General features: G+C 34.6%; 6 protein-coding genes and 1 pseudogene across 7 annotated transcripts; 4 read left to right on the top strand and 3 right to left on the bottom strand.

Moving 5' to 3' along the window:
• Nucleotides 1-4,525: 4,525 nt before the first annotated feature.
• Nucleotides 4,526-4,957, top strand: LOC111025083 (E3 ubiquitin-protein ligase RING1-like). Its single transcript, XM_022302942.1, has one exon. The coding sequence runs from the start codon at nt 4,526-4,528 to the stop codon at nt 4,955-4,957; it is 432 nt and encodes a 143-aa protein (XP_022158634.1).
• Nucleotides 4,958-23,527: 18,570 nt separating this feature from the next.
• On the top strand, nt 23,528-27,429 carry LOC111022462 (NAD(P)-linked oxidoreductase superfamily protein). Its single transcript, XM_022299636.2, has 5 exons — nt 23,528-24,060; nt 24,343-24,571; nt 24,725-25,024; nt 25,421-25,549; nt 27,034-27,429. The coding sequence occupies exons 1-5, from the start codon at nt 23,879-23,881 to the stop codon at nt 27,163-27,165; spliced, it is 972 nt and encodes a 323-aa protein (XP_022155328.1). The 5' UTR covers nt 23,528-23,878; the 3' UTR covers nt 27,166-27,429.
• Nucleotides 27,430-29,066: 1,637 nt separating this feature from the next.
• Nucleotides 29,067-31,875, bottom strand: LOC111022463 (S-adenosyl-L-methionine-dependent methyltransferases superfamily protein). 2 transcript variants are annotated; one of them, XM_022299638.2, is made up of 3 exons: nt 31,701-31,875; nt 29,892-30,687; nt 29,067-29,526 (listed from the first exon to the last, which is right to left on the bottom strand). In XM_022299638.2, the coding sequence occupies exon 2, from the start codon at nt 30,676-30,678 to the stop codon at nt 29,905-29,907; it is 774 nt and encodes a 257-aa protein (XP_022155330.1). In that variant the 5' UTR covers nt 30,679-30,687; nt 31,701-31,875; the 3' UTR covers nt 29,067-29,526; nt 29,892-29,904. The 2 variants fall into 2 exon arrangements, with proteins under 2 accessions (XP_022155330.1, XP_022155329.1); XM_022299637.2 differs by having other exon boundaries at nt 29,879-30,687; nt 31,701-31,873.
• A 3,036-nt stretch (nt 31,876-34,911) lies between these two features.
• LOC111022435 (Ankyrin repeat family protein with DHHC zinc finger domain-containing protein) lies at nt 34,912-43,235 on the bottom strand. The gene is made up of 13 exons (XM_022299611.2): nt 42,859-43,235; nt 42,358-42,498; nt 41,609-41,721; nt 40,476-40,555; nt 39,648-39,811; nt 39,399-39,537; nt 39,225-39,324; nt 37,970-38,027; nt 37,514-37,591; nt 37,299-37,397; nt 36,916-36,994; nt 36,669-36,817; nt 34,912-35,527 (listed from the first exon to the last, which is right to left on the bottom strand). The coding sequence occupies exons 1-13, from the start codon at nt 43,090-43,092 to the stop codon at nt 35,342-35,344; spliced, it is 1,620 nt and encodes a 539-aa protein (XP_022155303.1). The 5' UTR covers nt 43,093-43,235; the 3' UTR covers nt 34,912-35,341.
• Nucleotides 43,236-47,488: 4,253 nt separating this feature from the next.
• Nucleotides 47,489-50,881, top strand: PPA6 (pyrophosphorylase 6). Its single transcript, XM_022299633.2, has 6 exons — nt 47,489-47,881; nt 48,903-49,063; nt 49,629-49,729; nt 49,869-50,050; nt 50,124-50,222; nt 50,503-50,881. Exons 1-6 carry the CDS (start codon nt 47,624-47,626, stop codon nt 50,593-50,595), a joined length of 894 nt encoding a protein of 297 aa, XP_022155325.1. The 5' UTR covers nt 47,489-47,623; the 3' UTR covers nt 50,596-50,881.
• A 1,237-nt stretch (nt 50,882-52,118) lies between these two features.
• Nucleotides 52,119-55,243, bottom strand: LOC111022441 (glutamate-1-semialdehyde 2,1-aminomutase, chloroplastic). Its single transcript, XM_022299616.2, has 3 exons — nt 55,031-55,243; nt 54,539-54,712; nt 52,119-53,355 (listed from the first exon to the last, which is right to left on the bottom strand). Exons 1-3 carry the CDS (start codon nt 55,202-55,204, stop codon nt 52,288-52,290), a joined length of 1,416 nt encoding a protein of 471 aa, XP_022155308.1. The 5' UTR covers nt 55,205-55,243; the 3' UTR covers nt 52,119-52,287.
• Nucleotides 55,244-67,489: 12,246 nt separating this feature from the next.
• Nucleotides 67,490-71,799, top strand: part of LOC111022231 (uncharacterized) — a 7,821-nt pseudogene continuing 3,511 nt past the window's right edge.

Raw genomic sequence — 71,799 nt, forward strand, 5'->3', positions numbered from 1 at the left:
CCCCCTCTTATTATTGTATAAAAAAAAACTTTCAACTCTCTTGAAAACATGTTTAAATTAATAGCCAAATTTCAAAAAAAAAAACAAATTTTTTAAACCACTTTTTTTTCTTCAAAATTTGGTCTAGATTTTGAAAATGTTTATAAAAATTATATAACAAAAGAAAGCTAACACATAAGTGAAAATAATTTTTCTAAGTTTAATTAAAAAAAAACCAAAAACTAATTTCTTTATATTATATACATATAATATATAGCTTTTAGTGGTATATACTCAAATATTTAGGTTACATAAGATACAACTTTTGGTGGTATATACTCAAATATTACGTTATTTTATAATATATACCGTGAAGTATTGTGCCATATATCCAAATTCTAATAAACTACCTAACATGATTTGAGGTTTTCAAATTAGGGATTTCAAAACAAAAAATTACGATGTCACCAAACATGGCTGCACTATTTCAAACAAAAATTAAGAAACCGGCCAAATTCTATATTTATTCCATATTTGATTTTTTTTTTGTCCTTATTTAAAATTTATTAGAAATCATGTAAAGTAACTTTTCTAATGTATCATCTATAATGCGTCAATCAATTGTTAAAAAGTTAAACTCATGTAATTTGAATCCTAAAACAGGGATTCGGGGATTTTAAAATAAAAATAGGGATTTCACGAAACATGGCGATAGGATTTTAGATATTTCAAAATAAAAATTAAGAACGGACCAAATTCTAAATTTATTCCATATTTGATTTTTTTTATCCTTAACATATATTAGAAAGGATCTATTAAGTAATTCTTTCTAATAGAAACGAAAGTTTTAATTTTCTACTTTTATATATTATTTTAATTAACCTTCCATCGAAGATATGTCAATTAACGCTAAGTTAAATTTGTTTTGGTATGCCCAAATATTTAAAAGTTAAAAAAGAAAACCACCTTTACTAAATATATGATTTGTATATTGTTTTAATTAACCTTCCACCATATCCCAAATTACTCGTATCCCTCGTCAAATAATACCATAAACTTCAATCAACCACCTTCTCATGGATGATCTATTTCCTCAACATTCCTCCACCTACATGGTTATTGAATTTGATACTCAATCACTCCAACTCCAACAATATGATGATTCTCTAACCCCGTCATTAGGTGTGGAAGGAATCAGCCTCAACTTAACCTTTCAAATCAAACAAAGTTGCTTCTTACAACAAGACGGCTTCACAATACAACTACACCAACAACAAAGCGGCAAAATACCGTTGTCGAGTCATCGACTCGATGCTAATATCTTCAACCATGACGACGAGACATTGAGCCAACAGCTCTCAAGTAATTAGGCGAGATTATACGGAGGGTCCATTGAGATCAACTCAAAAGATGTGGGTGATGAGATAATAAGGCAATGGGTGCAAATAAGGGAAAATAATGAGAATCGTTGCTTGTCTGCAAAGGTTTTTTGTATGAGGGTTAACTTGTTGTATTGGGAAATCAATACGTGTCGCAACGTCATCGCGACGCGGAGTGTTCCTTGAAGGGTCTCTTTCGAGATAAGGGTTTGGGGTCGCCACCAATCATCTACGAGGTGTGATTGGTCACCTAAAAATAAAAACAAGCTCTGCAAAAACAGATCATTGGTTCGGGAGTCGACTGAGACACCCGTTTGAAAACGGTACCACATTTTGTCAAAAATTATCCCATACCAAGGAGGATGGTGCATCACCTATCACACCATATGGATGTGCTCAAGAATGCCTAGAGAAGGCATATGCAGAATGCAAAGCGAAGGCGACGTCAGTGGTGTCGGTGACAAGCTCAACGGGGGCCAGTTGGGGCCCCGGGCCACGACCCTAGAAGTTGGGGTTCTGTCAAGAGTTTGGACGAGCGGCTTTAAAGTTAGATGCATATTAGTGAGATATGTAAGCACGCCAAGTTTCGTGTCAATCGGAGTTCAAACGTGCACTCTACGTTGGCGAGTGACTCCTCGCCACTTTCGACGTTCATGCCTGCCAAGTCAAGTTTGCCTTAGAATATGTTATTTGGTCCAAAAAAAATACTTTTTTTATTTTAAATGTCTTAGTAATTCACATTTTATTATAAGATATGAATTAATAGATATGAGTGGCACGAAAGCCATTAGAAAAATTTTGACACCTCGAGAATATCAAGGCACACATAAAGACTTGAACTTTTAATATGGTTGTTAATACCCAAAGCTCTTGCCAGTGTGCAAAGACATCAAAGACTTGAACTTGTGTCATGTATGTCAATACCCTAGTGCATTGACAATGTGATATTGACACATTATGCTCTTTTTTAAAATACAAACCTATGTATTTTTTAATTTTATTTTAAAAAAAAGAAAACAAAAGTATAAACGAAAATTTAAATAAAAAGAAAACTTTTTATTTTGTATTCCTATAAAACTGTTTTATACAAAAAAAAAATAAAAATAAAAATAAAAAATCTTATTTAAACAAACTTATTTAAAATATCTTATTCAAAATTTTCAAATCTTAAATAACAAATCTTCCAAAAACAAACTTTACATACGTATGATTTTAGATTTATTAACTTTAAAACAAAATTTATTTTAAAAAAAAAGAATCAATATTTTTTTATTTAAAAATAAAGGGAGAAACCGATTAAAAAAAATGCAAGAGGAAATGGAAAGAGACAGAGAGGACGTGAATTGAGACTGTCATTAGACCATCATGGAGAATCTCTATTTCTCTGTTAAACGGGGTGAAAACTCAATAATTCGTCCCACTATAAAACTTTTCTAGCCAAAATCAGGGATTCATGCTTTCCCCCATCCCCGTTTATCATCCACTTGGGACAAGAGAAAAGAAAGGAAAAAAAAAACTTTCATAGTTGACTGATGTAATCGAAATAGGGTGAGATGATTGAACTTACCATGTATGAACTGGAATTTGAGGAGATTTCGACAATGAGAGTGAAGTAAAGTCAGATTTGACGCTCAAATTCTCAAACTTGTGTGATGCGCAAGGAAATTTGAATTTTTAAAGCCAATTTCTATGAGATTTGTGCTGCCCTGCTCTCACGTTGTGTTCTGTCAGTTCCCTTTCCCCTCCTTAAATAAGCAAAAATGTAACGGTAACAATGGGGAGGGTCAAAATTGAAGAGAGAAAAAAAAGGAGGAAGATAACGGAGAAAAGGCCACGTTATAGAGAGTAGTTTTGACGAGTAAAACAGAATCAGTTTTATTAAAAAAACTTTTTTAAAAAAAAATTTAAACAAACCTTTTTATTTACTTAAAATCAAATCTTATTTATTTATTTATTTTAATAATAAATCAAATTCTTTTAAAACAAAATCTATTTTTAAATTTAATTAAAACCTTACCTTAAAAATAATAAGGTAAAATATGTTATTTTTAATGAAAACAAATAAAATTTTATAATATAAAATATTAATATTAATGTTAATAATATAAATAAATAAAATAATAAAATTTGAGCCGGACCACGATGTCAACGATAGGTTGTATGAGAGCACATCCATGGTTGCTGCGAGTGATAAAAGCTATGGAGGAGATGTTGAAGAGAGTGGAATTTGGTGATGGAAGCTGTGTGATTTGGTTGGAGGTGTTATTGGAGATGCCTTGTTTGCATGCTAGAATGCATATAAAAGTGGTTGAAGATGAGCCATTATTGCCCTACTTGTACATTTCAAATGCCCACAAACTGAATTCTCTATTGTTTTTTTTTAGAGTTTGTTTTTATTTTTCAATCGATATATTGTAGGGATGAGATCTACATTTAAACACTTTCTTTGTTTAGTAAAACAAAAAATCTCTTTTTTTTTTCCGAAACTTTACTAGGTTTTTAGAATGGTGTTCTTTGCTAAAATAATTTTAGTGTATCGTAGTTTTGAAAATTTCCACTCTCTTCAACGTCTCCTCGATAGCTTTATCACTCGCAGCCACCATGGATGTGCTGATTTTCCAATACATCAAATTAACTCTCGTACAAAAAACCTTCCCAAAAAGGCAACGATTCTCATTCTTTTTCCCTTATTGCACCCATTGCCTTATTATCTCGTCACCAGCATCTTTTGAGTTGATCTCAATGGACCCTCCATATAATCTCGCCCAATCCCTAGAGAGCTGCTGGCTCAACGTCTCGTCCCCGTGGTTGAAGATATTAGCATCGAGTCGGTGACTCGACAGCGGTATTTTGCCGCTTTGTTGTTGCTGTAGAAGCATTGTGAAGTCATCTTGTTGTATGAAGCAACTTTGTTTGATTTGAAAGGTTAAGTTGAGGCTGATTTCTTCCACACCTTCGTCAGGTCGTTGGAGTTTGATAATCTTATACAGAACCAAAAGATACAAAATTTTTACATATCTATGGTAAATCGGCTAATACAAAATTCAACTCTCAAGGCTTTCTTAACACCGATGCACATCTTCAACCGTGGTATTTGCGACAACACTCTGCAGCGTTTCCTATCATGACAGTTCAAAGAATATGAAGATTGCATTAACATATCAGCCATGACACACCAAATAATAAACCACTGGCTCCATGTCAAACGAGAAGCAGCTGCAGCATCTGCAACTCGCGATCATAACAACAATTCCAATTCCATTGCGTTTGGGAGAGTTTTTTCTCTTGAAGTTACCTTTCATTTGTGGAATTCGGTCATTGAAGATGATGATGATGATTATGCTATGGTTCCAGCAAGTGAAGTTGCTATTGAGAAGATGTTAAAGACCGTAAAGTTTGAGGAGATTGTACTGGAATCAGCAACTACTTGTGTGATTTGCTTGGAGGAGATCACCACGATGCCCAACCAAGATATCGACAATGGAATGTTATTGGTGCATATCCCTTGTTTGCATGTGTTTCATCATATATGCATCCTCAAATGGCTTAACAACAGTCACTATTGTCCCACTTGTAGATGTGAAATGCCTACAAATTGAACAAATGCTCAACATTCTACACAGTTACATACATGTATATGAGCTACAGAGAATTTTAAATTGTATTTAGGACTTGAACCGTTAATTCTCTCTCCCTGTGTGGTTCTTTTGTGTAGTTGCTTTTCCATGCTTTTGTTCAAGAAACCATATAAATTAGATTCTTATTATTTTCTTCTTTGTTAATTTTTTTACCCATCCAAATTTTTAAGTTGTTAGTCTCCGTCGCAATTCAACGATTTAATAAACAAGTCCGAACTAGTTACATGTTTGTGCCAAAAATTCCTAGAAACTTAAAAGAGGTAGATGAAAATTTGAAATGGGTCTACTAGGTTTAGATTAAAACAAAAAGTTCAATTCGAAGTTAGCTGAAATCTTCTTTTTTTTTTCCAAAAGTCGATGAAAAAGTGGACGGGTATTGTGTTTTGTTCTTAGCTTGGCGTGCTTGCTTCCCTTTAAAGAAGCACAACCGTAACACTTTGAAGTGTTAGGTGAATCACTAAATTCTTTCGGTATCGCCCTCTCTCGAAGCAGTATAACACAAATTCATATGGTTGGATCGAACTCACAATCTCTTAGTTGGTGATATATGTCAATTATCGCTGAGCTATACTTACTTTGGCTTGTCCAAATATCTAAAAGTTAAAATAAAATCACCTTTACAAAATATATGATTCGAATTTCCGAAGCAATAAATAAAGAAAGTATTTAATTTTCTCCATTTATATATTGTTTTAATTAACCTTCCATCGAAAATATATGTCAATTAGTGTTAAGTTATGCTAGTTTTGGTATGCATAAATATTTAAAAGTAAAAAAAAAAAAAAAAGATCACCCTTACTAAATACATGATTCCAATTCCCATGGCAATAAATAAGGAAAGTTTAAAATTTTATAGTTTGAAGACCAATTTAATACAAATTTGAAAGTACAGAGACTAAATGGTTAATTACAAACTAAAGATCATGACTAAATCGTTACTTCACTGAAAGTACAACGCCAAAAGTGTTTTTTGACATAATAAATAATTAATATTTTAGAAATATATATTAGAAACTATAAACAGTAGTCATTCTGAGTCTTTACTGAGTCTTAGAATAAAATTATATTTAAATAGATTTTGAAAATTTATTTTAAAGAATATAATGATTTGTAATAGATATGGATAATTTGAATTAATTATTAGTTCAATCAAACATTCTCTTTATACATTGCCAATCGATCATTTTATCTATACTAGTATGTAACCACGTGCAATTGCACGAAATATTTTTAATTTAATAGTAACATAAAAAAATAAAAGGACGAAAAAGGAATATCGCTAATTGAAAAAAAATCAATAATGAACACATAAGAAAATTAAGATGTATCTATACAAACTTTCTCAGAATATATTTATTTATTTTAAAGCAAACACTTAACTCCGAATCCAATTCTAAGATCTCAAACATATAATATAAAATATAGATGGACTAATCTATCTCATGCCCCTCAATATCACATCTTGAGTTGTATTTTAGATTACAAATACTTAAAAAGTAAATTCCATGCGAGAGAATTAAATGTGAAGAAAATAAATTAGAGTTCAAATCGTTGGTGGAACAGGGGTGAATACTCGCTCTTTCTATAACAGTGGAGAATGAAAGAGTTAATTGAACTTTTAAAATTCAAGTTCATTTATAATTCTATAATTGATTATGATAAAAAATAAAATCTTAAGTTTTTTTAAAAAGCTCAACTTTTCCTATCCATACTTTTTTATACGTTTATGAATTTAGGATCATATATTTTATAAATAAATTTTGTGAAATAGATTTTGAAATTACTAAAATTGATGCTTGTAATTTATATTTATGTGATCTTTTTCTAGTTTGGATTCAATTATATATAGGTTTGATGGTAAAATAGACATTCACATTTAATAGCATTTTTTTTAATTTATCAACAAATAAAAATCATTTTTATTAAATAAATAAAATTTAATGATAATTTTGTAATCAAAAGCAATGTTTACATAATCATAATGAGCCATAGTTTTCGTTCATATTTCACTTCACCTTTCATTTCTCTGTGTGGAATATCTATTGTCTCCCCTCAATCTGTAGTCTTCTTCCATCGCTGTCATTCACCATCCCATTGCTCGTCGCCGCCATACCGATAATTGCCACAACTACCAATTGATGCTCATTACAACCCACTGGTGCTCGCTATTACCGTCTACTAATGTTCATCGTAGTTGCCACCGCACTCATATTTATCGTCATCTTTTGTATCAATCCTACGTCATTCTTGTTTTTTCAATAGAAAAAGAATTTAAAACAAATTTGGTAAAAAGCATAGAATCAATGAAATGAAGAGAATTTGTTACAAGGGGAGGGTACGTAATTTCTAGTAGATAAAGATGCGTAAAGTCGAACAAATTGATAAAGAGAGAGACTCACCTTAACCGCACTTCGAACTATGTTATCCATTTTTTCCTTATTATTCATCAATTGCATTATTCTTTTTCGGGATCGGCCTCTCTGTTGTCGGCAATTTTGTTTGCAACTTCTCTCACCTTCTACGACAAAATTATATTTGGAGAGTTTGATGATATGTTTTGTATTTATATATTTTATGTGGAATTTTAATAGTTAGCGGTTTTAGTATAATAATAAAGATAATAATAAATAAATTGGTAAGGGTTTATGTGTTTAATTGTAAAGATAATTAAGTGGTTGGTTAAAAAACACAAAAAGAAAAGAGACATTTTTATGTATTTAATTGTAAATATAATTAATTGGTATCAGTTACAAAAAATTAAAATTATATTTTCGTATTAAAACAAAGCAATCATTGCACGAGTATAACCCAAATTGCATATATGTGTGCAATTAAAAAACTAATTTTATATTTTTTTCAAACTTAATTTGAGTTTATTTATTTGTAATTATCAAATGGACATTATAGTCCAAAAATATTTTTTAAACATCCTAGCATTTTAATATAGTATAGATATAGATATTTATAAACAATAATTTGAATTAATTTATTAGTTCAAATTTAATCAATCGTTTCCTTATTTTTCAATTTTTGTTTTTTTAAAGAAATTAAGTTAAAATAATACATTTCGTCCCTGCACTTTTACTAAAGTAACAATTTAGTTCCAATTCCAAAAAATTTGACTTAAGATAATAATAATAATAATAATAATAATAATTTTTAAAATAGTATTTTAATTATCAACTAATTAAAAAAAGATTAATATAATTTTTTATTAGAGGAAGCATTATTATTTATACAAAAAATATTACTAAATTTTACACTTAAATATTTAATAATAATAATTGTATAATATAAATTTCAAAAATTGCCGTAGATGACCCATGGTCCTGGAGAGAAGATAAATTAGATATTAGAAATTTAAAGCTTTTGAAATTTGAAAATATTAAGTATTCAATCAATAATTTTACGGGTCTTTTATCTCCTGGATGACCGAATTAAAAATTAAAAAAAAAAGTTTTCAAAATTTGAAAAGATTAAGAAATTAAAAATGAATAGAGATTAGAGATAAAGGATAAAGGAATTTGAAAATGAAGTAGGAAACCGAAACTGAAATCCAATAGAATTGAGTTTCCCACAACATTAAGGAAATGGGAATAAGCTGCTGCCTCCTATATATAAATGTCTTGATGTCTCATAATTTTCATCATTCAAAACTCTCATCTCATCTTCACTCTGAATCAAATATTTAGTTGGTTGTTGAATCTTGTGTGAACAAAATATAATTAATGGAGCATCTCCGTGATCTTCTTGGAGATTCTACAGTGGGCATGTCAATCAAAGTCAAAAATGGCATCGATCCTGATCTTGAATTAATATCAATATCAATGGTGGAAAAAATCAGGCTGAAACTCCATGTACAGGCCCAATACGATCATTTCCAAGTCTTAGGGGAACATGCTCCAACATTGGTGAGCCATCGCCAAACCCCTACGTTTTGCTTCGCTGATTACCAACTTCCAGAGTGCATCTTCAACCGTGGCATTCGCAACAAGACTCTACAACGCTTCCTATCATTGCAATTCAAAGAATATGAAGACTCCATTAACATACAAGCCATGACACACCAAATAATAAATCATTGGATCCATGTCAAACGAGAAGCAGCTGCAGCAGCAACTCATGATCATAATGATAATTCCAATTCCAGTGCATTTGGGAGAGTTTTTCCCCTTGAAGTTACCCTGCATTTGTGGAACTCAGTCATTCACTATGATGATGATGATTATTATGCTATGATTCCAGCAAGCGAAGTTGGTATTGAGAAGATGTTAAAGACCGTAACGTTTGAGGAGATTGCACCGGAATCAACAACTACTTGTGTCATTTGCTTGGAGGAGATCACCAACCAAGATATGGATAGTGGAATGTCATTACTGCAGATGCCTTGCTTGCATGTGTTTCATGGAAGATGCATTAAGAAGTGGCTTAACAACAGTCATTATTGTCCCACTTGTAGATTTCAAATGCCTACCAATTCAACAAATTCTCATCAATAGATTTATAAAAAAATATAAAACGTGTTGTTTTTTAAATAGAGCATGTATTATGTTATGGATTTGTTTCCTACTATACACATCTTGATCTCCTACTTTTCATGTCATTTAAATAAAATATCACATTTTAAAATCCACTAAAACTAGGCGAAGATAAAAGTAAATTTAAAAAATTTGGTTTTAAATTTGAAATTCACCACGAATTCAAATACCTCTTTTAAGAGGGGTGAAAACCAACCAATGAAATAGTACATAAAAAAAAAAAAAAACAAGAACAATTTTTAAAAATAGAAAACTAAAAACGAAATGTTATCAAACAATCCCTTAATTAATATCGTAATAAAACGTCATTTGATAGACATCATTTCCCGATGTTTTATGAAAGCGTTAGGATAGAGCTCCAATCTCGTCGGGAAAGGGAATTTATCTTTTGGTGTTATATTCTTACTGAGGTTAACTATTAATTACTGTAGTTAAAGTTAACCGCTTGTACAATTATTTGGTTACAGACTGTTTTAGAGCTAATTGTATTGGGTTAGCTAGGTAACCAATTTTAAGCTCTTCTTTTGTAAGAAGTCTCTAACGAAAGACTCTGATTCAAAGTGGATGTAGACAAAGCATCGTAATAATCTTTGTGCTTTCTCTTCTTCTCTTCTTGCTAATACTTAGATTTGATTATTGTTTTGTTTTGTTTTCTATGTAAAAGACTAGCGGTATTTCAGATTTGTTAACACTTGGGAGGAGAACCAAGAAATTTGTTTACGTTGTTCCAAAATTTCTAAACTATTTTGAGAATATTTCTAAAAAATAAGAAACAAAAAATATAATAGTGGTAAACTGGAATCACCTCTTTCTACCATAATAATAATAATAAATAAAAATATTTAATTTCTAAAAAGTTATAAACTAAAGAATACAGGTAGAAGAACTAAATTGTTAATAACCTCGCGATGACCCTTAGGAATTAGTAATTTCTACGTGTTTCTCGGTACCAAATGTTGTAGGATCAGGTGGTTGTCGTCTCAGATTAGTTGGGCTCGGATACTTATTGATATAAAATTTAAAAAAAAAACGAAGTTGTTAATAGGAACTATCACGGGAAATTGATCCCTATATAACCTAAAAAGTTTTAGGTTTTGCTCAAATTACCCAACATGAAGTATTTCACTTTTCTAATCTAAGAGAAGTTTTTGTGACACATCAGAGGCTATGAAAAGACAAAACTACCCCTAATTTATATGGAGAAGTTCAAATTTTTGGAGGCTGAAGTACTAAAAAAACTCGACTAGATCGTAGCCAACTCAACCGAGTTTTTTAACGCTTCTGACCAACCCCAATAAATTATCACCAACTTTGTACCAACATTAATTTCATTCCACATATTTTGTATACGATAAATAACAAAATCTTCTTAGAGCACGAAAATCTCCATATCTTCCATGTTTTTGTGACCCTTGAAAAAATTCATTTTTTAGATGTGTAGATTCTTTGAACGATAAACTCCGAAAGTCATATTTTGAAGGTTGATTCCATTTCAAAAAATTGGTGACATATCAAAAAACTAAGAAAAGGAAGAAACGAAAAAAAAAACCCTAAAATTAATTCCGATCTCTTCTCTTAGATTTGTGTGGGCATTTGAAACCTGCAAATTGGACAGTAATGGCTGTTCTTCAGCCATTCTCGTATGCACCGTCCATGAAACACATGTAAACACGGCATTTGCAAACCAAATTCCCCCTTCTTTCTCAATCCCTCCAAACAGATCACACAATTTCTCGCCTGTTCTTCGATTCCGATTCTCCTCATCTCCGTTACCGCTCTGCCGTACGCCGGCACCATTCCGCTTTCTCCCGCCGCCACGCTCATTCCATCCGGCCTAATTTCATGGCGCGCCTCGACGCTCCACAGAATCAAATCCACCATCATCGCGAATACTCTGTTCGAGCTTCTCGAATTCGCTTCGTCTCTGATCTGAATCCACCGCTCGATTAGGGCGTCGGCGACGATTTCGGCGTCGATTTCTTGCTCGAATCGGTCGAAACTCCAGGCGAGGCGGCGGAAGAGGGAGTCGCCGCCGCGATTGAAGATTCCGGCCGGGAATTGGTGGTCGCAGAGTGGAATTCGTAGGTCTTGCCATTGCCATACCAGCGTCCGTTTGCCATCCTCTGCTACGTCGAAGCAGCAGCGGTGTATAACCTACCACTAAAAGTTATATTATAACCTCTTTGAATATATAATATAAAGAAATTATTTTTGGTTTTTTTTAATTAAACTTAGAAACATTATTTTCACTTGAATCTAAACCCAAGAAAAAAAAGTGGTTTAACAAATTTGTTTTTGTTTTTTTGAAATTTGGCTACGAATTTAAACATTGTCTCGAGAGAAGTGAAAGTTTTTTTTTTTAAATGCAATAATAAAAGGGTGGAGATTTGAACTCACGACCTTTTAACTAGAGATACATGACGATTCTGAATTGTGAATAATGGTGAAAGAAATGTTCGACCTTGCATGGATAAATAGATGATCCCTAGAGTTGTTACCTTGATTGTAGAGTGTGCATCAGCTTGAATTTAAGCACATGATGGGAAGTCTAATTTGGAGCCTATGACGTATATTAATTCCCCTGTGCAGCACAACACCATAAAAAGAATTTAGGTTTTTTAAGGGCAAGGTTGGCCCAAATTTTGGTGGCTAAAACAATCAGTGTGTTTGCACTATGGTCAGAAAGCAAAACCTTCATTGATTTGACAATGAAAATACCATTTTTAGTTTTATGTTTAAAAAGTTAGAAAATTAAAAATATATATTAGGGAGAAAAAATTATAAGTACAGTAGAGATGACAGTAGTATAGGACGAGATTGAGGATGTCCTTTTCCATTCTCGTACTCGTAGAAAAATTTTAATCTTTCATCTCCACCTTGTTCTTCGAGAATCTAGATCCATGTTAAAGAATACTTATTTGGTGATAGGGAAAGTTATTTTATAATTAATTTTAATTATTTTTAGAATTTAAAAATAAAAAAGTGTAATAAATATATATTAGTTATTTTTAGAATTATTATTTACTAGTATAAATATTTAGTTTTAAAAAATATTTAATATTTTATTCATAATTGAGTAAATATGTCAATAAAATATATATTAAATATTTAAAAAATAAAATCGGAGATTGGGTCGAGACATGCATTTCTTATTTTTGGAGCACGGACCCAACTAGGAGTGTTCATGGGTTGGGTTAGGTCGGGTTAGGGGATTTTTTTGGACCAACCCGATTTTTCGGGTTGATCAGATCACAGAACCGGTGGAACCGAATATGATGGCCAACCCGACCCAAAATTTTTGGCTTGGATCGGGTTGGGTCACCGGGTTGTTATTAGTTTCAAGTTCCAGATCAAAACACATCACCTTAGTAGATCCAAACACATCACCTTAGTAGATCCAAACAAATCATCGTAGTTTCAAATTCCAGATCTAAACAAACCAAGAGAAGGAAATAATAGAGAAAATCCACTCACATTAAAAGGAACAAAAAATACCCAACTTATAACATTCATACAGTCACACAATAGATATGGAGATTGATGCAATGGGCAACAAACAGCGCGACAAGCGAAGGAAGACGGCTTGCAGCAATGGACGATGGTGATGGGCCTTCAGCAACAGACGAGGCGACGAGCTTGCGGCAACGAACGATTGCGACATGCGACGGATAGATAGCGACGATGAACAAGATAAAATCGTGATAGATGAGAGAAGTGAAATCGAGTTTGAGGGATGAGTGATAAATTGAGAGATGAAATCAGAGATTAAAGACGTGAGATGAAGAATAAATCTGAGGAGATGAAAGATATGAGATGGAAGGGAAATCTGAGGGGATGGAAGAGGGGAGATCGAAGATGGAGGCGCATAATGAGAAGAAAAACTCTAAAACTTAAATATATATATAATATAATATAATATTAAGATAATGATTTCGGTTCGGTTCGGTTCGAACCGATTTTTTCTTAGTCGAACCTGCGAACCGAACCGAACTGATCGGTTCACAGAAAATTTAACCCAACCCAACCCGAACCTTTATCTAACCCAGCCCAACCCTTACGGTTTAGGTTGGATTGGTCAGGTTCATTGGATTGTCAGTTTTCTTGAACACCCCTAGACCCAACCTTGCAAGAATTTTTGTCATCCCTAAAGCAGAGACATGAAACGACTAGAGAGATAAAAATAAACTTTTGAAAGATAAATTTTAGAGAAATAAAGAAAAAGATTTGGAAAAAAAATTAGTGAAAAAAAGTTAAAGATAAAAAAAAAAACTTTTTCTCGAGAAAAACGAGTAAAGCTTGAGAAGAAAAGATACATTAAAGACAAATAAAGAAATTAGAAAGAAAAAGAAAAATTATAATATGCAAAACTTTAGAGATAAAAGCAAGATTCGAGAGGTAAATAAATACAAAGAGAAAAAATTGAAAGAGAAGAGGAGATATCATTTTAGAGGAAAAATAGATTAGAAAGAAAAATAATAATTATAAAAGACAAATCTTAAAGAGAGAAAAGTTCAGAAAAATACTAAAATTTTAAATTCAAAAAAATATTAAAATTTTTGAGAAAGAAATAAGAGTGATCCGTTAGAACAAAAAGAAAAAATACATAGAGAAAAAAATTTTGGAGAGTGAAAAATAATGATAAATATTTAAAATATTATTATTTTAGAGAGGAAAAAATAAATGTTTTAAAGAAATATTTACAAAGAAAAATATTTTAGAATGACAAAGGTATTTGTTAGAGATAAATATATGAAATAAAATAATTAAGTATTAAGAGAAAAAATAAGATTTTAAAATTTTTTTTCCTTTTTTTTTTGAAATTTACATAGAATTTTTCAATGGTTTTTGAAAAAAAAAATTGAATGGGTTTTCCCCGGTTTTCAAAAAACTAAGAACAAAAAACAAAATTAATTAATTGGTTTTCAAACGGGCCATAAATTGTTTTTATTAGAAGGAGCATTATTATTGATATAAAATATATTACTAAATTAAAATGGTATGATATTTAATAATAATAATTCAGAAATTGCCGTAGATGACCATTTACAACCAAAAAGTTTTGAAATTTAAAAAAGATTAGGATAAAGATATAAAAGAGATTCGAAAATGAAGTAATAAATGGAAAACAAAAGCCAATAGAATTCAGTTTCCCAAAACAATATGGAAATGGGAATAAGCTCTTCCCTCCTAACTCTTATATATAAATCTCTCTAATGTCTCCTAATTTTCATCGTTGAAAACTCTGAAACAAAGTTTTTTGTTGTTATTGAATTTTGTGTTAAAAATATAACTAATGGAGCATCTACGTGATCTTCTTGAGGATTCCACGATGGAAATATCAATCAAGGTTAAAGCTGGCTCCTCCTCCTCCTCTCAGTTACAATTTGAAGCTCCTTCTGATCTTGAATCGTCAATATCGGTAGTGAAAGAGATCAGGATGGAACTCCAAGTCCAAGCCGAATGTCATCACTTCCAAGTGGTCTCCACTACTCCAACTTTGGTTAGCCATCACCATTCCCCTACATTCTTCACAGCAGCTTACCAACTTCCTGTGCACATCTTCAACCGTGGCATTTGCGACAACACTCTGCAGCGTTTCCTATCATGGTAGTTCAAAGAATATGAAGATTGCATTAACATACCAGCCATGACATACCAAATAATAAACCACTGGCTCCATGTCAAACGAGAAGCAGCTGCAGCAGCTACCACTCGTGATCGTAACAACAATTCCAATTCCATTGCGTTTGGGAGAGTTTTTCCTCTTGAAGTTACCTTGCATTTGTGGAATTCGGTCATTGAAGATGATGATGATGATTATGCTATGGTTCCAGCAAGCGAAGTTGGTATTGAGAAGATGTTAAAGACCGTAAAGTTTGAGGAGATTGTACTGGAATCAGCAACTACTTGTGTGATTTGTTTGGAGGAAATCACCACGATGCCCAACCAAGATATCGACAGTGGAATGTTATTGGTGCAGATGCCTTGCTTGCATGTGTTTCATAAAAAATGCATCCTCAAGTGGCTTAACAATAGTCATTATTGTCCCACTTGTAGATTTCAAATGCCTACAAATTTAACAAATGCTCAACATTCTACATAGTTACATGCATGTATATGAGCTACACGGAATTTTAAATTGTATTTGGGACTTGAACCGTTAATTTTGTTAATTTTCTCTCCCGTGTGGTTCTTGTGTGTAGTTGCTTTTCCATGCTTTGATAAAGAAACCATATAGATTAGATTGATCTTATTCTTTTCTTCTTTGTTAATTTTTTTTTACCCATCCAAAATTTTAAGTTGTTAGTCTCTTGTCGCAATTCAACAATTTAATAAACAAGTCCGAACTAATTACATGCTTGTTCCAAAAATTCGTAGAAACTAGATGAAAATTTGAAATGGGTCTACTAGGTTTAGATTAAAACAAAAAGTTCAATTCAACACAAACTCATATGGCACGTTTTGGACATAAAAATCAAATAAATTTAGATACCTAAATCAAGAAATTGGAAATCTAAATCATATCCTAAATTATATCCAAGTCATAATTGGATAAACCAATACTAAAATAATTCAAATCATATCATATTTTCATCTGTATCATCTCCTTTTCCTTAATCAATGTGGGACTCTGTTCTGCACTCCTTACAACCTAATGCTCTATTTTCTATGAATAATAAATTTAGATATTATAAAATATGAATTCTAAAAAGACCCTCTACGAGAATGTCTATATAAAAAAAATTGTTAAAATTTGTTAGTAGAAAAATAAGATATCATTGAGTTATTATTTTATTAACATTCTTATGGAGGCTAAGAGATAAAGAGAAAAGATGTATGAGAAGATGTTGGAGCCATTTGAAGAAAGAGAAAATAATAAAGCGGGGAGTTGAATAGTAAATTGACTAAGAAGTTGTTAACGGTCCGAGATATGAAGCTTAAAATTGTTATATATATTTTAATACAACATGTGGGGTGGAGGATCGAACTCACAACCTCTTAGTGATATATGTCAGTTATCGTTGAACTATGCTTGTTTTGGCTTGTCCAAATATTTAAAAGTTAAAATAAAATCATCTTTACAAAATATATGAGTCGAATTCCCGAAGCAATAAATAAAGAAAGTTTTTAATTTTCTCCTTTTATATATTGTTTTAATTAACCTTCCATCGAAGATATATGTCCATTAACACTAAGTTATGCTTGTTTTGATATGTCCAAATATTTAAAAATTAAAAAAAAACGATCACCTTTGCTAAATATATGATTCCAATTCCCATAGCAATAAATAAGGAAAGTTTTAAATTTTATAGTTTGAAGACCAAATTGTTACAAATTTAAAAGTAGAGAGACTAAATCGTTAATTACAAGCTAAAGATCAAGACTAAATTGTTACTTCACTGAAAGTACACGACCAAAAGTGTTTTTTAATATTTTGGAAATATAAATTGGAAACTATAAACAGCAGTCATTTTCAGTCTAGAATAACATTGTATTTAAATAGATTTTGAAAAATTATTTTAAAGAATAGAAAGAGTTGTAATCGATACAGATAACTTGAATTAATTATTAGTTCAATTGAACATTTTCTTTATATATTTTCAATCCATCATTTTCTTTATATATTTATAAACACTAATTTGAATTAATTATTAGTTCAATTGTGATCAATATTTTCCTTAATTTTCGATTTTTACTCTATTTTTCTTTTATAGAAATTGGGTTAAAAAACAGATTTCGTCCTCACTTTTACTAAAGTAACAATTTAGTTCTTGAATTTTAATTTGTAACTATTTAGTAGTCTTTGGACTTTTAAATTAGTAACAATTTAGTCCAACTCCAACAAATTCAACTTAATTAGGATAATAATAATAATAATTTTTCAAATATTATTTTATCAACCAATTAAAAAAGATTAATATAATTTTTCAATAGAGGAAGCATTATTATTGATACAAAAAATATTACTAAATTTTATACTCAAGATATTCAATAATAATAAATGTATAATATAAATTTCAAAAATTGTCGTAGATGACGCATGGAGATGAGACAAATTTGAAATTTGAAGTTTTTGAAATTTGAAAATATTAAGTATAGGTCTTTATCTCCTAGATGACCGAATTTAAAAAAAAAATTTAAAATTTGAAAAGATTAAGAAGATATTAATTACAAATGAATAGAGATTAGAGATAAGATAAAGGAATTTGAAAATGAAGTAGGAAATCGAAACTGAAACCCAATAGAATTGAGTTTCCTACAACATTAAGGAAATGGGAATAAGCTCATGCCTCCTATATATAAATGTCTTAATGTCTCCTAATTTTCATCATTCAAAACTCTGATCTCATCTTCACTCTGAATCAAAGTATTTAGTTGGTTGTTGAATCTTGTGTGAACAAAATATAATTAATGGAGCATCTCCGCGATCTTCTTGGAGATTCTACAGTGGGCATGTCAATCAAAGTCAAAAGTGGCATCGATCCTGATCTTGAATTAATATCAATATCAATGGTGGAAAAAATCAGGCTGAAACTCCATGTACAGGCCCAATACGATCATTTCCAAGTCTTAGGGGAACATGCTCCAACATTGGTGAGCCATCGCCAAACCCCTACGTTTTGCTTCGCTGATTACCAACTTCCAGAGTGCATCTTCAACCGTGGCATTCACGACAAGACTTTGCAGCGCTTCCTATCATGGCAGTTCAAAGAGTATGAAGACTCCATTAACATACAAGCCATGGCACACCAAATAATAAACCACTGGCTCCATGTCAAACGAGAAGTAGCTGCAACAGCTGCAAATCGTGATCATAATGACAATTCTAATTCCAGTGCATTTGGGAGAGTTTTTTCCCTTGAAGTTACGCTGCATTTGTGGAATTCAATCATTCATTATGATTATGATTATGACGATGATTATGCTATGGTTCCAGCAAGCGAAGTTGGTATTGAGAAGATGTTAAAGACCGTAAAGTTTGATGAGATTGCACCAGAATCAACAACTACTTGTGTCATTTGCTTGGAGGAGATCACCAACCAAGATATGGATAGTGGAATGTCATTACTGCAGATGCCTTGCTTGCATGTGTTTCATGGAAGATGCATTAAGAAGTGGCTTAACAACAGTCATTATTGTCCCACTTGTAGATTTCAAATGCCTACCAATTCAACAAATTCTCATCAATAGATTTATAAAAAAATATAAAACGTGTTGTTTTTTAAATAGAGCATGTATTATGTTATGGATTTGTTTCCTACTATACACATCTTGATCTCATTCTTGTCAAATTTCAAAATTAGTTGTTATAAATATTAAATACTGTTTTTGTGACCAAATTATAACCTTCGTTTTTTAAAGAGTAACAGAGAATCAATTAGACACTTTCTACTTTTTAAAATCCACTAATAATATATATAAGCATCTTATAAAATCTTACACAGTTTTTATAAACATTTTCAAAATGTATGCCAAAATTTGAAAATCAACAAAGTAGTTTTCAAAATTTTGTTTTACAATTTCCTAAATGCCTTGATAATTTTTTTTCTTTTTTCTTTTTTTTCCTATTATTATTATTATTTTGATAGGGAATAAAATCATCAAGTATGATAAAAGAGATAAAAGAATGATAATTAAAATTTAGAATCTTAAAGCGAAGTTTTATAATTAAAAAATATCTATAATATAAAGAAATTATTCATCTGCAATAATTATTAAATCACTAACTTAGAAACAAAGTCTGCCAAAATAAGAATGTTTCTGTTTTTAGAGTTGCATAACTCCAACCTTCACGGATTTAAAAATGATAAAACAAGCCAAAGCGATTTAGTCCACACGTTGTATTAAAAAAATGATAAAACAAATATTTTTATGGTTAAAAAACACATTTAGTGCCTGAACTTTCGTTAAAGTAACCATTTAATCCTTGAACCTTCAAAAGTAACGATTTAATCCTATTTGTTTGGCTCTTCAACTTATTCGTCATATTTCTTCTCCTCATTCTCAGCTATCGGCTAATTTTTCCTGTGTTGGATTTATTGGCTTATAATTTGTTTGTGCCATGAATTTTGATTGCGAAAATCAATATGCGATGGTAAGAAGATGTGTGTAATAACTATAAATAAAAATGGTGAGAAGGAATTCTGTCGAAGAGGATTATTTAATTTAGGGTTCATAGATTGATTTTGCATTATTAATTCGTACACATTCTCTTTCGTTAAATCTAATCTTATTTTTAATGCTAAGAGTTAAATTGTTATCAATTTTAAAGTACATGACTAATGATCAAGACTAAATATGTCTTTTAACTTATTTTTATTTATATTTTGAGAATGATTTTTTTAAAGAAAGTTACATATTTCCACAAAAATAATAATAAATAATAAAAATATATATACAATTCCAACCAAAACAAGGTATATGTATCCAACATGAAGGGTTCGAGTTCCCACCCACATATTATACTATAAAAATAAAAAAAAAAATATTCATTTCATAACCATTTCATTTTTTGTTTTTGTTTTTAAAAAACATGGTTGTTTAATAACCAATTCAATTTTCTGTGTTTTATTTTTCAAAAATAATTTTTAAAAAAAAATTTCAAAAACAGCTTTTGTTTTTCAAAATCTCATCTGCTCTTCTAAATATTCAACTTTTTTTCTTTCTCATATTTATCTCTAAAAAACTTATTTCACTCTAAATTTTTTTTATTTCTAAATTTCTCTATTTTGGTGTATTTTTGTCTATTTTGGTGTATTTTTGTTTTTTTCCGACCAGTTTCATTTATCTCCCTAAAAATTTAATATTTTATAATTTTAAATTGTATTTTATTTTTTCGTTCAATTTTCTTTCACTGTAACTTTTATTTATCTTTATATTTATTTATTTTCTCTAAAAATTTTATTTTGAATCTTGTTTTTATCTATAAATTTTCCACTATAACTTTTCTCTTTCTTTATAATTTCTTTTTTTTCTTCAACATATCTTTCCCTCTCGACTTTTTTTTTCTCTACAATTTTTCTCTTTTTGTCTTTTAACTTTTCTTTCATTAATTTTTCTTAATTCTTTTTATTTATCTCTCTAAAATTTATCTTCCAATATTTACATTTCACGACAAAAATTTCCGCAGGATCGGATCCCAAAAATACAAAATGCATGTTCCGACCATATCCCCGTCCCCGATTCCATTTTTTAAATAATTAATATATATTTATTACACTTTTTTATACTTAAATTATAAAAATAATTATAAAACCGATAATTTTTCGGAGACATTTTTACGAGCACGAAGATGGGGGAGAAGATCCTCACTCATCTTCTAAAAACAAAAAACAAAAAAATTGTTATCAAACATACATCGTTTTTTTTTTTAACAGAAAACCAAAAACCAAAATACTAAAAACAACAAAAACCAAAAATTAGAATAGTTATGACTAAGTATAGAAGAAACTAAATTGTTAATAGGGACTATCACTATGTTTCAACCAAAATTTAGAACATGGATCCTGAAACTTTGTTAAAATCAGGGTTTAGGGTTTATAAACCGATCAGAAAAATTGGTGATATATCAAAAACTAATAAAAGGAAGAAACAACCAAAAAAAAAACCCTAAAATTAGTTCTGATCTCTTCTCTTAGATTTGTGTAGGCATTTGAAACCTGCAAATTGGACAGTAATGGCTGTTCTTCAGCCATTCTCGTATGCACCGTCCATGAAACACATGTAAACACGGCATTTGCAAACCAAATTCCCCCTTCTTTCTCAATCCCTCCAAACAGATCACACAATTTCTCGCCTGTTCTTCGATTTCGATTCTCCTCAACATCTCCGTCACCGCTCCGCCGCACGCCGGCACCATTCCGGTTTCTCCCGCCGCCACGCTCATTCCATCCGGTCTAATTTCATGGCGCGCCTCGACGCTCCACAGAATCAAATCCACTGTCATCGCGAATACTCTGCTCGAGCTTCTCGAATTCGCTTCGTCTCTGATCTGAATCCACCGCTCGATTAGGGCGTCGGCGACGATTTCGGCGTCGATTTCTTGCTCGAATCGATCGAAACTCCAGGCGAGGCGGCGGAAGAGGGAGTCGCCGCCGCGATTGAAGATTGCGGCCGGGAATTGGTGGTCGCAGAGTGGAATTCGTAGGTCTTGCCATTGCCATACCAGCGTCCATTCGCCGTCCTCTGCTACGTCGAAGCAGCTGCGTTTGTTCCGGAAGGTGAAGACGAGGCCGATTTGTTCGATCGGCAATGGATTTTGCGGAGGCTGTTCGGTTTCCGGTGAAGGAATCTGCAGTTCGACTATGAGATTTGAATAGCGGGAGATTTGATATTCCATTGAGCAGAGATTAGGGGTTTGAAGGAAAATTTTGTGAAGAACGGCGAAAATCAAAGATTATTATATGTAATATATATGAAGAATTCTATTTGGAAAGTGATTCTAAATTTTTCTTTTGCTTTTTACTTTTTGGTTTAGGATTTCGCGAGTCTCGTGCGATAATTCACTCAAATTTGTATGTGTATCATATATATAATATATATCATAAGTCTTGAGACCTCGTATTTGCTCATGAAAGAGTATAATGAATGAGAAACATAACCGTCTTTTTAAGATTTTAGGGATAGAGAAAGACTTGTGTTGGGTTTTGTCAATTAATATTGGAATGGAAGTTGTCCCACATTGGAAGAATATAAGGATGGTCTTCATGTACTTGAAGTTGTCAGCCTAGTATACCAACTTTAGTTAACTGAGCGAGTTTTATCTAACTAGAACAAACCACCCATGAATTAGGAAACTACCCAGGTATATTCTGAATAGTTATTAAGGATAATGTTTTTGAACGTGCATCTAATTGGAGATGGTCATGGGACAGCCATTGTCTCAATCATATCTAATAATTTGTTTTTCACTTCTCATAGGCCTAAATTGAGGTGCAAGGTTTGGTTGGTAGGTGCGAGGCTGAATTTGTCCTTTGGACGAACTCGAAAATATCTCATCACCCATGTTAGTGCTAATTGGTATACTAAAAAAGCATAATGGTACACGAACAACTTTTTAATAAATTGAGATACATGTGACAAACATTTCCAATTTTACTGTCTTTTTTCTCTTTATGAGTACAACAAAATGGTGGCCATAACTCTCAATTATTCAAGCTATCTATGGTTCAGAAAAGAAAAAAAAAATTTAGATGCCTCCTATAACATGGTGGAGTTTCTAAGATTCCCGTGTTCAGGGCATCTTCTTTTGACAATTTTGTCCATCATCGATTTTGTTCTATAATACTTTTTCATCAAATAGTATTTATTTCTCATTTATTTTATCTTATTTTAAAAATAAATGTATGCACTAATTCATTCATAAATGTCTAAATATAATTTTATTTATATGCTACATTTAGATATAAAATAAACATTAGTCAATGGTATAATATCTTAATTTGTTTTAATTCAAATATAGGGGGCAATCTTTTAGTCACCAAACATAAACTAAAATTGACATAAAAATATAATATAAAATTAATAAAAGTACAATTTTTATATGAATTCAAATAATATTAAATTTAATATATAAATTATACGACGACCGCTAAGGACATTTTTGGAACATTACATAAATTTACAATATTCCCGTAAATAAATCGTGCAAAACAAACGTTCATATCAAAATATTCTCATATATCCTTATAAATTTTCGTACAAAACAAATGCGGTTATTTGAAATTCTGGACCTCTAAAATTCCGGGCATATGAGATTTCAGACATCTGAAAGATGTCGAATATCTACATTCCCAAAAAATAAACTGCCAAACCGCCACTAAGGATATTCCTTGATGTCGTCCCAAGCCACCCAAACTATTCCAGACCTTTTTTAGTTTATTTTAAAATGGTAAAATATTAATTTACTAATTTAAATATTTATTTTCCACGACACCCCATAAAATTCAAGCCTCGGACATTTCCATCAACAACAGTTTGAAACATCGATTATCAAACATTATCATTCTAAATAGAAGTAATTTTGGGAGTGATTTTAGAAGGAAAAGAAGTGGTTTTTGAAGCATAAACTAAAGTTGTGTTGCTTCATTCTTGATTCTATACTCTTACTCGAGTTCCTCTTACTTGATTGGTGTCCTTCTGCTCTTAATTCGTGTCTCCAATGGCGAAATTCTTCGCTGTATCGGGTCCAGTGGGGCCTCGTGTAGATGATCAACCCAAAACATGGGAACGGATCTCGAATAATTGAATTCTAGAGGCCCCATCTGCGCATTTCCCTTTAACTTGGCGTTTATCTTCCGAAATTGCTTTCCTTATACCCTCAGTCCGACCTTCCTCTGAATCAATGGCGGCATCGCATCCCAAGCTCGAGCTCCGCAAGTTGGGAAACACCGGCCTCAAAATCAGCAGTGTGGGCTTCGGTGCCTCGCCTCTTGGCAGCGTCTTCGGCCCCGTTTCTGAGGACGATGCCGTCGCCTCCGTTCGCCAAGCCTTTCGCCTCGGCATTAACTTCTTTGACACCTCCCCGTACGTAATTTCTTTCCCTTTCAATTTGGGGTCCGAATTTTCGCTCTGTTTCTTAACTGGGAAAATCTTGTTGGAGGAATTGGATTCGTTGTTATTGTGTTTGGAGTGAATTTTTAGCCTTAGCTTTCAATTTCTACTTTCTGTTTGAAGAACTATTGAGATGTCTACTGCAAAATTGGTGAGTTTGGGAATTATCCAATGCTTGATCTTCTGCATTCATTTTGTTGCTAGTGTCTAGCTCTAGCACTTAATTTGGGTTTCCCACACTAAACATATGTAAAGGTACTATGGAGGGACGTTATCAGAAAAGATGCTTGGTAAGGGACTGAAGGCTCTAGGAGTTCCAAGGAGTGAGTATGTAGTGTCAACCAAGTGTGGGAGATATGCTGAGGGTTTTGATTTCAGTGCTGAGAGGGTGACTAGGAGCATTGATGAGAGTTTGGCAAGGCTACAACTCGATTACGTCGATATACTGCAATGCCATGATATCGAATTTGGATCTCTCGATCAGGTTGTGACTTATCTGATGCTTTGTTATTTATCTTTAAGGATTGATTGATTTGATTGATTTGATTGACCATTTGTTTCTGTGTTATCAACATGGTTATTTTCATTTATAGTACAAAAGCAAATGTAGATCTTCAGCTGATTAAGTTTATTGCAGGTCGTGAATGAGACGATTCCTGCACTTCAAATGCTGAAGGAATCTGGGAAGATCCATTTCATTGGTATTACAGGGCTTCCATTGGAAATTTTTACGTATGTGCTTGATCGAGTACCTCCTGGCTCCGTTGATGTGATTCTTTCATATTGTCACTACAGCATTAACGATTCAACATTGTTAGATCTGGTACCTTACTTGAAGAGTAAGGGAATTGGAGTAATCACTGCTTCTCCTCTTGCAATGGGACTTCTAACTGATAGTGGTCCTCCAGAATGGCACCCAGCTTCGCCAGAATTGAAGGTTCCATTTCTCCTGCACTTCTCTTTGATTTTGATGCAAAGCAACTACAGTTTCCATAAAAATTTGTTTCATTAGCTTCAAAGTTTAAACTTAACAAGATAGAGCATGGAAAGCTCTCATTCTCAATTGACCAATGTCATGTAAAGAAGGCATCTGTTTGGGGGAGTTCATTTCTCATTCTATCATGGAAATTTTATCTCTTGGAAGAAAATTAAGTTTCTAGGTATTGATAATAGTATGTGGTAAATACTAGGTTGTTTGACCACACAAGCAAACCCAAAACCATTTGCTCTACTTGTGTCTGTGATTTAATCTTTTATTTTTCCCACTCTGTTTTGTTTGAGCTTTAACTTTATACTGAAAGTAATATTGTTCTCTTATTTAAAATTGCTACAGTCTGCATGTCAAGCTGCAGCTGCTCATTGTAAAAAGAAAGGAAAAAATATTTCAAAGTTAGCCCTCCAATACAGCTTGTCAAACAAAGATATTTCAACAGTGCTGGTTGGCATGAACTCTGTCAGACAGGTATTTCAAGAATCTCATTGCTTTTTATTCTTTTTCCATATTACTTTAAATATCTTGAGTTCAATTTTCTTTTCTGAAATTAGTGTATTTTCTCTTTTACGTCTTATACTAATTCCGTATCCATCAGTTGGTAATTTCCTCTTCTAAGCTTATACTTTTGTGCCTATATTATTGTGGCAAAGTATTATCGGGATGCACTTATTTATTACATGTAATAAAAATAAACCAATAATAGTAGTCCATGTAAGAAAGTAAGGAGGAGCTCCTGCTTATAGTAAGGAGATATGTTTTGTTCAATTATGTGAGTTCTACTCAAACAACTACAAAAACAAAAAAAAAAACAAAACGACCTCATAGCAAATTGGAAGGCGTTTTTGTAACTTGCTTATAAGCCCTTTTGTATATTTCATATCATCAATGAAATACATGTTTCTTAATAAAAAAAAAAACAAACAAAACAAGACTTTATTTATCTATATCTTATTCAGCAAAAGACTTTGAATCCTGTCAATGGGTGAGTTTTACAAAGATACTGAATGGAAAGATTAATAAAAAAGAGAACTAGTTGTATCATGCCTACAAGTTCATGGCGCTTCAATAGACCTTGGGATTTCCAGCTTCTTTTTTTGGTAGGAAATAAAAATATTATTAGAAAGAATGACTCAAAGAAGAAAAGTTAAGGAATCGTCCCAGACCAAAGCCTCTAAGGAGATTGCATAGTGACAGTCCATTCCTATTGGCACTGATCAAGGTTGAAGCGCAATTGCAAAAATGTTTGGAATTTAGAAAGAGAGTTCCAAGGAGAGGTTAATAGAGTTTCTTGGTGTATGAGAAGCTTTTTTTTTTTTCTTTTTTTAACCTTAAAGAAGTATGAGGATATTTTCTAAAAGGGATTTTCTCATACTAACAGTGTCCAAACTGGCTCCTGATGAGCCTCCTTTGATGGATCCTGTAAACATCAATCTTTGTGAGAAGGTTGTATCTGTAGGTTTCAACAGGCAGGGATTTTCTTTGTTTTAATTACTGAATGCAAAATACTGACTGATGCCAAGGTTTTCAATATCATGTTGATTGAAATGTCAAGGTCTCAATTTCATGAAAATATCGATAAAATGTTGGTGTCAATGGATATTTCTGTAAAAGTTAACGAAATTAAAAAATCGAAAAAATATTTAAATTAACAAATAAATATTTTTCTATTTCCAATTATTCGTATTAATATTATGTATATATTAGTGACATTTTGTTGATATTTTTCATATTTTGTCGATTTTTTTGTAATATGATAGAAATGTTGATTTACCTTCGTGTCGATGTCAAACCCATGGATACATGGAAACGTCGATGGACATGTCAACGTGTCGATGGATATTTAATATCATGACTGATGCCATGAATTGATAGTAGCCGAACACAACTTTTTCTCTCATGCTCAAAATCTAAAGAGAATGCATGTTAACCAAGTTGTAGCAATTTGAAATCAGGTGGAGCAAAATGTTGCAGCTGCTGAAGAACTTGCAACATTTGGGAGGGACGAGGAAACTCTATCAGAGGTTGAAGCTATCCTTGAACCTGTCAAGAACCAGACATGGCCAAGTGGAATCCAACAGAGCTGACATTTTAGCTGCTGCTGGTATGTGTATCATGTTCTTATGGATGTAGATGTAGATCATCTGCTGTATTTAACCTGAGTCAAACTATTATGTGGGAGCTCCATTTCTGTAGACATATGGTAGATAAGGCCGTGATCGTTTCACGACTCGGATGCGTATCCGTTCTTCCTTTTGTCTGATTTCTTTCCTCTTTGCAGCTCTGTTTTCTGTTTCAACTGAATAAATGATTTTATGAAGATAATCTCCTCACTGTCGAGCTTGCTTGAATGGAAGTCTTCTGTCATTATTTGTGCTACAACTTGTTCATGGCTAATATCTATGGCTTTGATTGGTCGAAGAAAAAGCTTGATCATCAAAACATATTATTTCTTTGAGTGAACTTACCTTTTACTTGATTGAGTTCCACAATCTTATGGTTTATAAATTTTTACTCCCTTATGAAGAAAATGATCAATTTCTGCATTGAAGTTTCTAGATATATCAATTTTTATTCTAAACTTTCAATTTCATGAATTTTAAATTTGGATAAATGTTGCAATCTTACTTATATTTTTAGGTACGGTCAATTTTTACCTTCCAGTATTTTCATAACGGTCAATTTTTACCTTCCAGTATTTTCATAACGTTTCCATTAAATTGTAAAACCTATATTTGGTATGAAATTGATAAGATTAAGGCAACTAATTTAGAGCTAGATTTTGTTGAAATTTGTTGAAATTTGTAAATTTTAACTGAGTTATTTAATAGTCAATTTTTTTTTTCACCGATCAAACCTAATTTTCTGCAAAATTTGATTTTCATTGAATAATTAGTTTTTAGAATTTTTTATAATATTTTTATGCTAAAACTGATGAGTGAATTAGTAGAAATTGAATAGATAGTAAAAATTACAGCATCAATTAATTTTAGGATCCAATTTGATGAAATTGAAAGATTAGGGTGGCAATTAATACAAGTAGCCAAGTTGATGGGCAAAATTTGATAACCTTTTATAGATTCAAGTCTAACATAATCAACATAGTTGACATAGATAGGATGGGAAATTTTGCTGTAAAACATACTCTTCTCCATTCACTACTACGTCAGTATTAAATTAAAAGTGATGTGGAGTCCATCAATATTAATGATATGAATATAAAACTATAGTGTGATAAAAATAAATAATACTCCTGCAGCACTAAAAATTAAATTTTCTTAATGTAGAATAAGCCACATACACTAGTTATACCAAAGACATGAAGAAGAATATGATGTTTAAATTTTGCAAATCACATAGAAATAGAGGAGTAAGATGATAACATAATCATCTTTTCTAAACATCATGTAAAGGGAGAAAAAAAAAAAAAAACCCTTAGAAATTGATATAATTTTTTCAAATTTGGGAAAATAAAATTCTATTTTAATTGCAAATTACTAGAGGGATATGCAGATGTTTTGAGGGAAAGAGATGCATTGGTTCAAATATTCAAGAAAAAAAATGTGAAGAATTAAGTAAGTGATGGAGTACATTTGAATCTGTTATTTGTGTCAAGCATATACCATGAAAACTTGTTAGCTAATTCCAACTGTTCAGTTATAAACAGGCTTGATTCCAGCAAAACTAATTTTAATCTTATCAAATTCGACAATAAATGGTAAATTTTCTATTTAAATTTCTTTCAAGCTCTAAAACTTTCACGTTTATTATATTATAGTCCCTAAACTTTTAACATGTCCATTTTGGTCGATAAATTTTTAGGTTGTTTCATTTTGGTCTCAAGTATAATAATCTTGGTACTATTTTGTTACTTAATATCCATTTACTCGGTAAACTATCTCAACTTATGTAACTGGAATACATTCTCACATTTACATCTTAGTACATATACTCAAAGCAACCTCATTAATTCGGTAAAAGCAAAATAAACATAAGGTCGAAAATGGTTATTATTTTAAGTTTATAACTAAAATTGACATTTTTTTATTTCAAGTTCAGGGACCAAAATAGAATAATCTTCAACGTTAAACGTTCTATAAATGGGATAGAGAACTAGTTTGAGTTGAGATCAACGCAACAAAAACCTTCCAACAAATTGTTACTATGCAACTGCAACAGTCCAATTGACGATAGTTTTTCAGCAATATCTCGACAAGGAAATTTTCCTATGAACTTTGAAGTTTCAAGCATCATCAAGTGACAGTTAAGGCAATGACTACTGTGACAGATCTTTAAGCAGTTATAGGATCAAATAAAGATATTTGCATATACAAAAAGGGCGAATTATATGCACCTGGTGAATGCACAAATTTGTAAGATTGGACTCGTTGTCAACTTCTTGTTGCTCCTTAACAATGGAGGATGTGTAGATGAATGAGCCTCAAGTCCTGCAAGAGAGAAACAGTCGATATGCTACCGAAAATTAGCCGATACGCCATACAAGTTTCAATCTACCAATGAAAAACTAATAACATATACATTCAATCCGCCAATGAAAAACTAATAATATACACAAAGCATATATAGCTCTACGTGTTCCAGCTTCGAAACATTGGATGTTAATTAGCAGATCAAGCCATTGCAAGTAGGAAACACAAGGAAGTTGTGAAAGTTATTGGCTGCAAAGCTTGCAAAATTAAGAGGTTGAACTTGTTTGATTAGATATAATCATTCTTTGAAGTCTTCAAGACATAGAAAACATGTAGAGAAATTTAAGCAAGGAAGAATGGGCTATGGTACCCTAGCAACGTACGCCGATAACCCATTCATCTGTTAGTGTTGCTGTTACTGTTTCTCCAGAAAGAGAGACGAGGGAATTGTGAAATTAGAGACTCCACAACCCGACCAGGACCTGTTCTATGAGTTGATTCTTTTCCATCAACTTGAAGATCAGCATCCTTCCAAAACTTGATCACATGAAGACTCTCTTCTTCAGTCGATCTCTGGACAATAATCCTACTAGCATACCCCTTCTCTCTCATTTGAAGGCATATCTGAGAGGGATTGTTTGCTGTAAGAGTAACCATGTAGAACCAGCCTTTGTCAGACAAAAGAACATCTGCAACTGGCAATATCCTATCAATAACACTGCGGCCATTTTCCCCTCCCGCCCAAGCAGAGGCGATTCCTTCACGACCCACTTCATCCTCAGGTGTTGGAACATAGGGTGGATTCACAACCAACACATCGACAATTCCAGCCAGTCGCTTCTCCATACCAGATGCAATGTCTGTGGATACCAACTCTGCGTGAACCCCATGAGCTTCTAGAGTCTCCTGGGTGACCCTCAATGCATGAGGATTGATATCTGTAGCAATATAGTGAGTTCCAGAAGCTTCCTTTCCCAGCATAAGAGCAAGAGATGTTATAACATAGCCACTACCACAGCCCACTTCCAAGCACAATGTTGGATTATGGTTTAACAAGTTAGCTCGGTCAGCTAGAAGTGCATCAACCAAAGCAAATGAATCATCACAGGGTTCATAAACCTCACGATGAGAGCTCACAAGGTGAATTTGTGCAGTTCTGAAAGAGGACATGTGCTAGACCTGTCATGAAAAAATGGAGAATAAGAGATAAGCATGTGTCTATGTGTATTACAAGAAAAAAATTGTGTCAAAAATAAAAGACTACAAAAATTGAGTGGTTAGAAGTCAAATCCAACATCCAAGCTAGGAAGGCAAAGTAGCTAAGAGTGAAAATGTGCGTTTGAAACCCAAAATGAGCAAAACAACAAAAACCCTCTCTGGAACCTTTTGGACAATCTGCATAATATCGTGATGAAGATCACACAATCTATCAGGTTTGGCAGAACATAATTTGAATGAACAGATTTCAATAGTTCTGTATGCAGATGGTTCCCAGATAATCACTCAGCAATTCCAAGAGAATTAGGTAGCGTTTGGTACAATATGTGATTAATCCTAAGGTTCCATCAGAACCTTCTCTTAAGGAGAGAGATTTAGTTAACGGAACTCTAATTTTCATCTTTAAAATGGAAGCAGATTAGTGAGAGACAGCAAGGAGTCATATCTTAAAGATAAACTTGGCATTGGATTATCTTCAGTCCATCACTGATTTAGTTGCATTTTGCCAATCATTATATGAACATAATACAACTAATCCGACAGTCCCCTTAGCTCCAATGAAGATAGATGGCCATGGGGCCGGAGGTACGGTAAACTCGGCCACGGCGCGCACAATCCTATCCTTTGTGATTCTTGGGGCAAACAAATTGAGTAGCAAATCATTATTTCTAAATTTCTAGACATTATAAAGGAAGCCAACGTTAAGTGAAGATCATTCAAATAGAGAAGACCCCTTTATGGGTTTATGGACAGAAAATGAGTTCCCCTAACCAAAAAACTCCCGGATTCGATTTTCTTCGAAGCCGTCAACCGATATGTGAAAAAGCCAATAGCCACCATGATTTTTTATGCAAATCAAAGCGGTTTTATGTTCAATTCTAGGGTTTTGAAACAAATTACTAGCATTCAGCGACTACCCCAATAAAATCAACCGTAAGACAAAGAAATTGAAATCAAAAGAAATGAAATGGTACCAGAGAAGGAGAAAACACAACTGCCGCCAGATGGGTGATGTGAAGTGACACAGAATCTACTTGTTCTCTGCTGGCTACTGATTATAGCACAGAGAGGGAACTAGAAATGGTGGGGATTTTTTTATTTTTGAAGAAAAAGTTCAAAATTTTGAGCCCAAATCGAAATTTGACTTTGACCTAATTTTCTAAAATACTACATTTTTCTAAGCGTCAGGTCAGCCAACAAGCAAAATTACGATTCTGACCAGAAAAAAGAGTTTATTTTCCTCTGGTTTCTCATCGGTTTGTTGCCCGTGAACGTAATTTTGCATGGTTGTAGTAGAAAATCTAAAAATTTTCTTTTTAAAATTTTTAGGTCAGTTCGTCAAAAGACTCGCAAATGGTGAGGGATGGTATGGGTAAGCAATGGAATTCGCGGAGTTAAAAAACCGACGTCGATTGGTCAGTTTGGTCGGCCCAACTGAAGAATCGTCACGAAAATATATTTTCAAGTTGTTCGATGAATTATAAAACATATGTACCGTACGAATGACACTCAGAAAGATAATATTAAATCTACATTTTTGTTGACATTTGTGAGTTTTGAGAGATCTATTCTTCGTTCATATACGAGTGCGATGTTTGATTTTCATCGAAATTGGTGAGTTTTAAAAGTTGTTTTATGTTGATTTTTAATTAAATTAGTGAATAAATATAGTTGAAGTTAAACCCAAGGGAAAGGTTTAATTTGACAAAATTGAAATTTTAAAAGTTAGAAATTAAAATTACAAACAATCCTCCTACTGGAACTATTATTTTTCGTGGGAGTCCTCGTAATTCACCAAATTTTAATTTTTGTAATACATATATTAAAAGAGGTATTTACATAAATACCATAAAATAGTTTTATATTTTCGAATACGTTAGAGCTTCTTTTTACCCAAACTCAATCTCAAATGTAATATAAAATATATTAAGAAAAATTACATTTATATTCTACTAAAACAGAAATTCTCTCTAAATTTTTTTTTTAAAAACATTTCATAAATTTCTCAAACTATTTATCAAATTCTTCTTTCTAAAATATTTCATAAGATTATATTTTCTCGAACTCGTTACTTAGGGCTCTCTTTTTAAATAATACTTAATGAGCTTCAAAATATTTCTCTAAAATCATAAAATATTTCTAAATCTTCAATGAATACAACTTCGTAAAAATGTTGAATCATACCTAATATATAATTTCTTAGAAAACTCTATAATAATAAAAATCTAAAAATTATTTCATAAAATAAATTACTCACAAATCCTATGAACGAGGTTGTACGCTGCTCTAAGTTTTGACTGACCTGAAATATCCCTCTCATATCATGCTCAAGTTGATGATATATATATAATATACATCGCCAACAGCATAGCTTAAATAACTATATTATACCATTCATATAGGCTTTCAAAATTACATGAATATTAGCTAAAATTCCACAAATTAGCTCAATACTATATGAATATTTCCCACGTCATATTGTTGACCTGTGAAAATTATGGTAAAAAGAAAACATCCAAGTTTAGAATTAATCATTAGAATATAGAGAGTAATCTCAAGATAATAGTAACAAGATTCATTTGTCAGGAACTATGCATTTGATAACTGTTTCAACTTCTCCATTCATTTTTTAAAAAACGTTTCAAAATTGTGTAAAAATTTTATAAACAACAAAATTAAACTTCTTATCTCTGATTCTCATTTTTCATTTAATATAAATAAAAGCATTATTGTATAATAAATATTAAAAATTTTGAATATTTAATTAAAAAAGTAATTTTTATATAAAAAGTTAAATGGTAAAACACACTTTCGGCCAAAAATAGTTCCAAAGGGTCAAAAATAGTTCCAAAAGGTCATTGGAGACGTGACATTGATGAGTTAGACAATTTTTAGATGATTAGACAATATTTATTATTTTTACTTTACATGACAATTGTTTCTCATTCTCAATCTTCTTTCTCTCCCTTTCTTCGTTTCTCATTCTCAATCTTCTTTCTCTCCCTTTCTTCTCGAGATCTCTTAATTTGTTTCCAAAAACTCAAATTTTGGACCCTGAAGACCCGCCATTTCTAAAATTGTACATTAATCTTTGTTATTTATTTATTTATTGTGGATTTGTATTAAAGATTTCTTATTCGTAGTTAAAAGGCTGTGATCCTTTTCGTTGAGTAGTTATGAGGAGAGGGAGAGAGTCTAATTTGGTCCTGGATTCGAAGTTGAATCTTTAGAAGATCTTTGAACTATGAGATTTTGAGAAGAAATGTAGCCGTTGAGAAGGGGGGAGGAGGGGGGAAGGGAGAGAAAGAAGAGAGAGAATGGGAACAATTGCGATCTAAAGTCAAAATAATAAATATTGTCTAATAATCTATTCATCAATGTCACGTCAACATTCTGTTAGTATCATTAAACTCTAGTGATCTTTTAGAACTATTTTTTAAAGGTTGGACCAAACTATCACTTTTTAAAATTTACGGACTAAATAGAAACATAACCTCAAACTCATGGACTAAAAGTGTAATTTACCCAAAATTAAATTTATTAATTTAAAATATTAGAAAACGAGATTATCAAACATGTTTCTATTTCTTTTTTCAATTAAAAAAAAAAAGAAACAAAAGACAATTGGGTTTCGTTTTTTTTTTCGATAACCAGGAGTCGAAGCTTTGCTCCCTTATATCCAAGGACACCCACATCCAACCCTAGACCTGGGAGACATCAAGAGATTTTGTAATAAGTTCACTAGAAGGCTCAAATTTGAAGCTTCTAAGCCAATATGATTGTGAGAGACCTCAAGCTTTTGCCAATTGGGTTGCCCCTTAGGGCCAAGTTTTGTTTCTATTTATTAAAAGTAGAAAACAAGAAACGAAAAGGTTAGTGGTAACACGTCTTTGAAGTTTATCATTCAAAATATTTCTTAATATATTTAGGGTACAAATATCAAAGGGGTCATAGATAGAGACTCAAATTCATGTGCCCATAGAACAATCATAACGGAAAAAATAAAAGATCATTTTCACTGAAGGCCTGAAGTATACAAAAGGCGAAAGGAAGGAAACTCTCATCAAAGCTAAGCTAAAAGAAGTTAAATAAAAATAAAAACCATCTAAAAAATAGCACATGGAACAGATAACCCAGAACTACAAAAAAAAGTTCAGAGAGCTTACAAAGATAAAGCCACAAGAGTACAGAAACAACATAAGATCTTCAATTCTCTAGTGTGAAATCAAATCAGTGCTTCCAAGTTTCATGAGATGAGAACTAATAGCAAATGAATTTTACAAGATCCTCCTAGTCTGTTCATGTTGTACATTCATATTATTTGGTAATGAAACTTCAAATATTATCTATCTGTGAGCTTTTCATTTCATTTCTATCCTATTTCCTGGCTTACATTCTTGTTTGTACATTGCAATCGGTTAGACAGTATGAACATTCTAATTCAGGGTTTCAAAATAATAAACAGACACTTATAGATGTATGTGACAACAATGAACAACAGTAGTAGGATACCGAGCAATATTGTCGACCGACAGCCAGTGGCAGGAGAGTTTGAGATGCCAAGCCCGCCCAGGCATACAACTGATTTATGTGAAACTGTGCAATGGTTATCGGTCTAACTGGCAGCATGCTGTAATGGAGGCCAAGCAATCTCGTCGTCTGCATGGCCTTGGATGAGGAAATCAGAGCAATTTTTTCGGCATCCATGATTATATGGATTACGAAACTTCCCGTCTGGGCCACGGAGATATCCGTAGCGAATGGCATTTGCCAGTTCATTAGTGGTGATATTTCGAGCTATCTGCATCAAGGAATATTAGTTTTTGAGCAACAACTATTTACAAATGAGATAGGCAGGTGCATCACTTGCAAGAATTTTGATATGGTCAAGGTAATTAGAACCCATTTGATATAGATTTTGTTTTTCAGTTTCTGTTTATTAAAGTTAAACTTATATTTATATCTTCCTTTTTCTGTAGTTTTTCACTTTTAGAACATTTTTTAATTCTTAGCCAAATATTCTAGGTGAAAAACATATTATTGAAAACTTATTTTGAAAAAATTTTCAAAATTGTGCTAAGATATCAAAAAAGCTTTTCAAGCTAAATTACAAAAGAAAGAAAAGAACAAAGAAAAATGTTGGTAAATAAGCCTGATTTTTAAAACCAGAAAATCAAAAACAAAATTGTTATCAAATGGCTCAAGTGTTTGTCAATATTTGCAAAATATGAAAGTCAATCCATATCAAGTGTTCCCTCTTTCTGCTAATATACTAATTGGTGGCATGTATGATTATTCCCAGTAGAGCTCAATTTCAAATTGAAATTCAGAGGCATATTACCTAATATTAAATATCCTTGGGACAAGGAAAATATATCTGAACCACAAAGAAAGCAATGATGATACAACTGTTGTAAGGATTAAGGAATCCTCAGCCCCTTGAGGCAATCAGCAGCAATGCTTAACAGTTGCTAATTACATGGCAAAACCATTAGGGCACAAGGCTATACCACAAGGTTCACAGAGTTTACCCAGATGAAAGGCAGTTCAATGTATGGCAGTATTAACAATTCAAATAATGTAACTAGGTTTCCAATTCATTCTTATCTCCTAAAAATACATGCAAGGTTTTTTGATGCAACCCTTATTTCAATCCTCCAGATGGTGACATATATGAAAGATAAACAGGTTAAGAAACTAGTCTATAGATCCCATCAAATTTCAATCCAGCAGGTTGAAAGCTACCAAATGCACGAGCATTAAGAGAGTAAAAAAGTCATCACCGTCCCAACAAATTAAATAAAGGGAACAAGAGGTCAATTTATATCCTTGGATATATATGCATATTGAAGTTCAAGAAGATGCTAGAAACTGATGGCACTGCTGAAGGAAAATACATTTTGTCATGGAATATTGAGCTACAGTATGGTTTTGACAATTACCTGAGATGCCTGAGCTATGGTCAAAGTTGTGGCTGCAATCAATATCACGGCATCCAGAAAAAGAAATGTAATGACGCCAGGATAATGAACTACCACATGATGAAACCAAGTTTCTCCCGTTTGCAATGCTGAAGGCATTGTCCAAATTCCTGCAATAGAAGAGAGAGCTCATACTAATTTCAAAAGAAGAAATGTGAAGTCTGAAATGAAACAAACTTGTATCATTCACTTGTCTGGAAGGACATACTTTGTACGGCAATGCAGCCAGCAAGGAATGATGTCAAAGTTCCCAAGCAGATGAAAACAAAAAAATCCCGTTTATTCCTCTGCAAGAGAGTCAGAAGAAATTAACGGAACAAAGTTATCAGATAATCAGATGGGGTAACTTATACAGACAAATGGAACTAAAATATGAACAAGAGGGAGAAAAGCTCCAAGAGTATCCTAAGGACAAGAATGGCATGGAACTAGTCAAGATGTGTTACGTAGATCATCTATTCTACAATAACTGCAACAGCTCGCATAACACCTTTCTTCCATTCATGTAGTTGTTTGTATTATTTTAAGAATAAGATCCACAAATAATTACCACATTTGAGATCAAAATTAAGAATAAGCACAACTTCTCACCTTCCCCACGCAGTTAGATATCCACGGGCAGTGATGGTCAAACTGTTCAACACATCGATTACAAGTAGGACAGTGCTTAGAACGGACAGGTCTAATTATCTGAAAGAAACGTAATAACGTAAACTTAGATCACCTGAGAAAATGTGTTCATCAATTACACCACAAACATTATGCTCTTTACACTCATTTTATATAAAATGGTTTATGAAATAAACCTTGCAAGTGGGGCATAGTTGAGACCAGTTCCCCACCCAGACGGAAGAATTGTTGAGATCAATGCTCAACAAAGGATCCTGCAAAATGAAAAATATTTATTTATGAAAAAAAAATTATAGTAAAAATATAAATTTCCTTTTTCCTTTTTTTTTTAAATATATATAAGAAATCAAGCTTTCACCAATCGGAAGAATATAAAAAGGCATACAAAAACCAGACAAACAAGAACCGCCCGCGAAGAGGAACCCCAAGCCTTACATTCCATCGATTCATTAATAAGTCATCCTTGCAATTTCTCTCTCAAACATATATTCAAGAGAAATTTAGATTACAAATTCCAGGCAACAAATATCATGATTTGGCTCTCAAACGAGCCTCTTATTTAAAACACGTTAAAACAGGATTAGAGATTGGAATTTGAAATTAAAAATCAAAACACTAAAACTCCTTAATACCTCTGTATTGGTATGATTACCCAACTCTCCGGGTCTTTTGATGTAACCAGGATCTTTGCTGCACACAACAGTGAAAATCATCATGATGTTGTTTTTAAGATGAGAGACAATTTCATTAATCAAGATTCAAGATTACAAAAAGGGAGGAAGAATAGGATATCCTATCCTCACTATGAACCAAGGAGATTACAAATTGCTATCATTGCCGATCTGACTTGAAAAATTGTTATGGTGGGGTAAACATATAAAGCAAAAAAGAAACAACCAACTCAGTTGTCTTAACTCATAAGATTTAACATAAATCCTATCCTCACTATGAACCAAGGAGATTACAAATTGCTATCATTGCCGATCTGACTCCAAAAATTGTTATGGTGGGGTAAACATATAAAGCAAAAAAGAAACAACCAACTCAGTTGTCTTAGCTCATAAGATTTAACATAAATCACTTCAGAGAGTGTTCCATTAACCTCTCGAGGGTTTAATAAAATGCAAGGAGTGAACAAAAGATTCTTAACCCCCAGGTTTATCGTACATTCTAAATAAAGCAGGTATATTAACAGGTGTGTCCTTGACTATAATATATGGAGTGGGGCGAGGAAATTTACTATTGAACAAAAACTTTCTATCAATCAAATATATTTCTTAATTTCCATCATTATAAGCCATTTCATGAAAGTAATCATGAAATATAAAATTCACAAATCGACTTAACAATTTCTTATATTTATTGAACTGTACCTAGCTCCTCAAAATATGCAAGTTTTGAATTTTTAGAATTACATCACGTACAACCCAAATTATCACATCTGATTTCTTATGAATGTTTTACTAAATAAAATCAAAATTGTATATAGAACTATCACAAAAAGAAGGGAGAAAAGAAACAAAATATTTTACATTAAAATTAAACAATAAGTTCTTTTCTTTGTTTTTAGTTTTTGGGGTGGCATCTAAGGCATGCCTATGAGTGAAACCAATTACCCTAACATGAAATCAAGCAAAAAGGGATTATTTTGCTAAAGAGAGACTGTTAAAAAATTTTGATCGATAAACCTCATGTTTTCATTATTCTGTTTATTGTCTCATAATTGCAATCAAATTTTTTTTAACCATCTGGATTTAACTTAGTTTCATAACAAGTCAAACAGGGAAAGATACTAAGAATCATTCATATAAACCCTCTAGAGAACAAATCAAACAAGAAACCACATGGATAAAGAATGAGTATGCGTGCGAGAGGTTAGAGAATTACCTACTACACCTATAAAACATTATCAGAGAAACAAATGCCAAACAGAGGGCAGCCCACGCCCAAAGTCCAACAACAGCTGTAACCTTTGCAAGATTAGAGCCTACAGTCAATAATAAGTCAGCCATGATTTCCAAGTAAAATAATCATTTTAAATGGGAAAACTTGGTGAAGCACCTGCAAGAACTGAATTGACGAAAAGGATCACGAGAATGATGATGATGCATAGTAAAATAGGAGCATAACCAAAATTTTCCATCTTCCAACAACAAAATTTTCTTCCCCAGTGGCTCTGATGTGACCGTAGTGCTTTAGACTATGAAAGATCAAAACAACCAACACCATATTAGCTTGGAAAAGATCTAAACAAGACAGTAAAAACTTTGTTATCAAAAGCAAGGGCCACATGATTGTATCGTAACATACAAGGAAATGAGCAATTTGCTGATGACCTTTATCAGATGCAAGCTGAAAAGGCGTACAGCCTGCATTATCTTTGATCAGAAGTTCTTGCTTTGATCCTGCATGCACAAGCACAGTGCATGCCTCCACGTTTCCTCTTATTGCAGCCCAATGCAATGGTGCACAACCTTATTGCAAAGCATGGAAAAAAGTTAATGAAACCTAGGGCGTTATAATCAGATGAAACCAAGATATAGGCAATTACACTAATTTTAATAGTTAGCATGTCCTCTACCATAAATTGAACAATCTGATGTGGTGATTAGACTATGATTATAAGTGCAATAACCTGTCCTGAGCAAAATCAATCATTGTATTGTCTTTGTTTCTCAGCATTTGAACTCATAGAAATTTTTCTTATTCAGTCGAAGCTTATATTTTACTTAAAATGCAGCTTCGGAAAATTTTATCACTTCTTTGAAGCTTAATAAAGAAAGAAGGGTGCAAACTGGCAACTTTACCATTATGAAGAAATCAATCACAAAGCACATGGGGAAGCGCTAAAAATAAAGTATACATAGTATATAGTGCACTATGAACACATACTAAGTTACAAAAATGCACATGATGAACTCTTCTTCCCCTTTTATTTCAACATGTCAAATGTAGAATATACAAAAGATAGCCATCACTATCACAAGACTCGCCCAGACTTTAGAAAGTGAGAAGGCATATTTCTTCTCTTCCGAACCTAGAAGATGTTCATACTAGAAATGACACTAGTAAAATTTAAAAATTAGAGACCAAAGAATAACACGGTGGTTTGAATGCAGAAATGCCTATGTAGTATACCTTCTTTATCTTGTCTTTCTTGGCTTGCATCTCTGAATAAAAGTAGTCTAATTGTATCTGCAAATCCCTTGTATGCAGCCCTGATTGAAACCATGAATGAACTTTCATTCTAAAGCTTATAAATATCTTTTAAATGAAAGGTGGAAAAACAAAAGAACCATGAGAAGCTAAAATGTATATTTATAATTGCCCTATGGAAGAGGACCACAATAAAATATTGATAAAGAGAAGATATAATTATGCACACCCTTTACTTCATCAATCTGTTTTGGTGAACAAGAGAACAAAGAAGTTTTTCCGTAATGTGAATGGTCAGAAAAGAAAAGGCCAAGGCCAAGGCTGAATGTGAAGCAATTAATTATTTGAAACAGCCAAGGGCTTTTGAAATCTTAAAACAGCCAAGTCTGTTTTAAGATGGATAATTCTATAAATATCAATATTTGAGAGCTCAAAAATCCTCATACGATGTTAAATGAACTTATAGCAAATCTTTTCTGACTCAATTACAAAGATAAATCTTCCTCAGTTTCCAGATGTTTCATTTAATTATCCCTTATATACTGTGACAAGCCTATATTGATCTTAGAACCATGCTTTCATTGAGAAAAATTGAAAGAATATACAAGGGACATACAAAAAACAAGTCCAACAAACTCCTCATATGATGTTAAATTACAAAGATAAATAATTATCTTTGACAGATCATAATTGACAAACAAATAGTAGGAAGATTTTGCATTTATGCTAAATAGAAATATTATAATATGGTAATTGGATCGACCAAGCTTTCCAATTTTGACGTGCATGGATTTATGGTAACACATAGTTACGGCAATTGCCTTGTATGCCTTCAAAGGTTGATTAATTTCCATTAGAGGAGTTGAAAAACCATGCCAAAAAAATATGTTCTTTCTAACCTATCAACAGGGCTTATTTGACATCTCATTACAAAAATCTACAATACTTATTTTGATCATCACATTTTTAATAACTACATGTGTGGGCAGTTCAGAAAAACCAAAAAAGAGGTGGGAGAGGGATTTTAACGATCTCCAAACTTGATTGTCTTAGTTCTGATGCTTAAAACAATATACACAGCATTTTCTGTCTAAATTAAAAGCCCTTGGGCATACCAATGAAGAGGACTCCTCCCTTCATTATCTGGAACGTCAAAGTCAGCATGGAATTTGGCAACGATGTGATTTAAGAATGCAGTTTGTCCATATTGAGCAGCAACATGAACTGCCTGCATTTCATGCCAAACTGTTTTGAGTTGAAAGGTGTGTGGCAACTTTATGAAATATGATACATTAAGATATCAAAAATGGACCTTGCATTTTTGTTCTTCCAGATCTCATAACATTTTATATATTAGTGTGTGTATGTATATTATGAGACACCAAACTTTCCTTAAGAAGAATATCATGGCAGGCTAAAATTTCTTTGCAAGCACATCCCAAACATGCTACAAATTAATAGTAACCATCCACATTTGTGCATCAGCAAGTTGAACTCAATTTGAGAAAGCAATTAAAGTTTGAAATAATTTATGGTGTTTAGCTAAACAAATAAATGGTGAGATGATAAGATAAAGTTCTACAGTTTTTAATACAGAATTCATGATATTTCGCGGCTCCCCACATTAGTCATTACCACTACCATTAACATGTACATCACTCGATTTGAAAAGTGAAAATCCCCTACATTAAAATTTTAATTACATAATTCTGGAAACAGCAATACATCAGCTCTGTGTAAAAATCATCAAAATTAAGGAAAGGTTCATAACTAACTACCAAATGACAAATATTATATCTGTGACATGTTTCATCGTATCATCAATATCTGGCCAAATCAAAACTTGCTAATAACTCAAAGTTACCCGATACCCATTTATATCAGTTGCCTCCACTCGAGCTCCATTCAGCAGGAGCACATCAGCAGCCATTATTGCACCCCGAACTGCTGCCCAGTGAAGCGCCGTCTGCTGCAATTTGTCAGAGGCATTGACATCTGCCCCATGCTGTCAGAAACAATCAACGAAACTAAGTAGAGAACCGAACAATTGAACTTCATAACTACATCAAAAATGTCATAATGCTACCAACCAAATTCGCTACAAAAATCCAACATATGCATTTTCTTCAAATCAAATAGATTTTATTCATATTCCTTTATCCGGGTTTCGAAGATACTGAACTTCTCTCACTCGGAAAGACTCATTAATCATGAAACGCCAGCTATGTAAAATTCGAAGAACCCAATGTAATAGTGATAAAATCATACTACTACCAACATTCTAAACAGATAGAATATTGTTCAATCAAGCAACGCATAGTATAATTTCAGTCAGTTCAAAGCGGTCAGAAAGAATTCAGAAAACCTCAATGATATACTGGACGATATCGGCGAAGTTGTTTAGAGCAGCCCACTGCAGAGCATAGTAGCCGTTGGAATCGGGAACTGTAAGAGAAGCTCCATGTTCTTCAACAAAACTCCTGAGTTTTTGGAAGTCGCCATAAGCAGAAGCCGAGTAGACGTCTACTATGGCAACTTCAGGGTTTGTCTGAGATTGGGAGTCGGGTGACGCTACGACCTCAATCTCAGACGAAGCCATGGGAATGGAATTAGGATTTGGGAGAATTTGGGGGTGGAATTGTTAGGGAATTGGCATATGAACATGAGATTGAAGGAGGACGAAAGTGGTATCAGTATTAGCTTTCTTTCTTTCTGTTCAGTTGAGCTTGAGAAGAAGCTTCTTTCACTTTAAGCCCTCTCTCTCAAAATAATAATAATAATAATAATAAAACAAAAAAATATTTTGTTTTATTTTAAGAATTCACTTTTTTATCGGATTGAAGATAGATGATTTCAACTCATTTATATTCAAATTCACGACTTCATGGTAAAAGGTTGATGTCGCCAATTCATCTATGTTCAGATTGGCGTACGATTTTAACCAATTGAGTTAAACAAGTTGACAGTATTAAGTCATTCACTACCATATTTGAGTAATAAGGTTGCAATTTTGTAAATATATCGATTAAAATATTTTGGTGTGTCTATTTTTCTCATTTTGCATCTGTCAGTTATATAGTCTATATTGATACTTCCACGGATGTAGTCCATTACTAATAGATAGACATTTCAGTACTATTTTAGTCTTTTTCGTGCCTAGAATTAGGCTAGGTTTCGTGTTACTATATTCTTAAATACATAATGTTGTTGCTAAATTTGCAATTAATTTGATTTGTTTGATTATCTTTGCAAGAATGATCCTTAAAATTTATGGTCGTATTTTTAGATTCTTTTTTCTTTTAGTATAACGAAGGAATGTAAGGTGTCAAAATGTATACTTCCAAGTTCAAGAAAATATATGAGTAGATATATTCCATGACTAAACTATTTTCATGTTGGCTTTTAATATATTTTTCAAGAGTTAGATGAAAAGAAAAGTATAATAATAAATGTAATACTTGAATGTTGAAAGATGTATTTATTTCAATTTCTCAAAAACGTTGACGTCATTGGTTAGTTGTAATATTGTTAAGTAATGAATTAGGAGGATGTGACAACGCAGCACATAGAAAATTAGGCTAACCAAATAAAACAATGACGGACATGTCAAAAGATATTTGATAGACTAATGAGTGAAATACCCATTTATGCATTTTTTTTACTTGCTTTCTCACGCCACTTCTTATCATATTATGCTAGATAATCAGTAGTTGGTCAAATGTACCAAGTTAACATTTGACTAAAACTAATAATACTTAACATATATCACAAAAACGAGCATAATTCAGTGGTAATTAACATATACCCACACATGTTATACTCGAAAAAATCAACTAGATTTTCTTTATTTCCTTTTCTTTTTCCTTTTACTAGACTTCTCATATATAACCAACTAATTTAATATTTACGCATACCTTATACTAATTACTTGTCAATCATCTATTTTATTTAATTTCTTTTACAAAACTTCTCAATGCAACTGACAACTAACTTAACCTTCACACATATTTTATATTCAATAATTGCTAATCGCCTCTTTTTCACTTCTAATAACAGGTGGAAGAATAGTTAATCAAACTATTGGAAGCATAAGGGAACTTTTAAAATTAGGAGATTATATTAAAATAAATTAAAATTATAAGGATTAAAATGGTATTTATATTTTCAATGATTTGAACTAAAATGATATTTAATTTAACTTTGAAATATTATGATAAAATATGCCTCCATTCCTCAACTTTTAATTTTAAACCAAAATATGTCCAATCATAGAATCTTCCCAATCTTGTTGTGTCTTTTTAATCATCCAATTAAGGGCAAGATTCCCACTTACTCTAAACCAGAGGTAAGCATACAAATATTTGAAAATAAAAGCATATAAACTGTTAGGACTTTTAATACTGGAACAAAGTGAAACTTGAAGATATTGAGAAAATCGTTGAGTATACAAATTTAACATCCGGATATTAAATTTGTATATTAAGAATTTGAAACTTATTTTACATTTGTAATAATTTCATTATTTATTTCATGAAGTTGTTTTTGTTTCAATTTTGTGTTATGTAACTTTATTCTGTTAAAGTTACACATGGTTAAAAACTTTTTTTTTTATTGGGGCGATGGGGATTCTTATTTTCCCCATCCCGAAAATGATAAAACAAAGATATGAAAAAGAAAGGTCAACCTTGTATTTATTTTTATTCTTTGAACAAGAAAAAAAGTACCATTTTTTATTTTATAATTGAGTAAACAAAAGAATTCTTATTTTACATATCCTAAAAAAAGGAAAACGAATTTCATTGGCTAAACAATCATTTGGTTATGCCATTTTGGGCTTTGCTCTAACCGAAGCTATTGCATCCTTTGCCCCCTTCTTCGCAAGTAAGCAACTGACCTTTTTGATCTCATCCGTATTCCGATCGAAGAAAGAAGGTTTCCGTTTCATTCAACCAACTATCTTTTTGAAGCAGACGGGAAGCGCTTCGCTGATGTACTGACCAAACAAAGAAAGATTTTTTCCAGTATGTGCCTGCCAATATAACTAAGATTTCTGACTTTTCTTGTTCTACGCTCAGGATCTTTCCCTCCCTAGGTACTCAAATAAGAATGGAAATTTTTCTGTAAATCCCCATCCTCTACTTATTTATTTTTCGATTTCGTCTATAGGCGTGAAATAAGGTCTATGTCTATGACTTGCTCTGGCTGACTCTTCTGAGACTTCTTGCGCTTTTTCCTAGTGTCTACAATTTCTATTATTTCTTCTAATGTGTATTCCCCCCAGACAAGCAGCTCCTTATCTTCTTTGATGAGATACAACCATATGGGAGCCCAGGCCTTGTGAAATTTCACATCGAGTTTATACTTCAAATGAGAAGTTTTTCTTCATGTTGTTAAAGTTGAACTTAATTCTTGTGTGAGAAGTTTCATGTTTAAACAACTATATATAGTTGTGATTTTCTTCATTTTGACATATCCAAGCATACCACAATTGGGTATTCTCCTCCTCCCACAAGAATTCTCTCTTCTTTTGAGTTGTTCTTCTTGTTTATGTTGAGAGCAAGTATCTAAGAGTTCTGCCAGATCCGAGTAGTTCGAGGTTGCAGTTCTACCGGAGTTAGTCGTTGTATCCTGCTGAGACGATCGCTGTAGTCTGCTAGCAACTTGTGCAGAGTGAATGATTGTCTTCAGGTCAGCGCTATTGAAGCGTGACTCGAATATTTTTTATCAAGTTTTGGTGTTCATCAAGTTGTTCAAATTTATATCGTTTGTAGCCAGTTACGTTGTAATCTGTTTGTCAATATTACACAGTTCATATATACAGCGTATATTTACCCAACATAAACAACTCAAACATAATTTAATTAGTCAAAATATATAACTAAAAGGTTAGAGATTCAAATTTTCAACTCGATACTTTGTTGAACTAGGAAAAAAAAACATAAAGATAAGATTCATTCCAATGATTAAGAGATAATTTAATCTCAAATGAGTTTTGTCTATTCTTTTCCTCTAATTTAACTCGTCATTCATCTTGTCACTATAACTTCTTCACTTAGTTGTTAGAATTGCTTCAATAAACACGTAAGCACCGTAAATTGAACATTCTAATTTTTTTTTAATTTAGATATTGGAACACTTTGAATAAAATTTTGAAAAATAATGTGAATTTTTATCTTCGAAATTAGTAATGTGTATCAATTTTCACTATAAAGTTTCAATTCGATAAAATTAGACCTTCGGATTAGATAATTGTTGTGATGGTAAACATACAATATATTAACCCACTAATTTTGACAAAGATTAAGGTATAAAATGTTCTTAAAAAACACTTATTAAGTTTAAGACAACGATCTAATACTTACCAAAGTTTAAGATCCAATTTGATGAGATTGAAAGTTAAAAAGAAAAAATCGATATATATATATTAAAAATCTCATGTAACACATATTCTATATTTATTATTAAGGAAAATTGCAAAAAACACCTGGCAGTTACCAACTTGATCAATTACCTTCCATAAATTAATTAAAACTCCTTACATATTTCACAACCTACAAACTACCTTTACACTATAATTTTTTTTAGATAGGTGATCATCATGAGGTTTGAACTCATCCCTTCTCAATTTAACCTAACCTCGACTTCTTTTGACTAGTGAGCCACCTATGTTGGTTAACCCCACACATTATTATACTAAAAGACGATCAAATTGAAAGTTGAAACTTGTGATTCTCGAAAGGAAAATACTTACCAATAAAACATACTTAGATTCTCACCCTTAAAGACCTATCTCTATGCTGACCACTCTTCAAAAATTGACAACTCATTATGAGCAAAATATACGTTATGAAAATAATAAACGGAGGCCATACGAAAAATTTTCGTACTATCATAGTACCACAAATTTTTCCATACCCGTCTTTACCGGTTAGGACCTAAGTATTTTCCATTTTAGAGATGGAAATTAGATGAATCAAACGGCCACAAAGACTCTATTTTTCTCCTCCTCTCTCCCTCTCCTGCAGCCTATCCAGTCCATTTTGTTGTGTGGTTTCACTCTCTCTCCTTCTCCACAGTCCACACTGGTCCAAACAGTCCCATTCTTGCACATTTTTCTCTCTTTCTCAGCCATGGCGGCCGCGAGAGTCTTAGCCAATGCCACCACCACCACCACTGCTTCCTGTTTCCTCTCAAAAACCTCCCTTTTCCCCAAACACAGCCTCCCATATCATCGTTCCAATTCCCTTTTCTTCTCCACAAGATTACCCTCCTCCAGAAAATCATTCTCTTGCACAGCTCTGTATCTCCCCGAGGTTACGATCAAGCATGAAGGCCAGCCTGAAACCCTCGACTATCGCGTCTTCTTCACTGACCAGTCTGGCAAAAAGGTGTCGATTAGTTTCCATTGCCTTTTTTCCCCATTATTTTGATTCCATTACTTGTCTATTGTTATTTTGGTAAATTTGAAGTATTGTATGCGCCTCTAGAGCTTTAGGGTTCAATGGGTTTGATTACAATTAACGAATTGGAGAACCATTTGGAATTTTCTTGTTGAGGGATCTTTGGAATTTCGTGAGTTCTGATTGAATGCGAGGGTGTAGATCATGGACTATGGACACTCTGTTATTCCCTGTGTATTGGTATTCACTTGATATCCTCCAACACAACGGTTTCCTCAAAGAAGTGCTAATATAAGTGTCGTTATTTGGGATTTGTTTTTCTTTATAACTTTTTAGTTTAAGATATTAATCACATTCAGAAATGTGTGTGTAGTATTATGTTTACCAACTTTGTTGTTGTTTTGTCAGATATGTCGTTTTTGTTTTTCAATTCTTATAAAATTGAATATTTGAATACCGCCTACAAATTTCATTCGAATAAACTTTTTAATGTCTTATAAAAGACCATATTCTACGTTTTCTTCATATTTATGTCCAAATTATTTCAATCAATTGCATATCAGTGTATCTGTATGCAGAGTCTATGTCCATTCTTGTTAGGAATTGATGACACCAGTTTCAGAGTGTTAAAGGGAGGAGGGTGGTGAAGGTAGTTTTATGTCCCATCCATGCATTTTATTCGTTGTGTGCGATTCACTGTTTACTTACAGTACTTGAGGTTTTAAGTGGTGTAAGGAACTTACCACATGCAAGTTTCTTTTTTTTTTTTTTCCTTTTATAAATTTTAATACTAGGCTATTCTCAAGGGACGATTGCTTGTTCCTACAACTTTTTGTTGTTAGAAAACTTGTCTGAACCATCGTCCCAGATTTCTTATATTATTTTTAATTCTCCTTGGCTATTAGGTTTAATGAGTAAATGATGACAGATGTGGTCCAACTAACAATAATTCTGAACTTTTTACATTTCGTTTTGTCATGTCTTAAAAGAAGCGCTTCTTATGACGTAGGTCTCCCCTTGGCATGATATACCACTGCATTTGGGGGACGGTGTTTTCAACTTCATTGTTGAAATTCCTAAAGAAACCAGTGCAAAGATGGAGGTTGCAACAGATGAGCCTTTCACTCCTATAAAGCAAGATACTAAAAAGGGGAAGCTCCGATACTACCCGTAAGATATAACGCCTTTGTTGCTTAGCTCTGTACATATTATTGTTGCATCTGTAGAGGGTACTAAGTTTGTTTAGCCATGTCGTCACAACTTTAACTGTTGGCAAAGTGCCAAATCATATGGATGTGCTTGAAGAAATCCTGTTTGAACGAACACTTTTACCATTTAAACGAATGGATGTGGAAAGCATTTAGTGCCATTGCCATTTTTTCTCATTGGAATTTTATTTTGACAATGTCAGTGTTTATAAATCATAGTATTGCAGCACGTTTCACTTTATTTTTTAATATTATTTTGAAAGAATCTAAAAAAGTTGTGTTTCAATTTCGAGTGTTGTGGAAATGTTCATTTGGACCTCCCTTTATAGATTTTTTAAAAGAATTTGAAGCTTAGGATGGATGTGCTGAATCTCCATTTTAAGCAGTTGTAAATATAAGTACTCTTAATACTTTTTTTAAATCTTTCTTTCTTCTAAATAATTAGGCAGAGGCTCTTGCGTTTTGACATTATTACACTCTAATAATGTCTATTTTACTACTTAACCACCAAACTGCATGTTTCTCAGCTACAATATCAACTGGAATTACGGATTGCTTCCACAAACATGGGAAGATCCATCCTTGGCTAACTCTGAAGTTGAAGGCGCATTTGGAGACAATGATCCTGGTATGCACAATAGGATGTTTTCCTTGAACTTTCTTGTTAGGTTGTTTAATTTTTCCTTTTCCAAATGAATAGAACGTTAAAAGTTATAAACCCTGTGATTTTTTATTTTCTTTTTTTAATCTATTTATTTATCTTGTAGTTGATGTTGTTGAAATTGGTGAAAGTGATCGAAAGATTGGCGAGATTCTGAAAGTGAAACCACTGGCTGCTCTAGCTATGATTGATGAAGGGGAACTTGACTGGAAAATAGTTGCAATTTCACTAGATGATCCTAAAGCTTCACTAGTGAATGATATTGATGATGTCGAGAAGCATTTCCCGGTATACGTTGTTACCTTTGTTATGTACTAATGAAGTAAAAGTTTTACTAACCTAATCCGAGTGTTGATTGCAGGGAACTTTAACCGCTATAAGGGACTGGTTTAGAGACTACAAGATCCCTGACGGCAAACCTGCTAACAGGTTCGGTCTTGGTAACATGCCTGCAAACAAGGTAAATATACAAACTCTACTACCTAAGTTTCAGTCCTTGAGTCCTTTGCAACTTTTTTGTTTGAAGCTCAAAGGGGCCATATTTTTCTATTAATGTTTTGGTATAATATACATGATATTTTTCACTATTGCCTTGACTTTATCAATCAGTATTTGGATTGGATCTAGCTTAACTTTCTGCCCAAATTTGACAACCCCTCGCTATCCCCAATCTTATGAAAATTTTTGTTGGATTTAAATTTTCTTTGAGCTTAAGTTGTAACATGCTATACTTGGTGCAGGATTACGCACTTAAAGTTATTGAAGAGACCAACAAATCTTGGGCTAATCTCGTTAAGAGATCAATTCCTTCCGGTGAGCTATCTCTTCTATAGAATTCTCATAGATGGTAGGAAGATGCTGGTTCTATTTATGTAACTGCTCAAATCGAAACCGAATTTGTGAGTTAAGGCTTTCTCATTTATATGTTTATAATGATGTAGAACCCATTTTTCCATTGTTGAGACTGAATAATGTATGCTCAGTTGGTGGTTTTGTTTCTGTATCAGACGTGACGACTCGGTTTTAAGTAGGCTTTTTTTTTTTTTTTTCCCTGAAGCTGTTTGTTAGATGAACTGATGGGTTTGAGGGAATAAAGGTGAAAGAGCTTGTCATTCTTTATTCCTTTTTCCATGTTCTGGGAGTTGCTTATTGTGAGATCAAAATCAAACTAACATTGAAATAATTAGCATTTATACTTGATGACACTTGAATTTTGGATGTAGATGCATAATATTCCCAATATGCAACTACTTGAAAATGCTTGTAGAGAAGAATTTATTCAGTGCTTTTTCTAAACGCTTTCGTTTAAATGCAGTTTTATAGTTTATTTTCCATGTCTAGAATTGATCTCTGTTATAACTCAAGTGCTTGTGGGAAGTACAGAAGATTGAGATTGTGGTAAAAAATACAATACCAGAAGAGAATGGATACAATATGAGTACAGGACCAGAGACAGTTCTTAGAAATGGGCTAATCTCGAACGTTTTTGTAGAAGTTTTCTTAATCTAAAACGAATCAAGAGGGGGTAATTGTCTCACTCTTTCCTCCGCCTCGCCCCTGTATGGGTGCAGTATGATATTTGGCCCTGCAAAACGTTTTTTTTATCAGAAGCACTTGGAAAGAACCAGATGATTTCAATTTATCCATACAGCTGAACCAACAATGATTCCATCAGATCAAGTTGGTGGATTTTTCATTTGATAATAAAATTTATTTTGTCTTTTAAATATTTGTCTTCCCAAAATAAGGTTGTTTGTTTATAATATTTTGATAGTTTGTTTTCTAATACGTTTCTTTTTTCAAGTACTCTTGAAGTCTTTAACCAAAATTTGGAAATAAACAAAATTTTAGAAATTATGGCTTGTTTGAAAAATTACTTCTGTAACATTTTCTATTTTTAAAAATTATTAAGGGGTGATGGGTAAAAGTTAATTTCACCGGTTAGGAAAACTATTCAACGCAGCTGCTCCCTTATCAACTCTTGAATGCACAGTAAAACTATAATTTTTAGTTTATCTCTTCTACATTAAACGGTATAAACCACTACAAACAAGATAACCAAAAAAAGTGGCGAAAGTTCTAATACTACTTGTAAACACCTAGTAATTAAATTATCTTTAATTTTGATTCGCTTTTTAAATCACACAAGAGATGGAGATTCAAACTCACGATATTATATCCTTTTTTGTTTTCTAACCAAGCAAGTTTCGCGGCTACCATTCATTATGCTCTCGGTCCATGCATATTTTGCTCTGCTCAATTTGGTAAATAATTGGCATTGATGCCTTAAATTTGATCTCTTCAATAGGCTAGCTGCTAGTAGAAAATAAGTATCACACAGAGATTACTGCCAAACTTAAAGAGAAAAAACCTTACACTAGAAACAACCACCAACTTACTCACATACAGATCTCCTAGAGGAAGTTCTCACTAAACTCTCAGTTACAGAATAGGCCATAATGTTACAGGAAAACTTTTCGTAAGGAAGACGGGATTCGAAAAAGCAATACAGATAGATATTGGAGCTATATTTGCCTGAAAACCTTCTCAGCTGCTGCTATGGTTTGTTGAATATCTTCAGAAGTATGTGCCAAGCTGGTAAACCCTGCCTCAAACTGTGAAGGGGCAAAGTATACACCTTCCTCCAACATTGCTCTGTAAAACCTGCCAAATTTGGCAGTGTCACTCTTTTTAGCATCTTCAAAGTTGTGAACAGGTCCATCAGTGAAGAAAAACCCAAACATCCCATTTATGTAGCCTCCACAAATTGCATGCCCAGCCTTCTTTCCAGCAGCCACCAAACCGTCAACAAGTTCACTTGTGATCTTGTCCAGATATTCGTATGTTCCCGGTTCTTTCAATCGCTTTAGCGTGTGTATCCCTGCAGTCATTGCCAATGGGTTACCGCTCAAGGTACCTGCCTGGTACATTGGTCCTGCTGGTGCCACCATTTCCATTATCTCTCTTCGTCCCCCATATGCACCGACGGGCAGACCACCACCAATGATCTTTCCAAGTGTTGTTAAGTCAGGTGTTATTCCAAAATACTCCTGAGCTCCACCATAAGAAAGACGAAATCCAGTCATAACCTCGTCAAAGATGAGGAGAGCATCATTTTCCTTGGTAAGTTTGCGTATGGCGTTAAGGAAATCAGGTTTTGGAGGAATGAAGCCAGCATTTCCAACAACAGGCTCAAGAATAATTGCAGCAATCTCTCCTTTGTTGGCATTAAATAGAGATTCAACAGCTGAGATGTCATTGAAGGGGGCAGTAAGAGTTTCAGAGGTAGCTGCTTTGGGAACACCGGGAGAGTCGGGAAGGCCCAAAGTCGCCACTCCACTACCAGCCTTGACAAGGAATGGATCGGCATGGCCATGGTAGCATCCCTCAAATTTGATGAGTTTCTCCTTGCCAGTAAAAGCACGGGCGAGACGAAGCACACCCATACATGCTTCTGTACCGGAGTTAACAAACCGAACCATTTCTATGCTTGGAACAGCAGATATCACCATCTCAGCTAAAACATTTTCCAAAAGGCACGGAGCGCCAAAGCTGGTTCCTTTCTTCATTGTTTCAGCTAGGGCTGCAAGTACCTATGAGAATATTATTGTGATGAATATCTACTCAGAAGCAGGGACAAACGCAAGCACAACATATACACTGCAACATGTCCTTTTAAAAAAGTTAGGACACAAACACAAGTATACATCCATAAGCCAACCTCAGCATAGCTGGCATATATCATTGATCAAAAGGTAGTTAAAATCTCCACTCGTACATGTTGAGTTAAAACAAAATTTAAAAATCCATTAATTGTTAAGAAAATTTACGTTTGTACATCTTAGAGTTTGGACAGAGTGAATTATATGATGAAATGTCAAGAGAGAACTTATCTTCTTCTGAAGATACAGCATTATCCAGTGTTTGCAAGTAGTCAAACATCCCACAGATAGAAGAAAGAGAAGTAAGCAGCCTCGTTTCAATAGATAATTTAATCCGCCGTTTTCGTGGTTTTCTGAAAATTGGGTCTAATTTATATGGCCATTCGATCTATCTTTCCATATTTTTATTTTCCTCTTCCCTGTTATCCTGGAGATAGCTTTTGCGTTTTTTATATAGATATTAGACTTGAATCTTCGCATCAGTTTTCTAATTAATACATCCAACATTTACTGAACGAACATGTCTCAGCATACCTTAACATGTTCTTTGAGTGTCCCAACATGTTCAATTTTTTTAAAGAAAAAAACTTTTGAAATGTTAAGCATGTTCATGTCAGATGAGTCTAAAACCAACATGATGCTAGAAATAAAGTATGTGTTTCCTACATGAATATAGAATAGAAAGAGAATTACAGTATTCATCATGATCGATTAGATTAGGAAAGTCCATATTGTATTCCTCATAAAACCAAAAATATATATCAAGTAGAAATAGGAATCAAACATCAAACTGATCATCAATGTTCACTACGAGGGGCCCAACTAAGGTAATTTCAGCTATGGAAATTTCGGAGTAAACAGTGCGGACTTAGTATTAATCATTTTTACTAACTCTGTTCACAGAGAGAGAGATTCAACATGATCATAATAATAGAGGTCTCACAACTAACCAAACTTAGGAAAGGCAATGATATTTCAGAACTTTGTACAAAAAATTGAAAAAGAAGAAGAAATCTTAGATTCATAAACATGAAGTAGATTTGGACACAAAGCAGAAGACCCAAGTGACTGAAACTGAAATACACAAGTAGAGAAAAACTAAGTGGAATTGTACCTCATCGTCTGCATGACCAATAATCGCGGGTCCCCAAGATCCCACATAATCAACGTATTCATTACCATCAATATCCCACATGTGGGAGCCCTTTACAGAATCGATAATTATTGGTTGCCCACCAACAGATTTGAAGGCACGAACAGGGGAGTTCACACCACCAGGCATTAGCTCCTGCGTACAATTCGCACAAGCGTTCAAAACAAATTTCACTATCCAGCGTCAGAAACTGACACAATCAGACAAAAATCGGATCCAATATTCCAACTCCTCGGTTGCTCAAGCCGCCGCTATCAATCAGAATCGCAGACCCCAATACCCCAGAAGAACCACGGAATTCAAATTGAATTCTCATTCCCCTAACACATATCTAAACCCCAGTGGATTATTGTCTAAACTGATTACGAAAAGAGGCTTTCATGTAATTTAATCGAAGGAAGACGCTGAAGGGTCAAATGGAAAAGGGAAAATTTTGGAAGATGGGGAATGTACCTTGGCGGCATTGAAAGCCTCTTCAGATTTCTTGAGAGTGAAGTTCTTCTTCTCGTCAAGCGTGACGGCCATTTTGACGCGAGGAAATCGGGAGCATCGTGAAGTTGGTGTGTGGGAGAGCTTGGTGGAGCCTGGAAGGGCAATTCCGAGTGACCCAGCAAAAGCGCCAGCCATTTTTCTCCGAATCTCGCGTGAGAAACTGTGTTAAAAGATTGAAGAAGATAAGAGAATGTATATATAGACGAAGACGACCGCATAAGCCGCCATGGTAGTAATTTTCAGCTTCATCAGGCCCAAAATGGGAAATTATAAAAATTTCACATTTTGACCAATTGCTAATTGGTTATTTATTTTTTTTTTATTTTTAATCGCTGGAGTCAGAGTACTTTCTTCGTACTCGTACAAGCGCAAGAGCTTATTGTTAACTATATTTAGTAACATCCAAAAAAAATTAATTCACTTATCAAATTATCTATTGAGTAAAAGAAAAAACTAAACATTTATCTATTATCGGCCAAATAAAAAGGCAACACCTAAAATGTCATCGTGCCTCTTCTCCTTAAAAAAACTCCATGGAAAAATGTTAAATCAAGGTAAGCAAGTTGATTTTCCTACACGAATCTTTAAGAGAATTTGACATACACTCTCAAGCAGAGTGTGGCTAAGATTACTAAGATTACTGTATTTATTCTACTTGCTTAATACTCGTTTGTTCCGATTTAAGTTCACTTAAATGTAGAGTCCATTTGACAGAGCATCATATTAGTGTTATATTTGTGTGCACAAGTGAATCTCAAGCTAGAAGATAAAGGGGTACGTGGCACTCCAGTGGCATCTATGTGGCACCAGCTCTGAAATCACCATCTTAATTAAACTGTCACGTTTAACTAAACTCGCTAAACTTTAATTTTCTACCCAGTAAAATCAAACAAGAATTTCCATATGCATCCCAAACTAGTAGGAACAAAAATTAATCTCTTATACTAATTATGAATCATTTATCTATTTGATTATGTTGTTGTCTAGCAAGGGAAAAAAATAGATATGTTTTCATTTTCATGTTTAAAAATAAAAAATAAAAAATACAAGGGAAATAATATAACATATTATGAAACAAATATTAAAAAATATGCCCAATTACCAAGTCCATTACTTGCTCCCCAATCCCAATCTTCTTGCACAAGCCCAAGAGTAATATAATCAATTTCTATATTTTTCTCCCTATTTTATGTTCATTTTATTTTCTTTAATACATTCATTTTTATGACGTTTTCTTTGTTTAAAACAAAATGAAAAAAATGTGAAGTTAATATTTCCTCCAATATTTTGAGATGGGGTCTTGAAATAAATTCCCCACCCATAATATATATATATATATTAAAATTATAAATAACATGAATACAAAATTTCACAAAAATATATAATTTAAACATCTTAGTTGTATATTCAGTTATTTTTTAAAGAATAATTTAACATTTTTTAAAAGTAATTTAAATAAATATAAAACTAAGTATTTTACCTATTGAGATGGAGATTTATCTTGTTAATAAAATATAATAATATTTTAATTTATCATTTTTGTATGAAAAATTTGAAACACTAACCATTTTGTTTGTTTCTAAATTTATGATCAAACACAAGTTTCAAATTAAAGTCTTTCAATCTGAAATAAAAAAAATAAAAAAATCTATTATATGTGTGTGTATAATGGAACCTTAGACTCTCAGATATATTTTTTAAATATTGTTAAAAATAAAACTATTTATTAAAATATTGTAATTTTCAAACTAATTTAAAAAATAATATTTTTTAGTTCCCACAGATTACTTAATTTCAAGCTTCTAAAATTCATTCATGATCTCTCTCACATTATTTTTAAAATCAGTTTGGAAATTACAATTTTTTTCTTTAAATACTTTTGTTTTTATAAATATTTTAAAAATATATCCTAGATTCTCAACATCATTAAATATTTAGAAATTTATTTGCTTTAAAGTATTTAGATAAATAAAACTCAAGTGCTATATATAGAAGAATTCCGATAATTGCGCCAGGGCACAATTATTGGTTTCTTACTATTGTCTTGACACTTGTCTCAACATAATTTGATACATCCTAAAGAGATAAGGTTTGGCTGACAAGACAAGTCCTTGACTGGTATCTTTATCTCTTGGGAATCTACTTTAAAAAAGTAAAGATAAGCGTGGCCGACAAGAGACATCTTATCTTTGAAAAAGTAGGAAAAGAAATAAAGTAAAGCGGAAATAATTACAAACTGACAAAATAAAGAAAAGTCAGAAAATAAAGGCTGATATGACTGTTTTTGGATTGGATGCTTGCTTTAGAAATCTGATGAAGTCACCCGGCTTCTTCTGATTTAGCGAGGATTGCGGATTCTGTATATCAATCGTAAAGGCTTCTATGGTTTCCAATTAGGCCGTTCCATCTAGGGTCTTACTCTCGGCTTCCCGCCTTTCACTGCCCAAGGAACACCATCGATCTTCTACCAGGGTTGCCTTGTGAGATATGAAATCCTCTCATCTGAGTCAATCCTATACGCGTCATGCGTTGCCTTGTGGTTGGTTACTCCACATCAGAAGCATGCCATCTACTGCATCGTGATTTCTTCTGCAAGTCCTTCACAAAAACAGACTGGGATAGTGATGATAAGATCGGAATACAATGATCTTATCCAAATTCAAAACAAAATTTAAACAAATTAATTTACATAATTTACAATAAGAAAATTAAATTAAACAATTGAAATATCTAGTCTCAGCTAGGCTGTGAATCTAGATATGGGTCGTTGATGTCATATCCATCGTAGGGATCGAAGTCTTCTACGGCATCTACGACATCATCGTTGACAGATGCGGAAGAATCTACATCTGTTTGGACATTGTCGGAATCAGAGATCTGAACTGCGACGGTATTGAGGACCGAGTTGAAGTCGGCTTGAGATCCGGCTCCAGCAAGTGAACTCATGACAGCATTTTTGGCCAGAAGGAAGCTTTCGTCTTCTTGCCTTGTCACGACTTGAAGATGAACGTTGGTTTTTAACCAATCTTTCATCTTGTCTGATTCTAGGTAGGAATAATCGAATTTTTCCCACCATTTGACGCGGAGAGCTTTGCTCAACGCTTTAAAATTTCGACTGGGTCCTAGCTGGAAATTCCAGCAAAGGATCCATGGTATTTGAAAATACAAAGCGAATCTAAACGTCTTGGAGAGAGGAGACGAATAGATACTTTGTTGGAATAGGTGGTAAGATCTCTGAACTTCTACCGGAAAAATTTCTTCGGAGAGTCCAAAGTAAGTCCACCATGTTTGAAACCAAATCGGAAAGTGAGACTTGTAAGCTTGCTTACAGAATGTCACAAACCAGGAATGGTTATAGCCTTGCAACAAGAAGACAATATACCACGCTTTCATGTAGTCGCGGTAATTGTAAGTTTGCGGTTGGAAGGTTACTGACAGTCTCTTCCCTACAAACATACCCTGTTTCCAAGAGGAAGGGGTAAGGATGCGGAAGATCCTGAGCTTTGAGTAAATGGTCCTAGAAGGATCATTTCTGTCTGGGACATGAGTTATTTCTGCAGACTTTGAATCTACCAGAATAAACTCATAATAAGTTCGGGTCTTTTGAAGATCCTTTGGTAGGTAATTGAAGCCTTGAGGAAATATTTGCTTGCAGACTTCTTGGACTGAAGGTCCGTCGAACTCTGGTTCAATAATTGAATCTACTAGGGTAGTCTTGGTGAAATACCCAGTGATTGGAGGCCTTGGCTGAAAAACCTTTGGCCTAACTATTTGAGAAAACGAGGAAGGGTTCCTCGGAATCGTTGGTCTGGAAGCGGCGGCTGCCGTAGCAGGGCCCCTGTTCCTCGTTGTGTTGCTGCGAGGGCGTAACAACGTGCTTGAAGGGGTTGGAAGGCTTGGAGGGCCTGTTTGAATAATCAAGGCTCTCTGGGAAGAACCTTGCTGACGCCTGGATACCGTTTCATACTGGATATCCATAGCATAATTTTCTGCACTCATTGGAGATGGTACAGACGTTTGAGTGACGGGCCTTTTGTCCTTTGAGATGGCAGCCCTAGAAGAGGATGCTGCTGCTTGAGGAGAAATGTTTGATTCATTTCTCGGCGACGGAGGTCGCTGATTGTTTTGCGGCGGAGGCCGCTGGGAGCTTGGCCGTCTCCGGCCGGGAGGAGGTTCCATCTTGAGGAAGGGAGGTCAGAGCTGATTCTGTTTTCTTCAAGAGATGTTCTCTTGAGAGGTAATCAGCAAGGGAGTTCTCACTTCCTTTTATAGGCTCGATCTGGAAATCAAAGCAAGACAGTATGGCCTGCCATCTTGCAAAGATTTGCTTTGAGACAAGATTCTTTACATCATTTTCAAAGATGTATTTGCTTGCTTTCGAGTCCGTTCGTACAGTGAAATCTTTGTTGATAAGATATCCCTGGAACTTTTGAACGCAAAGTACTATTGCTAATACTTCTTTCTTCACCGTGGAATAGTTTTTCTGGGCACTATTCCAGATTCCTGAATGATAACGGATTATGGAGACTTTTCCGTTAACTTCCTGTTTGAGAACACCGTCGTAACCGATGTCTGAGGCGTCGGTGTCAATAATGAGGTGCGCCTGTTCATCCACTAAGGATAAGCATGAGATGCTATTTGCCAGCGCTTTGATTGATTGGACTACGCGTGTATGTTCTACAGTCTAAGGCTTTGGATTCTTTTTCAATCTGTCATAGAGTGGCCGACAGATTGTACGGAGATCTTTAATAAAGTCTTCAATATCATTCACACAACCCAAAAACCGCTGTAGTTGTGTTTTGTCTTGTATGACGTCTGGAAATTTATCCACAAATTCCAGAGACCTTTGGATTGGTTTGATGATCCCTTGATTAATATCGTAACCGAGGAATCTAACTTTTGTTTGGAACAATTTAATCTTTGGTTGGGAGACCACAAGACCATTTGTTCTAATGATGTTGAGGAATATCTGCAGATGCTTGAAGTGCTGATCTACAGTATTTGAGAATACCAGAATGTCATCAATATAGACTATTGTGAATTCTTGGTATTTGTTGAAGATATCATTCATTATCTTCTGGAATTCGGATGGAGCATTCTTCAATCCGAATGGCATGACGTTCCATTGATATTGTCCGAATGGAACATTGAAAGCCATCTTGTAACGGTCACTTGGATGAATCTGAATTTGCCAAAACCCAGATTTTAGATCAAACTTTGAGAACACCTTCGCAGAAGTGATCCTTTTAAGCAAATCCTGTCGGTTAGGTATAGGATACCTAATCCATTTTAGGACTTTGTTGAGAGGCTTGTAGTTTATAACGAGCCTGGGAATTCCACGTTCCTTTTCGGCCTGGTTGTTGACATAAAGGCCGAACATGACCATGGGCTTTTGGAAGGACTGATTAGCCCCTTTTTGAGAAGATCTGTTATCTCATCGGTACAAGTTCTGACCAGATCTTTACTCATCTGAATGGGCCGAGCCTTGGTAGGGATTCCAGCCTCTTTGAAATTATCAACATACGGCAGATTCACCATATGCTTTTTTCTATCCCAGAATGCATTCGGGATATTTGAACAAACTTCCTTTTCGAGCTTTTTTAGGAAATTCTGTATTTTTCGCTGCGTAGATGGCGTGTTGACTTGCATTTCCACTTTACAGGACTTTATATCGTCTTGAAGGAACTCGATCTGTTTTTCCTTCTTTGCGATGTTGTTGATATAAATACTGATGTATTCTTCAATGGACGAAATATATCTTGAAATTATTGGCTGACTGAATTCGAAGATAATTTCCTTGTTGAATTTCTTGGACACAATTCCCTTATCAGTGACTGAAAAAGGATATAATTGAGTTAAGAAAGGGGTACCTAATATGACTCCTTCATTGAGGTTTTTGACCAGGATGAAGGTATTGATAAGGCACACGTCGTCTTTGCAGATGTGGACCTTTGATAATTTGTATTTGATATTCAACGGATTCCCACCGGCTCCGCTGAGAACTTCTTTGGTCTTTTCAAAATATTTTGAAGGGACCAATCCTTCTTAAATAACGTTCTGATCGGCTCCAGAGTCGATAAGAGCGAATGTTTCTAATTGGAAGTCACAGATTTTGAACATAATCTTGGACATTCACTTCTGATTTTGAACTTTACTGATGTAATTGATCCCGCTTGGTGAACCAATCTGTAAAGTTTGCTCAGGTTTTGAGGAGGAGGTTTCTCCTTCTGTTGTTTCTGACTCTTTGAATTTTTCAAAGGCGAATTCAAGAGTAGAAAGTCGTTGCCTATTACTAGCAACTTCCCTTTTGATATTCTTCACTTCAGTGTGAAGATCTTCGATTTGGATTGGCTTCTTAGCTTCTCCTTTGACCCTATTTAGAATATCTTGAAAAGAATATTCTATTAGGTCATATTCTGGTTTCCTTTGAAGAGCTTCTGCTTCAAGGCTTTCCCGAAGTTTCACAAGGCACATTCTCTTGGATTCTTCATCGGGTAGTCTATCAATTAGGTCAAAGAGGGCCTCTTGATCTCTACTGATGACATTGATATGGCCGTGGCATTTTCCCGCGCAATGGCCAGTGCAAGGAATAATTCCATCTTCATCAGAGGAATCACTTTGAGAATAGAATGTCTCTTCATCAGAATCTTCTTTGTTTATGAGGTTGATCTCATCGTTGTCGGTAGAAGATTCGGAACTCGAAGAGCTTTCTTCTTCGCTTCTGATGGCATAGAGAAATGATTGTCTTGTTTCTTCATCTATGGTTAGAGAGTTGATTTTGTCCTTTAAAGGGCACTTACTAGAATAGTGTCCTTTGCGGTTGCATTTGTAGCAGACAACAGAGGATTTGCGAGGATGATTCTTAGAATAATCCTTCCTTCCTTTGCTTCTGTTGTAATATTTTCGTTTACGCCTTGGTAATTCGGAATTTTTTGATCTATTCTCGTTGAAGAGTCGTTTGCTGGAAGATTTCTTCTTCTTCTTCCGTTCCTCTTCAGGTCTGTTATCAAGACCATATTGCTTGCAGAAAGTTCCCAATTCCTTTTGGTAGTCGGGATCTTTGATGACCTTGGCTGTATGCCTATTCTCTAGACAGAGATTAACGCATATTCGTTGAATCGTGGCGTTGATGTCCCCGATTGTTAATTCTGCCCAATCAATGCGATTTGTTGCAGAGTTTGCAGCCGTTTGATAGAACTTTTGAGCGATATAATGTGGAAGTCCTTCAACGAATTTTTGCTTCCAAATATCTGCTCCGCACGTTGTAATAGTATAAAGACGTGCCAGGAAAGTGTCTTTGTACCATTTGTAGTTACTCATCTTTCTACATCGAAGGCTTAAAAGGGCTTCGGCATTGAGATCTGAGTAGACTTGAGTGCTACCAATAAAGTTCTTGGTCATAGCATAGATTAATTGATTCACCATATCTGGCTCATCAACTTACATAGCATTAGATCCTTCCTGTTTGACAACTGTTTTAGTTGCCGTCAGGATCCTTAATCTATCTTTATCGGTTAGCTGGTTATGCCACCAGCTTCTTAGGTTTCCAGAGAGACCCGAAATAAGGATTTGGGCTGTCTGTAAAACCGGTTTCTTGGTGCTGAAGGTAGTGGCTGCCATCATCATCTCTTGAAATGTGTTCATCATTTGAGCTTCAGAATACCCATCGATATTCCAAGTAATTATAGAAGATCCGTCATAAGATCGTTGATCATGGCAGAGATCGTCCCATCCTAAATCCGGGGGAGAGGGTCCAGGATAATGACTCTTCATTTCCGTATGCATTGTGACCGGAAGTATTGTTGAGGAAGAAGCCTGGGAAGTAGTAGGCATGGTAGCCACTACATTTATACTCTTGGCCGCTTCATTCTTTTGAGAAGAATCTCCTTTGTTAATGGACAAAGAAGAAAGTCTTCTATTGATCTCAGCAAAAAGACCTGAGGGGTCTTCTTTGAGAGGCCCAATCTTAAAACTGTTTGGTTGAAAGATTGGCTGGCAGGGGTCTACTGGAGGGATCCCTGGTCTTTTTGAGACGGTAGGAAGAACTAAATTTTCAATTCTCTTTACAGCTTTAGATACCTCAGAAAGGATCTTGTTTGAGTAGTTGAGTTGATGCTGGATGTTTTTGATTTCTCGAACACCAACTTTCTGGACTTTGTCTTCATCTATTGTTTTATAGGGTGAAGACACCATCTTTATGGCAGGTATTACTGGGTGAGAGAATGTAGCTTCTTCTTCCGGGGGGAAGGTGGAAGCTATCTCTTTGCCTCTGGCAGTTACCCAAACAGTGCCATTTCTCATGACTGCTACCTGTCCATCGGCTTGGAGTCTTTTGACTAGAGCTTTGTTCTTTACTAGCTCTCGTTCTTGTATCTTTGAAGTGAAATCGCCAAGGGTCATGACAGCTGTAGACACCGTATTTGGCCCGACTACATTGTTTATTTATTTATTGTTTTATTTTATCTTTAATTTGGATTTTAGACTAAGCTTTTATGTTTAATTGTGTTTTAAGGTAAAGTTTATTTTTAGCAAATATTGACTTTTTTTTAATTATTAAGAATAAAAAACGTTTTTAAAAGATTTTTTTTTAAGTTTTTTTTGCCTCGTCAAAGGCCTACTTTCTTTTCCAGTTTGTTCCCCTTTTACCTCTTAGTTACTTTTTTTAGCATATTATACCGTTGCCCAGTGATGTATTTAAGAGGACGCAAAAGAGAGTTAAAGGGGGAAGAGGGCTTGAAGTCAGAGAAAAAAACTTTGTTTCTCTTAAATCTCATTCTTCCTTCTCTCTTTGTGTACAACCCACCGTATCCCTCTTCTTCATCACCTTCAGACTCATCTCTTCGCATTCTAGTTCTTTCCTTATCCATTCTGATAGCAGCTTCCAGCCCGACGACACCTGCAGCGGCACCCCACAAGCCCGGCAGCTTCAGATCCGGCCACCATCAGCTACCAACTCCGGCCGTACTCCGACGAGTAAGGCCCACGACGGCGGCACCCGATCCGCGCCCTCGACAACCCTGCGCCGCGACACGCCGGATTCAACCCGAGCACCTTCACCGGCGATTGACGACCTTCCCTGTGCAGCAGCTCCAGCCCGGCGGCCCGTCAGCAACGGCGGCGTGACACGAACAGCTGCGATTTCCCCCTGCAGCAACCTCCGACCAGCGAACCTCCTGGCTCCGGATCCAGCCCGCGCACAACAACTCCGCGACCCACGAGTAAAGCTCCGACGACTCGCGTGAAGACCTCGGACCCGACGAACAGAGGTGGAGAAAGAAGTTTTTTTTTTCTTAAAACTAAAACTAACAGTTTTTTTTTGTTTAAAATACCAAAAAACTTAAATGCTAATTTAAAAAATTGATAAATACTTGTTTTGTTTTGTCTTTGAAAAAAGTAAAATTTTGAAAGAAATTAATTTTTTTTTTAAAACGGATTTTTTTTTTTATAGGAAATCTTGTTTAAAATTAAAGTCTTTAAAGAAAGATAAGATTTCGATTTTTATTTTAGAAATAAAATTTTCAAAGGTTTTATTTTCAAAAGAAATTAAGTTATAAACTAAAACATGGCTTAGTGGCTAAAGACTTGGGTATTCACATCCAAGGCCCGAGATTAAGCCTCTCCAAGGGAATTGTTATTTATTTAATTATTATTTTATTTATTTATTTATTTTTTTTCTTCTTCTATTTTTTCAAAAACTCCAAGGACGGAAATTGGAATTTCCAATATTCCCGAGGTGATAAACTTTTTCTTAAATGACCTTCGTGTCACTCACAATTATTGGGTTCATATTTTATTGCAAAATATGAATTAGTAAACTGTGAGACATTTAAACAAAAATACAAAATTATTTTCTTTCCAGACCAAGTAAAACAATAGGATGATTTATGATAAAATGTGGTACCGTTTTCGAACGGGTGTTGTGGGGTTCTAACACCTTCCCTACACACAAATCGACTTCCGAACTAAAACTCTATTTTCGCAGACCATCTTGTCCGCTTTTTTAAATAGGTGACCAATCACACCTCGTATATGATTGGTGGCGACTCCAAACCCCTATCTCGAAAGAGACCCTTCAGGGGATACCGTCGGCCGCTCCACGTCGCGATGACGTTGCGACAGCTTGGCGACTCCGCTGGGGACTTTTAGAGAGTCACGCCATTTGTTTTATCTTTTATCCTATTGTTTTTTTTTCTATCGGTCATTTTTTTTTGTGTGTTATTTTTCTGTTATTTAATGTTTTTTATATAGTCATGAATTTCACACAAATTCACAAGCCTCCTACCCGGGCTTTACCTTTAAGACTAGACCGGAGACTGAGTAGTGTGACCTTCGTGGAATCTCGATTCCCGTGCAGGCACATGAAAATCTCCACTCAAATTAACCATATTGCGAGAGCCTATGAAAATTTGGGAGCCTATTCTCCTCTAGGTTTGCCCGTTAAGCATTGCCTTCACAATGATCTTGCACAAATGTCATCTGTGTGTTTTATGTCTTACTTTGCTATATCTTTGGGGTCGAGTTTTATCCAGGTCATGTTTTAAAAGCAAAAAAAAGCTAAAAAAAAACCTAAGTTATGTTTTAATAAGTATTTCCTTTTTTATCATTTTCCATTTTTACTTAATAACTATTTATATTAAAATAAAAAAAAACAAAAGATTTCCAGTGTTTTTGGTTTTCTCCGTTTCTTTTAAGATTTTTTTTTTTTTTTTTTTTTTTGCAATTGTGCCAAAATTGACTCAAAGTCTTAAATCATTAATATTGGCAGTAAAATTAAAGCATGAGTTCCGGTAAAACTCCAACCCAGGATTGGAAGGAGGAAGACCAGGAGACTGTCCGTCAGTGGTCAGAGAACACACAACACATTTATGGTGACGCCTTGTCGGGAAACATCGCCACACCATTTCATCGCTTAACATTCCTAGACGACCAATTAGAAGTCCTGTAGCAGTTGTGGGAAGGCTTAAGACCAGACAGAAAAGCCCAGTTCACGAGAAAGTATGGCCATATAGCACAACTCTTGTACGTGCAAGTCAATTTCTCAGCGTTAAGAGCCCTAGTCGAGCATTGGGATCCAGCTTATCGGTGCTTCACCTTTAATGCAGTCGACTTGACTCCCACTATCGAGGAATACCACGTTCTTTTGCAAATACCACTGTAGGAGAAGATTGAGGTTTACTCCTACGACGATGGGCTTACATTAAGGCGAGCCCTATCTCTTCTTTTAGGTAAACTACCTGCTAATGAGATTGAGAAGCATGTAAAAAAGAAGGGAGAAAATACATGTCTGCCGATAGAATATGTCCTGTATCTCCGGCAAAGAGTAAGTAACGAAGAAAAGGAGCTAACACTATTGGCTCTATGTTTATTTAACTTGGTCTTGTTTCCTAAGGTTAGTGGATATATCGAAGAGCGGGTGGTCAAGCTATTCGTCAGAATCGAGGCAGGAGTCAATCCCGTAATACCTATCCTTGCAGAAACCTTCCGAGCGTTAAACTTCTGCAGATCAAAAGGAGCAGGGAGATTCCTAGGATGTGCTCAGCTGTTGTATATCTGGATCCTTAGTCATATGAAGTGCCCACCGCAGTTCCACTATCCTCCGGTTAAATATTCAAAATCATGGAATAAGATTCAGAATCCCATCTTTGAATTCAACCAGGCAGGGTGGAGCCCGAGTTACCCAGGAAAAGATGAGTGGAGGGCTTTCTTTGCAGGAATAAGACAAGAAGACGTGGATTGGAAAACTCTGTGGATGTCAATCAAACCTATGATGTATAGGTGTGGTAAGTTTCAAAGTTTACCACTTTTGGGCCCATGGGGATGTACATCTTATGCTCCATTGATGGTGCTGCGCCAGATATGGATACGTTAGTTTATCCTAGTCACACACGACTTGAAGGACTGTGAGTTTGCTTATGATGCCGGGTTTTGCAAAGTAAAATCCAAGAAATTGTGAAGGCCTGGAGGACGGTCGTCAAAATCCAAAGTGGGCGATACCATGATGATGCATTCGAGACATACATGCATTGGCATGCGAGTTGGGGAAAAACTGTGCTTCTGCTATCAACAGACAAGGGCAAAGCAGACATTCCAGTCAGGAGGGCTCTTACGGAAATAAGCCCAAATCATTCCCCTCAACAGAAGTCACGTAGAATGGAATATGAGCTACGAGAAAGAAGCTCGACTTCAGCCAGGAAAGGACCACAGTTGGGCTTACCCCATAACATTGAGCCGATATTGCAAGAAACAAGGAAGGTCATGGATCAAGGGAAAGAGAACTGACCGCTAGGTACCGAAGTTCAAGAGTTCAGCAGAGTCTATCGAGTGAGATGGGAAGAAGAGTTAGCCTTGAGAACACAACGAGAAGTTGAAATTATTTCCCTTCGAACAGAAATTTCATCCCTGCGTGAAAAAGTCATAGTAATGGAAGAAAAGGAAGGACAGTTGGTCCAGTATGCTCAGGAAAACGAGAGGTTAAGGGAAGCTGTTGAAGTTGTTAAAAGTCGTCTCGATCAGACCCAAAGTGCAGCTGAAAAGGTAATGCAGGGTTACACTTGCATCAAAGAGCAGTACAACCAAGCGGAATGTGAATTGGATCAGGTGAAGCGAGATAATATGAGACTACATCACAACTCGGAAGGTGTGCTCACTCAAGTTAGACAAGCCGCTCGAAGGGTGGACGTTTTAGCTGATGAAGCACGAGCTCTCACATCTGCCATTGCCCCTACGCAGCCGAATGGCAGAAGCACACTTAAATTTCTAGGCAAGCTCAGACGAGATCTGGAACATTGGGGACATTTTTACTGAGGCTCTGCTTTAATTTATTTCCAATATAAGGATATAAGCATTTAGCTCAAGTTCGGCACAATTATTTTGTTTTTTTTAATAAAACCTTGAGCTTACTTTCATTTTCTCATTTTTTTTATCTAGATTTTTATTTTATTTATACTCTCTTTTTCATAAAACTAAAAGGGATTGGTCAAGATAGCTCGCTCACCGGCGCCACGCCATAGGTATCGCACAAGGCTTAGGACGAAAATAAAAATGGAAGATGACCGTAAAGCCGAATAGGAAAAAACGAGGAAGGATATTGAAGAGCTGCGAGAGAAGTTAGACGCCATCCTCCTCACCCTTGAAAAGAGGAAGACGATTGCAGAAACTAGCAATCCAATCCACGAGCCACCAACCCCTCAGTTCCCGCCAGGTTTTGAGCCATCTTTTCGGCCAGCGGGATCGTCTTTCAGGCCAATGACAGAGGGATTTATGCCTCAATACACAACGTACAACCCTCTTTATGATATTCCGGCTGGGCAGTTCCCACCTCCGTTGGTCAGGGGAGCTCCGCAAGCTCCAACCGGCATTATTTTTCAAGAGCCAGAGCAAGTCATGGCGCCGCCTACAGTCCTGAATCTGGGTGGTCCTCAAGCAAATAAGGACCCAGAAAGACAGGAGGCCCCTAACAGTGAGAAATTAGAGGTTCTGGAGGAAAGACTGCGAGCAGTAGAGGGAACAGATGTTTTTGGCAACATTGATGCCTCCCAACTATGCTTGGTGTCGGGACTAGTCATCCCTCCAAAGTTCAAAATTCCAGAGTTTGAGAAGTACGATGGTTCTTCTTGTCCTAAGAACCATCTTATCATGTACTGTAGAAAGATGGCAGCGTATATCCAGAATGACAAGCTATTGATACACTGTTTTCAGGATAGTTTGTCTGGCTCGGCTTCCCGTTGGTACATGCATTTTGACAGCGCCCATGTTGGTTCGTGGAAGAGTTTGGCTGATTCCTTCCTAAAGCAGTATAAACATAACATAGATATGGCGCCCGACCGCTTAGATCTGCAGAGGATGGAGAAAAAAACCACAGAAAGCTTTAAGGAGTACGCTCAAAGATGGCGGGATACAGCTGCTCAGGTCCAGCCTCCTTTGACTGATAAAGAGCTATCTTCCATGTTCATTAACACCCTAAAACATCCTTTTTATGATCGGATGATAGGAAGTGCTTCTACGAGCTTCTCCGATATTTTGACTATTGGAGAAAGAATTGAATACGGGGTTATGCATGGTCGAATAACCAGCACTGTTGGAGAATCGTCAACAACAAAGAAGGCGACATCCTCGAAGAAAAAGGAAGGTGAGGTGCAAATGGTAGGCGCCGACCGACACGTTTGGAGGCAACCACCATATGGTAAAACACAGCAGTATGCTCCATATTATTACCCGTCACCATACGGATATAACCAACCGTATGTGAATAACGCTACTTTCCAGTATACTGCCTCTCAGAATTTTAGACCTCCAGCAAGTCAAGGCTTCCAGCCCAGGGGTTACCAGCAAAATACCGTTTATACTCAGGGGCAGCAGAACAACAGATCGACACGTAAGCAATCCCAGTTTGACCCAATTCCAATGACTTACACTGAGCTCCTGCCCCAGTTATTTCAGAATAATCAACTGGCACCGGTACCCGTGGATCCGATCCAGCCTCCGTACCCAGGATGGTATGATGCAAACGCCCGCTGTGATTACCACGCAGGAGCTATCGGGCATTCTACAGAAAATTGCACAGCACTTAAGTACAGAGTCCAAGCGTTGATCAAGGCAGGATGGCTGACCTTTAAGAAAGAAAATGGTCCGGATGTGAAAAACAATCCGCTGCCAAACCATAAGAATGTACAAATAAATGCAGTTGAATGTCAAGGGATCGAATCAAGGAGTAAAGTATCAGAAATTACAACTCCTATGCAGGAGTTATTTGAAATCCTTTGGAGCCACGGGTATATGTCCATGGAGCATCTCTGCCCAGATATCAGGTGTGAAAGATATGATGAAAACCTGACATGCCCGTACCACGCTGGGGCAAGAGGTCATCCTCTCGAGCAGTGCAGTTGTTTTAAAGAGAAAGTACAAGAGTTGCTGGACTTGAAAATCCTCACAGTTACTCAATCTCACCAGGAACAAAGGATAGATGTGGTAGAGTATGTTTCAACTGCTGAAAGCTCAAGCGCTGCTTATAAGCCAAAACCTCTCACGGTATTGTATCATGAAAAGCCTGAGGTACCCAGCAACAGCTGGAGGCCAATCACTATCCAGGTCCCCGCTCCGTTCGAGTATAGCAGTTCCAAAGCAGTGCCTTGGAAATATGAGTGCAAAGTAACTGTTGGTCAAGAGGCACAATCTTCCTCACTCCCAGTCGACAATATTACCAGAGAGGGAGGTATGACACGAACTGGGAGGTGCTATACTCCAGAGAGCTTGCTAAAGCACACGAATGAGCCCAACAGTACAAATAAAAAAGAGAAAGCAAGCGAAAAGAAAAATGAAAAGGTAGAACAAGATAAAAAGGGGAAGGCCAAGCTCGGTGAAGACATTTATGATGAATTTCAGGAGGTAGTTGTGATAAAGGATGTGAGCCCTAAACAACCGGTGTTCGAGGAAGAGACTCAGGAGTTTCTTAAGCTAATCAAACATAGTGAGTACAAGATTATTGAACAATTGGGCCGAACACCAGCAAGGATCTCTATTTTATCTTTGCTGCTATCCTCCGAGGCGCATCGGAACACATTACTGGAGGTATTGAAGCAAGCTTTTGTATCTCAAGACATCACAGTGGACAATCTGAGCAGTGTTGTGGGAAATATAACTGCGTCCAGTTCCATCACCTTTACTGATGAGGAGATACCACCGGAGGGTACAGGACACACCAAAGCTCTCCACATCTCAGTGAAGTGTAAAAACTTCCTCGTAGCCAAGGTCCTTGTTGACAATGGATCGTCGTTAAACATAATGCCAAGGTCCACACTAGAGAGATTACCTGTTGATATCTCTCATATGAGGCCGAGCACTGTGATAGTAAGGGCATTTGATGGAGCCCGCAGTGCCGTTGTTGGGGACATTGAGATCCCGATCCAAATAGGTCCTTGCACTTTTGATATAACATTTCAAGTTATGGACATAACATCAGCCTAAAGTTTCTTGCTGGGGCGACCTTGGATACATTCGGCAGGAGCAGTCCCATCCACTTTGCATCAAAAAATTAAATTTGCAGTTGATCAGAAGTTGGTGATCATATTGGGACAGGAGGATATTCTGGTTTCAAAACTCGCTTTGATGCCTTATGTAGAGGCAGCAGAAGAGGCTCATGAATCTTCATTCCAGTCATTTGAGATTGCAAATGCAACAACCTTACATGGGAAAAGTGGGAAACCTAGTCCACACTTATTAAACGCTACCTTTAAGAAAGATGGGGGCAATTTGGACAAAATGCTAAGGATGGCAAATAACACAAAAAGATTTGGGTTGGGGTACAAGCCAAGCAGAAAAGACTTCGTCAGAGTGCAGAACCATGAGAAAACTAAGCGCTTGATCAGATTTGAGAATGAAGAGCGAGACTACCCAGGCAGGACTGTCCCACCTCTATGTTGTTCTTTCAGGAGTGCTGGGGTAATCAACCAAAATGACCACGAAGACTCTACAGTTGCAGCCTTAGTAGACGAAGAAGAAGAGCGGTCTGGTCCTTTTGTTTTCCCGTGCCCAGATGGTTTCGAGCTTAGCAATTGGACCGTGTTAGAATTACCATCTTTCCATAACATTTCAAAGTAATTTTATTGTTATTATTTTCTACCCTCTTTTTACTCAATTTCCGAGCTTACAATTTCCTGTATGTTCGTTTCTTTTTCTTTTCTTCAAAATCAATAAAGTTTTTCGTTCACTTTATCTTTGTTTCATTTTGTCAT

The sequence above is a fragment of the Momordica charantia genome (assembly GCF_013281855.1).
Source record: "Momordica charantia cultivar OHB3-1 chromosome 4 unlocalized genomic scaffold, Mcharantia_2.0 BLBB01000004.1, whole genome shotgun sequence".
Classification (NCBI taxonomy): Eukaryota; Viridiplantae; Streptophyta; class Magnoliopsida; order Cucurbitales; family Cucurbitaceae; genus Momordica; species Momordica charantia.

Coding starts and splice junctions, on each gene's coding strand:
- LOC111025083 (XM_022302942.1), top strand. CDS start 4,526: ATGACACACCAAATAATAAACCACTGGCTCCATGTCAAACGAGAAGCA.
- LOC111022462 (XM_022299636.2), top strand. CDS start 23,879: ATGGCGGCATCGCATCCCAAGCTCGAGCTCCGCAAGTTGGGAAACACC. Junction 24,572..24,724: donor AATTTGGATCTCTCGATCAG/GTTGTGACTTAT, acceptor AGTTTATTGCAG/GTCGTGAATGAGACGATTCC. Junction 25,025..25,420: donor CAGCTTCGCCAGAATTGAAG/GTTCCATTTCTC, acceptor AAATTGCTACAG/TCTGCATGTCAAGCTGCAGC.
- LOC111022463 (XM_022299638.2), bottom strand. CDS start 30,678: ATGTCCTCTTTCAGAACTGCACAAATTCACCTTGTGAGCTCTCATCGT.
- LOC111022435 (XM_022299611.2), bottom strand. CDS start 43,092: ATGGCTTCGTCTGAGATTGAGGTCGTAGCGTCACCCGACTCCCAATCT. Junction 40,556..41,608: donor GGGAGGAGTCCTCTTCATTG/GTATGCCCAAGG, acceptor GGTTTCAATCAG/GGCTGCATACAAGGGATTTG. Junction 36,995..37,298: donor TATCTAACTGCGTGGGGAAG/GTGAGAAGTTGT, acceptor ACTCTCTTGCAG/AGGAATAAACGGGATTTTTT.
- PPA6 (XM_022299633.2), top strand. CDS start 47,624: ATGGCGGCCGCGAGAGTCTTAGCCAATGCCACCACCACCACCACTGCT. Junction 47,882..48,902: donor CTGACCAGTCTGGCAAAAAG/GTGTCGATTAGT, acceptor CTTATGACGTAG/GTCTCCCCTTGGCATGATAT. Junction 49,730..49,868: donor ATTTGGAGACAATGATCCTG/GTATGCACAATA, acceptor TTTATCTTGTAG/TTGATGTTGTTGAAATTGGT.
- LOC111022441 (XM_022299616.2), bottom strand. CDS start 55,204: ATGGCTGGCGCTTTTGCTGGGTCACTCGGAATTGCCCTTCCAGGCTCC. Junction 54,713..55,030: donor AGGCTTTCAATGCCGCCAAG/GTACATTCCCCA, acceptor AATTGTACGCAG/GAGCTAATGCCTGGTGGTGT. Junction 53,356..54,538: donor TTGGTCATGCAGACGATGAG/GTACAATTCCAC, acceptor ATATTCTCATAG/GTACTTGCAGCCCTAGCTGA.